The 52,746-nt window shown below is 39.5% G+C and overlaps 3 protein-coding genes across 3 annotated transcripts in view; 2 read left to right on the forward strand and 1 right to left on the reverse strand.

The window, feature by feature from the left end:
* The first annotated feature begins 208 nt into the window (after nucleotides 1-208).
* si:dkey-193c22.1 (uncharacterized protein LOC567837 homolog) lies at nucleotides 209-4,874 on the forward strand. The gene is given in 10 exon segments (XM_051075067.1): nucleotides 209-257; nucleotides 1,826-1,850; nucleotides 1,948-2,097; nucleotides 2,232-2,352; nucleotides 2,563-2,598; nucleotides 2,600-2,776; nucleotides 2,971-3,054; nucleotides 3,448-3,589; nucleotides 3,876-4,038; nucleotides 4,163-4,874. Coding segments are annotated over 9 exon segments (1,110 nt in total). The 5' UTR covers nucleotides 209-257; nucleotides 1,826-1,848; the 3' UTR covers nucleotides 4,398-4,874.
* A 731-nt stretch (nucleotides 4,875-5,605) lies between these two features.
* On the forward strand, nucleotides 5,606-31,858 carry cspg4ba (chondroitin sulfate proteoglycan 4ba). Its single transcript, XM_018672806.2, has 10 exons — nucleotides 5,606-5,907; nucleotides 10,509-10,672; nucleotides 13,028-16,600; nucleotides 17,241-17,714; nucleotides 18,283-18,459; nucleotides 22,649-22,847; nucleotides 24,005-24,136; nucleotides 27,000-27,172; nucleotides 27,677-27,860; nucleotides 28,087-31,858. Exons 1-10 carry the CDS (start codon nucleotides 5,823-5,825, stop codon nucleotides 30,144-30,146), a joined length of 7,221 nt encoding a protein of 2,406 aa, XP_018528322.1. The 5' UTR covers nucleotides 5,606-5,822; the 3' UTR covers nucleotides 30,147-31,858.
* Nucleotides 31,859-46,214: 14,356 nt separating this feature from the next.
* Nucleotides 46,215-52,746, reverse strand: part of snx18a (sorting nexin 18a) — a 12,525-nt gene continuing 5,993 nt past the window's right edge. The window contains 1 exon segment of the mRNA XM_018672967.2: nucleotides 46,215-47,734. Within this exon segment, the coding sequence (XP_018528483.1) occupies nucleotides 47,481-47,734 (254 nt within the window). The 3' untranslated portion in view covers nucleotides 46,215-47,480.

Genomic DNA, 52,746 nt, shown 5'->3' on the forward strand with positions numbered 1-52,746 from the left:
CCATCTGTGGTTAACATGTCTCGCACATCAATATATGAATATATGGGAAAAGAAGGTATTATGGTACTGACTGTATTCTTCTCTTTTACTTGTTAAAGCACCATCAACTCAAGTCGCTTTTTCGGTAGATTTCTTTTGCCAAAACGGAAGTTGAGGGAAGTTGAGGAAGATTTCTCTCTCGCTGAGCCGTATTCATCTTTGTAGATGCCAATCCTACACCGGCTTTCTGGAGGACGGTCAGATGATTCGCCACTGAGGTTAACCACAGCATCTATTAGACTATTTCTCCGATATAACGAATTTAATAACAAAGTATAGCAACCCGGGACATGGACTTTGACATAAAGAGCCATACATGATTACATCTTGGTATGTTTACATTGTCTTCCGGTGTCTTCATGACCCTTCCGTTGTTTTCCGAAACAAATAAGCTAATCTACAAAACATTTATCAACGTTAGCAAAACAGTACAGAGCTGCTAACTTAATTTCAACAGTTTTGAGAGATTGAGGGAGTGGTTTTATTAACTTATCACCGAAACTGTGAAAAGCTAGTACCACAACATATTTTTTGCTTTGATATAATTGTAGCCTTACTGTAGCTCAGAGCTAACTAATATAATTTTATGATATAACCAGGGTATCTGTAGGTCTCAAGAAGTTAAATGAAGAAAGAAATACATTATCAAACATAAATATGTATTTGTAAACTGGTTAACCCGTCCACCAATTTCTGTGTCTTATCTGGATCCAAACATGGACGGATCATGAGACAAAGGGCCTGTGGGCATAGATAAATAAGAGCCCTCCCTCATATATAGGACACAACTTCCTCATTTATGGTTCTCTATGGTTGTGTTGTATCTCTTTGTGGTCAACGTGCTTCTTCTTGTGTTTGTTTTGCATCTCTTTATAGTCGTTTCATATGTTTTTGTTAGGTAGTTGTTTGGTGTCTCTGTGACATACAGAAAACATAAACAAGAAACATAAACAGTCAATATTAACAGTTAGAACGTAAATATTAACAGACTCTGGCCCCCTGTGCCCCATTGGCCTGTTCAGTCGAGATCATGTTAATTTATTGATTATATTACTGGGCCTTGCTATCAATTACAGTTGAGAAATACTGACAAAAATGTGATGTAAATGTCAGCAAATTCATACAGCTTATAAATAATTGTAGGCTTTACGGTCCCTACTGGTTTTCCCCACTGGTTCCTGTATGATATTAAGAAATATTTTCATTTAATTTGGTGAACACTGCAGTATAATTTTGTGTAATTGTAGAGGCCATTTGTGAAGGGATATACTGTAAGTGTGCACTGATGAAGCTTTTACTCTTATTGTAAAAAGTGGTATTGTGTAAATGCGTCACTAGAGGGCACCCTGGTATGCATGTAAAGAAAACTGGGTACCTTGGTGATTTTTAAACCATCTCTTAGTACTGTGTAGTCATAAGAGTATAAGCCATTAATTAGAATAATGTTAGAGTTTCCAGGTTATGAGAAATCTATCTGGATAATGCATCAATAACAGTCAAGTTATTACCTAAGAGTATCAAGTGCCATCAATCACTCAGTTACAAATGTTAATAATAATATTTATATTTATATCAATCCATCAAGCCTGTAATTGTAAACACCACTACCTTATCATCATTATTATTATTATGACAGTAATTATTAAGATTTTGGTCCAGATGCTCTGCAGCATTTTTCTAAAGGTCCAAAGGTCAAATGGTCCTTGGTTGAGATTCATTACCATTTTAAACAGCCTGTTGTGTGTCTGAGAGCAGTATAACAAATGATGTGTTTTTCCTGTTACAGAGACAGACAGACTGAACCACAAAATGTAAGAGCCTCTCAAATACAACATTTTGAAGAGTGTAGAGTGACATTACTTTTGAGAGAGAAATATCTTAATATGTAAATTCTTTTTGCTTTTGAAGGTCAGGGTTAAAACATCACATGTCACTCCCTGTGGCAGTGGGTGCCTTGTTGGTGGGCCTCCCATACTCCATCTCTCTAGCTGCCCAGTGGATTTATGGATGGCCCAACAAGCCAGGATATAAGAAGTACATAGAAGCCCTAAAACCAAGGTAACTTTTCAATGCTGTAGATCTTCTTCCCAGAAAATATAGTTTGGCTCAGTTTCATTATTCATTATATTCATTATTCATTATATTCATTATTCGTTATTAATCCCCTTTGTCATTTCTGGCCTCTCTATCAGGCGAATCTACTGTTTGACCAGAGCTGTGCTGGAAACTCTCAAATATCTGCAGTATGGGAGACTTTACTTTCAGTGGAAGTCATGGTACAAGAATGAAGAGAACCGTAAGCATTATGAGAAGGTGAGTTAAGGAGAAGTTAGAAAGTATAATGTATTTGTTTTAGTCTATGTGTATATGTGTCTTTGCATGGCAGGGACCAGACATTTCAGTAAATACCTCAGATAAAATAATAACACTGTTATATGTGTCTCAGTTTTCACCACTTGACTTGAATTTGCTCTGCAATACCAAAAATCGTGTCTACATTTTGTCTGTCTGGACGCTCCATAGGCCATCGTATTTGGCCGACGGGGCAACAAGCTGGACGTTGTACCACCCTCCAAGTGTGGGCAAGCCTGAAGATGTGCCTGCACCGCTGGTGGTTTTCATCTATGGAGGTGCCTGGGGCTCTGGAGACAGATCCATTTACTGTCTGCTCGCCAGGAAAATGGCTGAAGAACTGAGCGCAACTGTCATTTGTCCTGATTACTGCACCTATCCAAAGGTCAGAAAAACACACAGTAGTCCTAATGACATTTAAATTCAACATTTATAGCAAATATGTAGAGTATGAATGTCCTGGAATATGAATAGTACTTCTCAGAATTATACTGCAGTAACTCAACTGGTAGATAAGAAATTTAATTATAAATGTCACTGTGGTATCTGAACTGACTGTGGGATTAATCTGATTGCCAGGGGAACGTCTTAGGGATGGTCCAAGATATCGCTGACTGTTTGGTTTGGGCCCAAGAGAGTGGACAGAAGTTCAACTTTGACAAAGTAAGAAATATCTTTAAATATTCTTTGGAAATTGAGGAAAACTATCAGATGATAATGGCACAATTGATGGTTTATTAGAAACCCCCAAAGGAAGGAAAACTTTTAAAGGTTTCATGAAATTATATAAAACTTGCAGGTAACTTAAAGTTTCCTGAATCCATTCCAGTTCCCTTTTTTCATGCAGAAAATTGTCCAAGCGTGGAGGAAAAATATGATTTCATTGGACCTTTAAGCACAGTGCAAACTCAGATCATGAACAAACATTTTTTTTCAGTTTGAGTAGCTCTTATCTTAACAGTCTAATTTGTTCATATTTAATTAAAATACTGATAATTGTTTATTCTTGCTTTAAAATATTCATATGTTGTTATTTTGTGTGTCTGTCTTTTATAGGACAACATTGTGTTAATTGGCCATTCAGCAGGCGCACACTTGTGTGCTTTGACCACACTGTTTCTCATTGACACAAGAGAGGAGCTTTTCATAGAGGCCAGTAAGCAGCGGGACATTACACAGGCGATAAGAGGAGTTATTGGTAAGGATTACTATGCAGTGCATCACCAAGTTTCAATCTTTGTTGCAGTCATGTTTAATGATAAAGAAAACTCAGCTTAAATAAGTTTATGTGCATCACAAAGATAATTTTGTGGCCTCTGAGTGTTTTTATTGCCTTTCCTGTCAACTGAGGCGAGTGAAGTTCTTCAAATACATTTTTTTTTAAACAAAGAATAGAACTTTAAACATCTGCCTCCTTCATACTTTCATACATTTGATCACCAGATTTTTGTTTGAATGAGTTGTTTCTCATGTATGCTGAACAGGTTTAAGTGGTGTGTACAACATCATGGACCATTATGAGCATGAACAGAAGCGAGCAGTGGAATATGTGTCTACCATGCACAAAGCCATGAATGGAGTGGAAAACTTTCCGTACTACTCGCCAACACACTTACTGAAGAAGCTCAGCCAGGACAAACTACAGAGGTGAGACAAAAAGAAAATACTGGCTTTAACAACAGCGATATTTAAATCTGTTGCATCTGTTATTTATTTGAAACACAATTATGAGCCTTCTTGATTGACAGTCCTCTCTTTTATTTCCTGACAGAGTGCCTCCCTTCGCTTTGCTCCACGGGACCAGTGACATTATTGTCCCTGTTGAATCTTCCACGAAGTTCTCTGAACTTCTCACCTCAGTGTCAGTGAAGGTGTCGCTCTACCTGCTGCCGAGAGTGGACCACACTGAGATGGTTACTGACCTCATGGCGTCAGACAGGCGCTTCTACCATCCCATCTACAGCTGTATCAAACAGGAGTACAGAAAGCTTCTGGGAGCCTGCTGATGTCCCATCAGATCATCAGGAAAACATCTCTCACTCATCACTGATATTTACTGACTGTGCCACACACTCACTTTGTTTACAGTAACTACTCTAATACCTCAAAATGAATCTTTTAGCCTTGATTTTAACTTGATTCTTTGACATTGTGATTCCATAAAAATGATTTAACTGTTCTCTCACTGTAACTGAAGTGATTGGAAACATCATTCTAATAATGGCTCGGAGAGGTTTTATCCAGATTGCAGTACACTGAAGTAAGTAAACTTGAAGTGAAATGAATCATGAAGCAATAACAGTATTATGAAAAACACAGTAAAGCACAATACAACAGTACTGAAATGGAATGTTTTAGTGAAGTCACAAATTAATTTGTTTGTTTTTTCCAAATGAAACATTTTCCTTATATATTGTAACATCTTATTTTAAAAACCTATTTATTGATTCCATGTGCAGACATATTAAACCAGCTTGAAGGAACTCAGAAACTCTTTTGTTTCCTTATCTCTCAGACACACACATCACACGCAGCATCAAATACTATGCCAAATAGCAACAAGCGGATACTAATATAAAAACAAAAAAATTATTATTAGTTAGTTAATTATTATTAGTTATTGCTGTATAATGCACCTCATACTCAATATGTGAAGACACAGTGTTCATGTCATACCACATACTGTACTATTTTGTATCTGACACATATTTTTTGACACAAACTGCCATTTATCTTACACTATTTATGTACACAGCTCGTTCTATATCTGTCTATTAATATACATAGTACAGGGTAAAACTTGTTTAATACAAAAATTAAAAAGTTACTTTTTATTTATTCGTTTTAGTAATAATAGGTGCTAAATGTATTTCACTAAGTTTTAGAGTGTAATACATTATTGGTTTTATGCTATGCACTTTTCCGACAATATTAGCAAATATTCACGAAATGATTGGTAAATAATTTGTGATTTTAAAAAAAAGGCGTTTTCAACCTCTTTATTTTCTGCAAAAAAGTTAAAATAAGTCAGGTTCATTAACAGTGCTTTAAATTTCTGTTCACACATTTACATGGTGTTGTTTGGACGAAAAGGCCTGCAGCATTTTTCCCTTTCTCTTTATTCCAGCTTTTATTTTGGAAACTGGGATTAACATGCTTTTTTCTTTGAGGGCACACACACACACACACACATACACATACACATACACGAGGCGGAGTTAAACGAGTCAGAATCGGATCTGCATCGGTGCTTCAGTTCAGGATTTGCTGCAGACTCACTCATTCTCACCGTTTGTTGGGGAGGGGGAGAGATTAACTAAACTCTCCCCATTGTGTTTGACGGTACTGAAGCGTGAAGAAGTGAAAACAGCTCCGTAAATATGTAACTGTTTGAGTCCACCAACAGTAGTGTTTTCACCGGGAGACGGAAGATGGACTCTGTTGCGAAAAACACCGAGAAGTTGTGGCTCAGCGGTCTGCTCTGGTGGTCGCTCCTGGTCGAGCTGGCGTCGGGAGGTAACAATGCAGCTCTTCGACTTTTTATTTCAGTGAAAACAAACGAGATAGAAACTTATTTGATGGTGCTTTCAGTGACTCTTTGTTAACGCTGTAACCATGAGCCTATACTGGTTGGCTTTGACGAGTTTCTTCGTGTGTTTGTAGTTTACTGGGAAAATACTTTGTAGAGATTTCCAGGTTATGGCAGCTGAAATAGAACAACTCAAACGTGATGATTTACAGTTTTACTGGCTGTTACTTCCTTCATATCAGGGCTACAACTCTATTTCTGTATCATCATGAGTGTGGCTCCAAAAACAGGCTTAGTATCACTTTACAGAGGATTGTTAAATGTTTACTGTACGTGCTTGTTGAGTTGCTAGTGGTGGTTCACAGGTCTTAAGGTGTTAACCTCAGTGTAACACCCAACAGGGTTACATTAAATCTGAATGTGGACAGGCCGGTGGATGTTTAAGCCTCAGTGTCACGATTCACTCCAGCAACAGAAACTCATTTCTAGCCCTTTAAAATGCATGATTTTTTTTAATGAGGCTAATAATCCCAGTATTAATCTCACAGAAATGATTTGCATTTGTCTTAATAATCTGTGACTGCATGGTGCACACACAGAAGATATGCAGTGTACTGTAAGCACCTTATCAGAGGCAGCAGTAGAAATGGGACTGTGATGCCCACTGCACTGGAAGAACTATCTGACTGTGACGATGGCACACTCAAATGAATGCAAGGAAATGGACAGTCACTGCTGCGTTGAGGGACCTAAGGGGAAAATATGTTTTGTTTTTTTAAAGTCATTTACAGCTTCAGATGTGCATTATTTTACATCCTTGTGTGGGCATTCATTAGCCTGTCTGGGTGACTTGATTCTGAGCATGTGTCATCTGTATATACAGCATTCATCCAGGCTCAACCCCTGAGGATAATCAGAAATTATTTCACACTGACTCACACTCACCCTATCCTTCACTGAATGTAACTACATATATGTATAGATATTTGCTTTGCGTCAGTGCGTTCCTGAATGTGTGCACCCCTCTGTATCCTCGCATTATGAAACAAGCCTTTGCTGAAACATCCTCGTCACAGGCTTTGATAATAATGCATCAGCGACAGAGTGGCACGACAGTCAGCAAAAAAAAAAAAAAAAAAAAACCCAAAGAGACACCTCAGTCAAGTTGCATCTCTGATTTGTTGTATAAACTGAGCACACAGGCAGTGACAAGCGCTGGTCTTGCCCCTCAAATTAACTGTAAGCTGGTGTTCAACCAAAAGGTCACCGGCGTTTGATGTTGAAGGAGCAGTTTGTGAAATCTAACAAAAAAAAAGATCTCTGTTGCACAGAAAGTGCCCCCACAGACACGTAAATTACAGAACAACCTTCAAACACCTCCTGTTTCTGCTTCACAGTCAGGTGTACATAGGTATGTTTATGTGTGGGTATTGCTTTCTGGCAGCCTACTGTGCTCTCTCATTTACATACCCCCAAAATTTCTGTGTTTCTGCTGCTGAAACAACCAACATTTTCTTCCCACCATGACCCCACATATTTGCTGCCTTTCGTACAGCTGTCTAAGAATCCTATAGGCAAGTTACATGGAATACTCTTTTGTTTCAACTAAACACGACCTTCAGTCACATGACTTGAACGTATTGAGCGTGCATGTCCATCCTTGTGAATGTAAGGAAAAAATGTCACTGCTTTTCCTCTTGGCTGGTTTTTCCGAAATGCTTCCTTCCTGTTGTGTGCACAGAGCCAGTCAGATGAACGAACATGACGTGTTTAAATGGGAAAGGACAATAAATTCAGTCCATCTGAGTCAGGGTCAGAATAAGCTGAGTGATGCTGGATGCTGCGTGCCAATTATTTTTATTATTTCCGGCTGCATTTAACAATTTAACAGGCATGCTGCAGGCACATTACATCCGACAGAGAGTTATAACTTATGATAGACAGTTAATGACGACTCATTTAAGTTAATCTTGCAATAGAAATAAAGAAAAGTACTTCAAAATGAAAAGTACTGCCTTCGTTGGGACACAAAAAATATTTAACAAGGTTGATCTTTAGGAGGAATCTTTGGTAAGAGTAAACACCTGGAAGATATTTGGACTTTTTCAAGGCTCATGTGTGCCCTGTACTTCATTATTCAGCTGGGTGTCAGGGACAGAAATATTTCTGAGTGAATTAGTTCAAAACAAGGCTGTTAGATGTACACAAATGTGTACAAAGTAGGTTATTGTTGGGGGGAGAGTTTCAGTGGAAAATGTGTAACTACTCGATAGGGAAGAAAGCTGACTCAATAAAAACATGCTTATTTTTAATAATTTAATAAATTGATCTTGGTCAAAAGACATGTACAGGTGTTGATAAGATTAGATGAGGATAGAGAATTTGATTTCTAATCAGTTTATTCATTGAAGTCATATTTCAAGAAAAAACAAAAGCCAAAAATGAACTAGTTGCAGATTCTTAATTATTAAAATCTGCTGTATTTCTTTGTCTTATTTGATCGCAAAATGAATATCTGTGGATTTTTGACTGTTAGTCAGACAAAACAAAGACATTTGAAGATGTCACATTGGGATTAAAGAAATTGTGATTGTGAGAAATCTCAATTTTTTTTCACAGTTTACTGGTATTTTATGGAGAGAATCAAGAAAATACTACTTGATGATGAAAGTAACTGTTAGTTGCAGCCCTGTAAAAAAATCAACAATTGTTGAGGAGAAACTATGTTGCTGAGAGAAAAGGACTGTGGGCTACAGACACATGAACCACACTTAAACGGTTAGAATAAGAAAACAATGACTTTTGTTTTAAGAATTGTGTTGCATATGATGTATGAAGCAAAGCTCTTTATGTGACCAGCTGAATTTTATCACTCAAAGCTGAAACGCAGTATTTCAGTTTAGAAGAGGAAACACAGATTTGTTTTTGAGTGTTATCTCAGTGATACAGAATTCATTTCATTTTGTTTCCTTTTTACTGGGATCCCTGTAGTACTTTGTTTAGTGATTTAAAAACAGAAAAAAAATTAGTGAAATCAGCCAGTCACTTAGAGAAAACCTAGAAGATGATGGAAAAAAATCAGACTTGTAGCATTTCTTTTCTTTCTTTGTACTGTTGTATTTGAAAGTATAATTACATATAGTGTTGTAACTTATGTGTTTCTTTTGGTTTTGTGTATGTGTTAGCAGGAGATGCATGGTATTTCTGATACATTAAAGTTGTTTTTTATTGTTTGTTGTCTCTGCATTCACCTCCTGTTGACTGATGACTGTATATTGATGTGGTTGATAATTGCTCATTTACATGCTTTACCGGTTTAATTGTAATTTGATTTGTACTTTACAGTCCGAATAGATTGGAATTGATCAAGCAAATGCCCCATTAGTGCATTAACCCTTTTAAGAGTGAAAACAATGCATTAACTCAAATTAACTTTATCTGGCTTCACCAGTGAGTCACTCTGCTCCATTAGCAGCAAGCTGCTCTTGCCCCTGGGCTGTGGACTCCAAATAAATCAAACATTGAATGGACATGTTTCTTCACGGAGGCGAAGATGTTTGTTAACCTTTGAATATGCGTGGGACTGTGGAGCTCATTAAAAACTGAACTGGTGGTGCCAGGGCATGGACGCTTAGATGAGAAAGCTTCAGAGCACGTTAGCCCAGATTACAGGGTGATGTGAAATGGCAGGGAGGTGAGGTAGAAGAAACAGCTGGGTCTGTCCGCCACGCTGTTTCTGGAACATGGGGCCACAGACAATGTGGGGACGTCAGAGCCTTTCATGTTCAGGTTGAAGGTTCCTGTCGGGGCAGGGCAGGCCCATACATGTCTGACTCCCTCCAAGCCACCTCCACATCCACTGCCTCAGTTTGGATATGGTTGTTGTGGCATTAAAGTCAAATACCTTTAAAATTCAGATATGTCATTACTATAGTTTTGGACAGTTCATGAACAGCTTTCTCCTAAAGCTACAAACGAGCAGAGGTGTAAACCTGTAATTCTGTTGCAATGTACAGGCTGGAGTTTAATTTCATCCTTAAGGTGGTTATTATTCTATAGGTAAAGCTTTAAAACTCATAATTGTACACTTGTCGCACTTGAATGCATGTAAATTATTATGGTTGAGCATGTTAAGTATAAACACAACTGGCCTACCAGGAAGGTTACACTAAGCAGATCTAAAGAATCTTACAAGCATTCTTTAAATCAGGTGAGGTATAATTTGTGCACAGTGTGTGTTATAAAGCTCTGTGTGTATTTGTGTGTATGTGCTTCCCTCTTCACAGACTCTGCTCCACTTGTAAAGAACAACCAGGATGATAATTAGCCTGGCTTTTATATCTAAATGTCACATGTTGGCTATATTAAGACCACAATGCTTGACTTGACTTGCTCTGTGTTTTCTGTAGTCACTGCTACTGTACTGTTCCACTTATCCCTCATACTCTGCTCAGTTTTGATCATTGTGATGCACTGATTTAACAGGCTGCAAAAGACAGTGAGCACCACATTCGACCATGTACATTCTCCCTATTGTTCTCTTTTTCTTAAAAAAATCTGTCTCTCTCTAATGTCTCTCTCCTCTCAGCTTCCTTCTATGGTGACGGCTTTGTGCAGCTCAAGGCAGCGGAGTCGTCCGACCATAACACGCTCCGCATTCGCTTCCGAACCTCCAGCACCAACGGCCTGCTGTTTCTCGCCGCTGGCCAGACAGACTTCTTCCTACTAGAGCTCCATGCCGGTTGCCTGCAGGTGGGTACATCCATGGCCCCAGCACATGAGCATATGTGTTCATGCATACATGAGCGCACACATGCACATATAAGCATGTGCATACAATACATGCAGATGTACGCGCTCGACCACATACACGCTCACAAATGGCATGCACACACTGACCACCTTAAGCTATGGTTCCATCTCAGTTGACAGTGTCAGTCTCTTAACACAGTAACACAAGCAGACAAGCCTGCGTGGTGTGAGCTGAGTGTTAACTCCATACCAGTCACTTCTTGTCACAGCAGAAACAAGGAGATAATGAAAGCAGCCAGATCTGGTATTTTTAATGTATCTGAATAAATGAGATATCAGGGTGCAAGAAAATCTGCCTCCCACTACCTCTGTCCAACAAATGTCTTGAATTATCAAACATTATGAAACTAATGCGTTCTGCTTATATGCATGTGCCTGCTAGTACTGTAATTACTCTATGGTATATGAAATATAGGGATGCAACATTAGAATTAATTAATTTGTTTATGAAATCTTAACAATTTCTCAGTACCCAAAATGATGTCATTTAATTGCTTGTTATGTCCAACTAGTAAGAAGATTGTGCTGTTGTCACTTCACCAGCCTAGATGACAACTTGATGACTAACTGGAAGAATACTTTTCTTTAAAAAAGTTCACCAACATGTTTTGGCTTTCATCAGGGTGATTTTCTTATTTTGCTCAACTAATAGTCCACATCATTCATTTTAGAGTGACATAATTTTTGGTTGACTGATTGCTCACTTCAGTGATGAACAGTCCAACCTTTAAAGCTTTGTCAGATTAAAAGCAAAACATAAATTATTTTAGAAGTTCCAGTTGAGATCAATTTTCTAGTTATATAAAAACTTACTAAACATAGCAAGTAGCAATCAGTTTTCTTGTTATTCTGTTATTATCAGTAATTGATGTGACCAGTAGTACTTAATAATTGAGCAGCTCACAGTTTCCCTGTTTCACTGAATTCCATAGTAGAATGGAAACTGACTGAAGTGTAAAAATCAAAAGGAAGGCTTTCAGCTAGTGTTCAATCTGCCACAGTATTTATGGTTGTAAATATAATAGAAATAAACATTACATGCAATACACACCTCTGGAGATTTACTTCTAATTTAATGACAAAATATTTTTATTTTGGGAACACTACAGAAATTTATGACCAGGTTGTGTCCCACAGGAGGACAGGAGGCATTATTTTTAGCCCACAACACAGGCCTTGCTGGGAGGATTTAAGAGAAATACATTTGTCTCTTCAAGACTGCTTCTAAAGCATCTTGTAAGCAGCTCTGCCAAACTTAATCAGCATGCAGAATGGACAGATGTACTGTAGGAAGCCCTTTTTTAATATGCAGACACATTCCTTAGAAACACAGGAAGTCCTGAGATGTGCATTATAGCTTTTGTCCATCAGACTTGAGAAATCCTTGTGACTAAGCTTCTATTCGTGTTAGACTTGTGCTGCCGGGAATGAATCATACTGACGACTTTGCTGCATTGTCATACTTCAGTGAGCACGAGGAGTGAAACGCTCATCCCTGTTCCTTAAACTGTCACAGGTCACCAAATAATTTTTTTGTGCACCGCACAAGTTTTCCTCAGGCTTGGGGTCTCATTCCATGTGAGTCAGACATGAGCGTCGCTCCCTGGAAAGCCGTGCATGAATAGCAGGGACTCAGCAGCAAGCCTTGACAAGCATGTCATCTAAATGCAGCATTAGTTTGAGATGGTGACATGATGCTCTCAGGACTTAGCTGAAGGCAAAGAGATAATAGTCCTCTTCCTGCTCTAAATCACAGACAGAGCTCACTGTTACAACAACAGGTGACATCATGGAATATAAGCAGACTAAATCCTGCATTTCCCTTTCCAGGTGTCATGATGTCAACAGTATTACAATTAATCATTTAATTCATATAAGTCATAATGTCAAAGATTAAATATAGATAATTATTTCATCTGATACAGTCAAAATATCTGCAAATTATTGTTGCATTCATAATGTTAAAATGTTATAAATATTTTTATATTTTGTTAAAAAAATTATTTTTTAACAATGTTGTCTTTATGATACTAAACAGTTACAGCCTGCATTTGCACATTTAAACAACAGTTGACAGCCATGATAGGGGCTCTGTGAAGCTGTATCTTGGCACAGCAGTGATTAAAAGCTAAATGCTAATGTCAGCATGCTTACATGTCTACAATAACAATGCAAACATGCTAATGGTTAGTAGGTATAATTTTAACATTCTAGTTTAGTATGGGCTAATAATGGTGCATATTTTTTTTAAATATTGCATATTTTATAATTGAGTTTTTTTGTTTCTTCTTTTAGTTGAAACTGGACCTCGGATCTGGGGAGCAAGTGTTACAGTCAGAGCAAGGCACCCAGCTCAATGACCTGGCCTGGCACTCTGTGGAGGTCCACCATGTGCAGCGCAACATCACTCTGACTGTAGACAAGAACTCTCACACCAGTGTAAAGATGCCAGGCTCCTATCATGATCTCAACATCTTGGATGGTCTTTATGTTGGAGGCTCGGGGGGCCTGGACAGACTTTATCTCTCCAGAGACCTGATTGGCTTCCGAGGCTGTATGGATGATGTGGTCTTCAATGAACATGACTTGCTGTCATCACTTAGGCCATATACTGGATTTAAGAATGTCCATGAAGTGTCTTTAGGCTGCAGTCCCCAATTCTTTGCCACTGAGGAGGACCCTATCAGCTTCTTCAGCTCCAGGGCATACGTTTCTCTTCCAACCTGGAACTCCCAACAGGAGGCAGTATTCAAGTGTGTTGTGCACACTTCAGCCAAAGAAGGAATTATATTGTATAGTTCAGCAAGAGAAGGGGACTTTGTGGCTGTGGAAATTCAGGAAGGTTTGCCAGTGGCCATTGTTGGGAAAGCTGGAGCCAAAACTGAGCTTCGTTCCCTCACGTTCATCAATGACAGGAAATGGCATTCTATCAAGTTGCATTTCAGTTCCAAAAGCCTTGAGCTAACAGTTGATGGAGAGATGGTGAAAAGCAGCATCAGCCTTCGTTCAAAGGGGCTTCAGCTTAAAGGTTATCTTTTTGTTGGAGGTATTGATGACAGCACCAGATCAGAAGCCAGAAAGGTGGGGCTTGTTTCTGTGTCTGGAAAGCGTGTCAGAGGAGGTTCCTTCAAAGGATGTTTGAAGAATATTGAAGTCAACAGAGTGAAGATTGGTCTCTCTAGTGCTGTAGTCACTAAGGATATCTCAGTTGGTTGTGAGCCAGAGAAAGAACCAGAACCATTAACCACTGTGAGTCCAACAAGTGCTCTGGGATCTCTTTTTCACTTGGTGACACCAACACCATCATTTCACATGTCCACTCTTGCAAGAGGCTTAGATAGAAGGTATGGTGCAAATTTTGTGCAACTTAAAAACCTTGTGGTACAGGAAGGTAGTAGAGCATCTCTTGAGGCCAAGCACATCAAGGTTCTCTTGGACTTCAAGAAGCTTGGCATTCGACAGTCTCAAATTATGTTCAGAATTCAAGAACAACCAATTCAGGGTCAGATAAGGCTTGATGTCGATCAAGACCAAGAGGAGAACACCTTCAGCATGTTGGACCTTTGGCATGGACGAGTGATGTATATCCATGGAGGCTCTGAGGAACCAGATGATTTCTTCATGTTTTCAATTTATTCTAGCAGTAGAAAGCAAGTTCCTGATTATCTGAAGGACAACAAATTGTACCGGTACAATATTACTGTGACACCCACCAACGATGCACCTGAATTGAGTCTCCCTGAAGGAAATCTCTTTGTCCTGTTGGAAAACTCAAAGAAACGCCTCACCACGGATGTTCTGAAGGCCACAGATATTGATAGTAACTACACCAACCTTGTCTTCTCTGTGCTTGGGAACCTGAACGCTGATGCAGGATATTTGGAAATTGAAAACAACCCTGGAAAGGCAGTCACCTCATTCTCATATTTAGACTTGGAGGAACTTAGGGTGTACTATGTTCACACAGGGGTTAGGAACTCAAGGATCGTCCTTAGAGTTAGTGATGGGGAAAAGGTCAGCAACACTGTGGTTCTAAGGGTAATGGCTGTAGCGCTGGAGTACAAGATTGCCAACAGCACAGGCCTTGAGATCATTCAAGGGGAGACAGCTGTAATTGGTTCAAAGCAGCTGGCTGTTCAAACCAATGCTGTAAAGCAAGTTATAGATGTCCGGTATGATGTCATTGAACCCCCTCAGTATGGAGAACTCCAGAGGCTTCACTCAAGTGGTGAATGGAGACATACTGACTCATTTTCCCAAAGGCTTCTAGAAAAAGAGCGCTTGAGGTATGTTAGCACTTTTCAAGACATGCAGACATCCAATGCTACTGATTACTTTAAGTGCAAAGTTAATGTGGCTGCAAGGGCTACCACAGAAATACTCTTCCCAATAACTGTGAAGTGGGTTAGATACCACCTGGTGAGGAATACTATGATAGACTTGGATAAAGTTAGAAAAGTGACTTTGGATTCCGAGCATCTTTTTGCCATAGCTGAAGGTGTGGCCCTTTCAGAGGATGACCTTTATTTTCGGGTTCTCACCACACCAAAGAAAGGGAAACTCTTGCTCGATACAACAGTCTTAAGGAAGAACTCAACCTTTAGCCAAAGAGATGTAACAGACCTAAAAGTACATTATGAGTTAGTCGACAGGCCTTATGAAGATACAAGTGACAGGTTCAAATTTCAGCTGGTTTCCAAACATGCTCAGTCTCAAAACTATGATTTCCAGTTTTCCATTAGAGCTGATGTCAACAGCGTGTTTATGAGAAATGATGGACTCTCGCTTCTAGAGGGAGAAAGTAAACTTATCACAAAAGATGAACTGTTTGCAGAGACTTTGAGTACAAAGGAGATGTACTACACAGTCATAAGCAGCCCCAAACATGGAAAACTAGCCCGTATTAGTCAGTCAAATTCCAATGCTAGCTATGACAACATCTTAACCTTTAGTAATCAGGATATATTAGGGGAACGGATAATGTACATTCATGATGACAGTGAAACAACTCAAGACGAGTTCACTTTCATAGCCTCCACCAGCCAGGGGTTCAAATCCTCCATCACAAAGGATGAAATTGGCTCTAAAGAGGGAACATTCAACATATCCATTCAGCTAGTCAATGACCAAAAGCCAGTACGTGTTATTGATAAAGTTTTCCATGTAGTAAGAGATGGACAGAGGTTACTCACTTCAGAGGATTTGCGTTATCATGATGCAGACTCTGATTATGATGATGGTCAGTTGACTTACACAAGACGTGGAATTCCAATGGGAGACCTAGTTCTGGTTAATGACACTACTCATCGGCTGTTCCAGTTTCGACAGAGGGATTTGGAAGAAAAGCGAGTGTTGTTCATTCACAAAGGTGTGAGTGCTGGAAGGTTTGTGCTCTTTGTCTCAGACGGAAAACATTTTGTATCAAGCCTTTTAGACATCAGTGCACATGACCCTTTCTTGAAGGTTGGCAACAACACTGGCTTACTGGTTCAGAAGGGCCAATCAGTAACCTTTTCCACCAGTAATTTTAGTGTTATATCAAATCTGGATATCAGAGATGACCAAGAGGTAATTTTCAAGATGGATGAGGCTCCCAAGTATGGAAGACTTTATCGCAATGGAACAAAGGTGGAGTTGTTCACGCAGTCTGACTTAAAGGATGGGCTGATCTCCTATTGGCACAATGATAGCAGACATCTGGCAGACTATTTCAACTTAACAGTGAAAGCCAAAGGTCTTCAACTTGCAGTGAGGATCAATGTGAAGGTTTATCTGGAAAGTCATCAGAGGCCACCCATTGTGCTGCACCAGAACACCTTACTGGTGGAAGAGGGAAAACCAGTGAAAATTGAGGAAACTAAACTGGAGGTGAGAAATTGAGAATTCCCCATCAGCTATTTTAATGCACATTTTATTTTGGTTTTAAGTTGGTTAAAATAATAATATGTTTTCTATTGATATGCAAGATCCAGTTCATTTGAACCCAGTCAGCTTTGTGTATATTAACAGTGGCATTACAGTGTTCCAATTTTTCTGTCAATAAAATCCAAGGAAATAATGTTCATATTCAGTTTTATAGGTCTTTTTAGTCAGGGTACCCTAATCCTCTCCTTTCAAACACATAAAATGATGTTAATAAGAAGAATTCTAATTATTGGATGCATATAATGATAATTAGAATAATAATGATAATATGCATACTTGTGGATTCTCAGCACCAGCACGAGATGAGCAAACATGTAGTAATGCATACTTTTATAGTTATGATTGAAGGAAAAATAATTGGCAGACAGTAAATTATAAAAGAACAATTATCACCATAAAAGATTATCTTTACCATCCTGGTTTTTAAGGCTGCTGAAAAGGTAAAAGCTGAATGCTGACCAGTATTTGTTTTTTCATTTTACAATGATGCCATGTCACATTTAGAGTAAAATGAAGGCTAAACTTTGGTGACACGTGGAACATTTCAAATTTAACCACTGACTATGTTTTGTGATTGTTGCAGGTCACTCATGAGGACAACCTGCCATCTGAGATTGTATTCACAGTCAAGGTAGCTCCCTCTCATGGCTTTCTCCGGTGTTTTGTGGAAGCTGAGGAGCGCTACATCGGAACCAAACAATCCCCTGTCAGGATGTTTAACCAAGAGGACATTAACAGTGGGAACATCCAGTACATGCAGGTGGAGCCCAACAAAGTCAATGACACCTTCATCCTCGACGCCACCAACGGGGTCACTGACGTCAGTGGCATTAGGATGTCTGTTGACATCATTCCACGCCTCATCCCACTTCAGGTCTCAAATTTCACGCTGAACGAGGGAGCCTCCAAGGCACTGACCCAGGATGTGCTTAAAGTCACCAACCGACACTTTTCTGGAATCAACTTCCTGTATAGTTTGACTGAGCCCCCGCAGCACGGTCACATTGAGCATTCTCGACATCCTGGTGTGTCCATAACCTCTTTCACCAGGAGACAGGTGAGATATTCTCACAGACTCTCGCAGATTCTTGCTTTGGAAAAATAGCAGTTTGATTGATAGATAAATAATTAGACTTAGTGTGCCAGTAATATTTCCATTACCTATAACTAACACAGAGCTCATGTTCCCTGTATTTTTTGTCATGTCCATTGCTATTTTACATGTAGATTTTTTTTCACATTTCATCCAAGTCTACATGCATGTTTGTGGCATTTGTAACCTAAAAATCATCATTTAATTAAATTATAACATTAAGTCAAGTCATTATATAAGAGTATTACCCCTGCCTGACCCCCATCACCTCTTTCATCTCACCCTACCCCAGCCAGAATCTCTTGACCTTGCTATTTTGTAACTCGTGGTTATACCCCTAATTAATTTCTAAAAGCAACAAAAGCAAGAATGTGTTTTGTTTTTGTCCCTTTGTGCATTTTGTTTCATAGACTTAAAGTGTAGTGACCTAAGTGTCACATAATATTACAGTGTGTGCACTGCTGTATTTTGAATATATCTTTGCAGTTTTAGTTTCAGGTTGTCCCTAACAATTTCTGTGATCTCTACCCAGGTGGAGCATGAATTCATTTACTACGTCCATGACAGCAGCGAAACCTTAGCCGACAACTTCACTGTGGTGGCCAATGACTCAAGCCTGAGGAAGCAAAGTGCAGCCCAGACGGTGTACATCCAGGTTACAGCTGTCAACGATGAGCCTCCTGTTATTACAGCCAACAGGGTCCTCAGGGTGAGTCTGCACTGCTCTATATTTAAACTCTAGACTCTTTTTTTTTTTTACTAGCAGGTCTGGCACCATAGCTTACTGTCAGCCAGTTTTCATGTGGGCAGTGCAAGTTGCCATGGCTGGCTGGCTGGACGAAGGAAACTATGTTTGCTATGTGGAGGAGGGGGTGCAGGGGGGCTGGCAGCACAGATCATGCATTGACATATATTTTGGAGGTGCCTGGAACTTGTATGGTGTTTAGGTGTTATATTTCAAACAGATTCTCCCAGTATTAAAATGTAGTACTGTTTTTTGGTGGGTCAGTTGCAGGCAGTACTCCTTTGGTGAATTGAAATTGAAACTGCTACTTAGCATATTCTGGGTTGACTGGAGGCTTCTTATGAATACAAAAGAGTTTAAATCAAATGGAAAATAAGCTCAGGCATTACACAGACATAAGGTTTTACTGCTGGGAATACGTTGCTTGAATTGAATCCATTCCAGAGCCATCATAGTGTTGAGTGGCATGATGGCATGGCCTGAAAATAGCAAAACATAGTTTGCTCTTTCAGTTCAGTCATGTTTCCACTGCTTCACAATTCTCTTCATTATCTTTTTATCCAAATAAATTCATGTACCTGTTAATGAAAAGCACTTCTACTTAATGAGATTTTAAATATGTTACTTGTAAATAAGAGAAAAGTTGTCCCATGTGTCTGTACTCTATCAGTTTTAGTGCCCAGAGTTGGGAGTGGTCCAGTTATAAAGACAGGCTGAAGTATAGGCCTCTATTGTGTGTGTGGCTTTGCCCCAAATGCCTCAAATTCCTCTGGAATCCTGCAGACTCAGAGAAGAGTGACTACTAAAATTTACTGCACTTCAGAACATCTGGAAGCTAGTTGAATTAAATTAATTTCAATCAGAAACACAGAGAATGTTTTGAAAAGTATATGTTTTTGATTTTTCACTGACAAACTGTTCTGTAAATAGTGATGAACTGTTTAAAGCAAATGTGGTCATTAGTTGTTATGTCATGTTTTACTAGATGATTAGTTGGAAGGTCAGACTTTTAAAAAAAAATAGGTAGCTGGATACTCATCGACCACAAGGTGGCTCTCTGTCACTGCACATCGTGTTGGGTCTCGAACTGTGAAAGATTTTTTAGAGATTCGCAGGTTTTTGTTATGTAGTTATGTATTTCCTCATACAGTTTATTAGAAGGTTAGTTTTGAAACACCTTTGATGTTTTCTGAATCAATATTTTAAGAAGGCTCATTAAATTTTTATTCATCAGTGTGCCAAAAGGATTATTGTTTCATGTTATATAAGCTTGGCAAATGCTGAATAAACCCAAAGACAACCCTGCACTAAATATCAGAGCAGGGGGATGTCTCAGATATACAAATAATTCATTTTAACAATGAAATAACACAGACAGAAGAAATACAATCCAATTATATCTAAATGTCTTGCGTTTGTTGGTGTGGTAATACTGACTGACATACATTTGACCTGTTCTTTTTTATAAAGTCTGCACCAGACATTTAGAAATGATGCCATCACAGTGACACATGTCAGCAGTGGTGGTTGTTAAAGTGTCAGGATTTTAAAATGGGACTAAAATTCATTGAGCTGTCACATAGAGCTGTGAGCAGAGCCTCCTGAAGCCAAATTCTCAGTCGTTTGTCATGAGTATTTATCTTTCATGACCTTCTGACAACAGGAGAGAGGCTTAAACTGAAGCAACATGAGAGATTTTTTTAGTTTTATTTTGTGTAGGTGAAATAAAAACCACACCTCAACAAATAAACAACAGAGCAGTTGAGGTTTGGCAGGCAAGACGCTCAGGAATTCAAAAAAAGTGGATCAAGATACAACTGTGGTGCAGTTTGCTTTGTTCAGACTTGACTGTCGTCTTCATCGCCGAAGCTGTGGTCTGATGAGCGCCCTGTCGCGTTTGAGGGATTGATTTTCACTCCAAGGGGCCGTTTGTGCAAATTGATCTCATGTGTCTTTTCTTTGAATCTGGAGAGTCACCCTGATGCTGTTTGTCAGACTCATCCTGCTGTGACTTCCTGTTAAATGGAGGGGGGATTGTTAGACGTGTAGTCATTTCCCAGCCCGAGGAACACACACTCATATGTGTGGCAAGTGTTCTCGTATGGGGAGAGATGCTGTGGGACCCATGTGAGGCAGTTTACAGGTGCTAATTGAAAAAGTACCACATGCTTCTGTTCCAGTAAATTACACTGAGAAACCAGCTCACTACCAGTTAGTAATTTTGTCATTTTAGTTAAATTTTAGGGGCATTTAGACTCCAGTGCCACCCAGTATTTAGTAGTTTTAAAAAGTAAAACACCCTCCTACTCTTACAAGGTATGATGTTTGTTAGTTTAAGTGTCTTTTGCTTTCTTGTTGAACCCACTTCCCTTCTCCCTGCAAAGTGCAGCCTTGCAGACTGTGATCTGAAAGAGCAGCAGTGAGTAGTTGCCAATAAAAATACATTCTAGTCAACTAGTGTGTGAACACCAAGATGATACTGTGATCACACCAGTTCTTTAAAATGCTACATATCTTGTGGTTGCATTGCACTTCAGTATGTCCCACAACAAACTGTTAACAGGAAATTTATAGTCATTTATATGAAAAGGCCTGTCTGTAATTTGTATGGTACATTAGAAAATACTCCTGACCATGAGCTCCAATCAGACCTTCCTAACAATAACATTCATTGTGACCTTAAACATATTATAATCAAAAATTTATGTCAAAAATGGGTCAATTGATACATCTAATGGGAAAGTTATCTTGAACAGTTTCAAACCTGCAGGTAACATTACTACTCTGCAGTCCCTTCAGTTCTATAGAGTGTCTCAGTGTCTAACAGCTGATTGTGTTTGTTTTCCAACCCATGATTTTACTTTTGGCTCAGTCTTGTTTCTGCAGTGGGTAGCTGTAATAAGTGAAAAAGCTCTAAAACCTCACTTTTCACCAGCGCAGTCAGTAAGTTAGTGATTAGCTGTTCAACATAGCGTAGCATTTCATTGCTAAAGAGAAAAATAAATACATTCAGATTTAACCACAAATATGAGGATTTTTCCAAAAGGTAGAAAAATATAGCACATTTCATTGTTTCATGGTAGGTTTTTGTGTGACTAAAGCTCCATTCAGACTGATTTAAAATCACAGGTGGGGGTTAGGGGCTCCTCTGTAATTTGACTCATTATTCTGAAGACCATTTTAAAGACTGTAAAATGAAAAAGATGTGGTCTTGAATAGACCTGAACATTCAGAAGGACTAGTCAAAGGGGAACACCAGGACCTACCTGTATCTAACATTACAATTTCCTGAGCTCTTTTTTTCCAGTGTCATATTGGGTTAGTAGTTTTGTGTCCTGTGTGTCAATGAGTTCATCTATTCCTTCATGCAAGCTGGAGGCTTTTAAATTTACATGGAAGCAGGAGCTTAACTGTGTCGTGCCAGTGCTATGTACTACATCCATCTGTGTTTACAGCCTGCATGGCTATATTTAGTCTGTCATTTCACTCCGCCATTTGTTTATTATGTTGTTGAACATGACTTGAGTGATGCTCAGAGTGACAAAGGTTGTTATTGTCTCACCATATTTAGGTGCCTCAGTTATAGATGATTTTTTATAGCAGTTCTGCTTCAGTGGATGGTGAACAGAGGTAAATGACCTGAGAGAAGAAGTGAGAGACAAACATGTGAAACAGCCTTGCAGCTGGACTCACAACATCCTGGATTCACTGTATGTGGTTATGAATGTCAAGGACACATCAGCTGTTTCCGTTGGTCTTTTATGTGTCTTGCTTCCTTTTCAATTGCATTGTATATATCCAGGGAATAGGTGTTACATAGCTGCTCTACAAGTGCATTTAATTCATGAAAAAAAGTACTGTTCTATCCTGCAGACAATTTTATATGATTTTTTCCCCAGAACACTTGAATTATGAGGACATAAAGACTGGCATCCACAAGTGGAAACAAGCTTTAATGTAACAAAAGATGACAGTATTTCATCATGCCATCCATCAAAATAAATGTCAGACTCACATTTGCCTGTCAAGTATTGTTAGCACCTTCACCATGAGACACATCAAACAAAACATCTCTGTTCCCATGTCCCTGGAGGTCTGTATTTTCATGTAGATTACAGATGACACATGTTGCCCTTGTCCATCCTGTGTCCAGGTTTGGGTGTCCTCAGTGACAGAGATCAGGCCAGAGGACCTGAGGGCACAGGACCGAGACACGCCCCCGGAGGAGCTCCACTTCATGGTGACCCCACCAAGCAACGGACACCTGGCCCTGAAGAGCGCCCCCATGAAGGTGGTGCTCAACTTCACCCAGGCACACATAGACCAAGGACAGCTGTTGTTTGTGCACAAAGGTAAAGTGTGTCTCCTGTCAACTAGCACACTGCACAACATTGGACAAGACAGGAGATAATCTAACAGTTTAATTTGATTTGAGTTAATTCTTATATTGCACATATACAGACAGCATGATGATAGACAACAGAAGTGAAACAGGGGCACAAGAGAGATAAAGAGGCCATAGACTTGTACAGTGGACTTCCCCCTAAATCTCAAACTAAAAAAACTATAAAGAACTATTTCTAAAATAATTGGTGTTAGTTAGTGTAAGTGTTTGTGTAAACAGACACACAAAAAAAGAATAATATCAATATTTTTGATTATTAAGCAACAGCTGTATTATATATTAGAAAAAGGTTCTTTTTACTGTTCTAATGAATTGCTCCAGATGTGATCACCGTTTATTCTCCTGCATGATTTAGATTTACTACAGTTGTGCCAAATACAATTCAGCTGTGTTTTTTCCATTCAAGATAACTTCTTATTGTTGTTCCTTTTGCATCCACTAGAAGTTGCTGTTGACAATCGCCACTGTCTGATTCATTAGCTGTTGAATTACTTGCATTACTGATACAGTTGAGACAGACTGGAGTGAATGTCAGGTTGGAGGTGATAATACTTTACATTCTGGAAAGTCTGTTGTAGAATGCGGGATAAGATCAGTCAACATTTGACAGTGTGAGTCTCAGATCAGATTTCTGTTGACTCCTCTGATTCATATCTACTTTTTTCTTTGCCTGTACTTGTACCACCAGGAAGGGTTGTAATAACAGTGTGCAAGGCACTCACCCACCCTATGTGTTTAAGAATGTCTCTTTTCAGTTTTACACATACACATATACACATCTACACTGGTATAAACAATCAATTTTGACTGAGTAGTCCCTCATTGATTATGATTTTTAGCTTGCATTGCAGTTTTTCTTGAGACCAGTATCGGGACTGCTGATCAGTTGCTTTTTTTCCCCGTATATTTTGCAGAAACCAGACACAGCTTATTTGTAAATTTGCTCCAGCCAAGAACAAAAGTGAAAACATGTACTCACAAAACTAAGACACTATTGTTCTTTATACAATGCAGCAGAAAGAAAGTAACAACTTTCCCACAAAGACTTCTGGTCAGTTTAATTTTTTTTTTCTTCTTTTTTTTTCTGTTTCATGTCATTTCCAGGTGCCATGTCTGGGGGATTCAACTTCCAAGTCAATGATGGTGTGAACTTCACCCCCAGGCAGATCTTCAGCATCACTGCCAGAGCATTAGTTCTCAGTTTAGAGAAAAATCGTCCACTCAAGGTGTTTCCAGGTAAATCCTACCCTCTGAGTTATTATTGTCAGCAGCTCTAATGAAAAGAACAAAACCAACAATGTGCTACTCTGTCCCTCAGTATTTTTAGTCTTCTCTACTTTGTGTGTAGCGCTCAGCTCTGAGACACAAAACTTTAAAAATGTGGCCACAAACAAATATGTTGTGTCATTTCTCAAAAGGTTTAAGTCATTTCCTAAAACATCTGAGCACTGTAGTTTTTTGTCAAACATAACCCAAACTGCAGTAAGTAGTGTGTTTGTTGGGGACTATTTTCAGTCACAGATCAACACAGTTTTGGTTCTGTAATGAGTATTTTATTTATAGCAGCAGGATGGTGTATGTGGGGTCAAATCAAAATAAACCACAGTGCCTATGTTCACCATGACAGAGGAGCATGCAACAGTGTGGCTCATTTATGTGTTTTTAGTTGATTTGATTGATTGACGGGCATGGTACAGAGGAATAAGCTATGTCAGTCTTTGATTGCACCGACAATACTACTTCTCATGGAATGTGTTGACAATAAGAAAAATGAAAAATGTCACCAGATTTAGATTTTCTTATATGTATGAACCAAATCTGATAACAAACTGCAACTTCTACTTGTGCTTAGCATTATCTTTTTTTAGCTGTGTTTATATCTCTTCTCATATGAGATCACAAGAATTTTTGATGTTTGATTTATTTTCTATAGGCCTTTGTGTCATGATGAAACTACACAGCTGCTTCCTTGATGGAAGTGAAACAACATATTTTTGTCTCTCTCTGTCATCTACTCAGACGCCTTTTAGTTGTAAGGTACTATTATTAACTATAAGCACAGTACCATAACTTATTTGTATGGATTTCCTCTTTTTTTGTTTTTTTTATAAGTGCTCAGTTGAATTTATTGGGGGGTGTGTGTATATGTTTGTGACATTCTCCCCTCTTATTTACTGTATTTTGTAGGATTTAACCTGCTTGTATGTTCCTACATACTGCAGTTTCTGCCTAAAATTCCTTTGGTTAAATAATTCAGCACTTTTCCAGCAGTCAAGTCATTACATTACCCAAATACCAGACTGGTGATGTTTTGATATACAGTATGCTTCTTTTGATACTCACGAGCTAAAAATAGGCAAACTGTCGTCTGTGTCTGCAAACGCATGTGAACTCATTTCTGAGCTTTCCAATGGTCGGGTTTGTGAGTTAGGAGGAAAGGATATTGTGAGGGCAGCAAACTGCCAACTGGCACGCTCTGCTGAGCTTCCCAGCCACAGGGTGAGTGTGTACTTGAAAGGCTGTGCCACTGTCTGTCTGAGAGGCAGCCCTGTTTGTGCTTTGTGCCAGGCGGGGCAGGGAGAGGGGGCGGGATGGGAGCTTTAACTGACAATGAAGGGTTTTGATGGGGTGAGGGGTGAGACACATTCACACTGTGGAGGGGAGATTAATGTTTTTCCTCTTCCTTACAAAAGCCTCAAATGTCTGGGTGCTTTCTGTAAAACTGTGCAAAGACTCCTCACTAAATGGTTGCATATGCCTCATTAAGAAAACCAGCATTTACCTGAAAACATTCTGACAGTAAGTCATTGTGGTGTTGCCTGCAAGTACTGCAAAGGTGGTATTAGAAAGGGGAAGACCCGACAGCCATTTGAGGGTGTAACGGTGCTAATTTTTGCAGACAGTTTTGCTTCATAATGTTACACTCTGTTAGCACAGAAAAGGGACAGAAATAGCTGTATAACATGAAAAAAGAGAGTTAGAGAGAGAAGTTCAAACCCAGCCATCTTTTTGACCAATCCAGTAGTACTTCTTTTGTAGTATGGTGGCATATATATCTAGAGATGATATTCAGTTCCGTGTTGCTATAAATCTTTTCCATCACTATCATCACCTTTATCCCAGAGGCCTTAAAAACATGAACTTCAGGTATGAATATTAATAATGTTTTGTTTGTGCAGTGCTGTTTGTCTTAAAGTAAACAGCACTGCACAGAGTTGCACTCATCTCATTCTCATCTTTCAGGCACAGATTAAACAACACAGAAGTTATGGAAAAGTATCTTGGTTGTGTTGTGTGTTTTGAATATATATCTCTGAGCAATCTACATGTCTATATCCTGCCATCAAGAACAGCTGCACAATATAGCAAAAACCCATCTCCTACAGATTTAGCGCATGATAGATTCTCATTGTAAAAAGACAAGAAAGCCTGTTTCTCCCTCTTCCTCTAGGAGGGAAATTTCCCATGAGAGACTGACAAGTCTCTTTCGTGGGAGTGCTCACAAAAAGTGATGAATGAATGACCCTTCTTTCCCTCTATCGTTGCCTTCCATCATTTATCAGCAGTCTTTTTTTAGTATTCTCACAATCTTCACAGTGGCAGCAGGGCTATGGAAATCTATGTAATTCATCTCACAAAATAAAAAAAGATCTCAGCAGTGAGGCCCTGTCATCATGCACGGAAGATGTTTCTCTCTAGGTTTTTCCCAAGTGGAAGATTTCTGCGTCTGCGAGGAGCTGATCCACTTTTAATTCCTTGTGTGGATTTTATGTAACACCCCACACTGCAGTTGGACAGTGCTGTAAAAAGTCTGTGATGTATGCCGTGCAGCTTTAATTTGACACATCAAAGGACTCTCATCGGTTTATTCCAGACCTTGCTTTGCATAATTTGGAGTCAAAAAGACGTGAAATGCCTCCAGTGGGAAAAACTTGTTACATTTGATTCAACCCCACAAGAGTTTTAAGACTGTGGTGGTCATAGCTAAACTGAATTCCAGACAAGACAAAGTTTTTCTTGACAGATTCAGTTTCATGATCAATATTCCGAGGCACTTCATCAGTAATTTTCTTAATTCAGTGTCACATCTTTCCTGCAGGCTCCTCTGCGCTAATCACAAATGAAGATTTACAAGCAGTGACCAATGACATCAGCAACACCTCCATTCGCATCATTACGTATAGTGTGATCCGGCATCCTAAACTGGGACGACTGGTGACAAGGCAGCCTGATAATTCTACAGTAGACATCTCCACTTTTACACAAGATATGGTGAGTGAAGAGTTGGAGGTATCAACACTTTCTCTCAGTATACTGTATTTGGGAAGGGATGTGAACCAGTGTAAAATCAGACATAAGGGTTCCTCCACTCATGTGGAAAGTTGCCAGATTTCCATGTTATGAATAATAGATATTCTGCATCCTTATTGAGGAAATTTACTTTGTGCTTCTTGAGCTGGGTAGAACATTTAAGGCTTTTATGTAATCACTTATTTCTGATGGATTGTTATCTGACATGGTTAAAGCTGTGATGCTACATGTACTATACTTACTGCTGAGCAAAGTAGGTTTAAATTAATGATGAAATATTATACATACTGTAGTAATGTCTTTCAGAATGAGAAAACATTGAGGCCACTGAACAGTTTATACAGTTGATTAAACCATCAGTTCACTTTCAGAATGGCTAATCTCCTGCTGTTGTGCAAATTTGTTGACATGAATTAATTTCAAGTCATGGTTCTCCTGAGGATTTGTGGTCTTTCTGTGCCTTAGGTGGACAGGAAAGAGGTTGTGTACATTCAAACCCCCATTGAGTCAGTGGGCTGGGAAGCCATGGACTCCATGACCTTCTCTGTGGCATCACCGCCTGCTTCTCTGGACAGCCAGACCTACAAAATAGACATTTCCTATGAGAATACTGGTCCTGAACACAACACAGTCCTGCTTGCAAACACAGGTATGAACAAGAGTCTACAGCACATGCTAGCAGTTATGCAGGGTTGTACGTAGACATTGTGGTGCATCAGCATGCTAACATTTTTTAAATTACTTTCCTTGCCATCCCCAGAGCCACACCACTAGCATGGATAAAAACAATATACTGTGCTCTTGTTCATGTTATTGCTAAAAAATATTTCACAATATTATTCATGGTAATTTACTTGATGTTTGCTTGTGGATAGGTGCTGAGGTAACAGAGGGGGGGAGCGTCATCATCGATGAGTCCAAGCTTGATGCCACTAACCTGATGTCCAAGCTGCCGACGCCTCAGAGAAGCTCCCATGAGGTCTGGTTTCAGGTAACATCTCTGCCTCAGCACGGTGTCATCGTGGTGGGTGAAAGAAACCTCACAAAGGAGAAACCTAACTTCTCCCAGTTCATTGTCAACAAGTACGGTATCACCTACAAGCATGACAACTCAGAGACAACTCATGACTCTTTTGTCTTCAGTGCATGGCTAAATCTTAAGGGAAAAACAGCGCAACGCCCTGAAGATGACAGTGATGTTGTTGAGGAGCGTTTTAACATTACAATCACACCTGTGAATGATCAGCCACCTTTGCTAAAGACCAAAGCTCCAAGTCTGAAGGTGGTACAAGGAGATACAGTAGCCCTCGGGCCTGAGAATCTCAAAGTTGAGGACTTAGACAATCCTCCAGATGATATTAAGTTTTCTGTGATTAGTAAGCCAAACAATGGTTATCTAGCTCTTGAGGGAAGTTTGAATGAGCGGATAGAGTCCTTCACCCAGGCCCAGATTAATAACGGAAGTGTCTATTTCATTCATGATGGAAGCTCTGCCTCGGGGGTTTTCTACTTCAGTGTCACAGATGGTCATCATAAACCCATATATAAACTCTTTAACCTAGAGGTGACAGAAATTACCATTTCTCTGGTCAACTACACTGGATTGACACTGGAGCAAGGCAAGACTTCAGTGTCACTGACCCAAGACAACCTTGCCGCTGTTACCAATGGGAAAAACATCACCATTCACTATCAGATTACAAGGCCTCCAAACTTTGGCAAACTTCTAAAGGACAACCAAGAAGTTACACAGTTTGAACAGGATGATATACAGGCTGGAAAGCTGTCCTACCACATGATTTCCCTTTCCTCTGCAGAAGACAGCTTTGAGTTCACTGCCTTCACTTCAGAAGCAAATCTGACTGGCCGAGTGCTTAACATAACTGTCAGACCTTTGATCCAGGTTGGCAAAGGTTTGAGGATTCCCAATGGGATTGCTGTCAAACTCAGCCCTAGTTTTCTTAATGCCTCAGAACTGGCTAATATCAGTAATAGTGACCCTGTCTTTGAAGTGATATCCCATCCCAAGTTTGGGAGGGTGGTTCTGACAAAACCGAAAATGTCCAGGAAAGCTGTACAAGCTGAGTCCTTCACCTTTCAAGAGGTGATCCAGAACAAGGTTGCCTTGGAGCTGAGTGCCAATATGACTGGAGTTCAAGAGCTAAATGACTCGCTCGTGTTTCTGTTGAAAGCTGATAATATCCAACCTGCAAAAGGGGAGTTCCACTTTACAGTTGTGCCATATGATCCATCACATTTTCCAACTACAAAGAGTCCTGTCCCAACCACATCATCTGCTCCTCAGACACCAATGCAGACCTCCAGAAATGGAACTGCTTCACCTGTCCTGTCAACAGGTTTCTTCTCCACGCAGCAACCAAGCAAAAATCAACAAAAGTTCAAGGGTCGCAACCGCTGGGGAAATTCCAACAGAACTAGCATTTTCAGCACAACTCTTGGCAAACCAACACATGGAACAGAGGATTTTCCCTTCAGGAACACACCAGTTCGTGTAGAATCCTACCCTCAAAAAACCTCCAATCCACTGCTGGTGATCTTACCACTGCTGGCCCTGCTGCTTCTTGTAATCATCTTTGTAGTTCTGGTTGTTTTCCTACGACATCACAGGCAAAGGAAGCAGAGCACTGCTGCACCAAATGACCCACCATCCACTGGTCTTCCAAGCAGCGAGTCCTACCACGGTCAAACACAGAGGAGTACAACAGTTCCCACAGTGACTATCACTCCATTAAACCCCAACTGCCCAGGCAGCCCTGTTTTTGATCGATTATTGGTGTCAAATCATGGCTCGAATTATAACACTATCGATTCAAACATGCTTGTAAGTTCTTGGAGCAGTGGTTCACCTGCAACATCTTCCCAAATTATTAGAACCACCACTCCCACTCTTCAGAAGAATCAGTACTGGGTGTAAACTTCAACAAACCAACTTGTAGCTGTATGTGTTTGTGAATACTGTTACAGGTTTTGATAACAGGTTAAATGTGGTTATGTACTTAAATGAGGCTAATGAAATATTACCTGTTGCAGGTTATTAGCTTAAAGCTGCATAAATCAATATTTTTGCATTAGTACTGAATCAAATTACAGTGTCCATGTGTAAAGTTTCACTCAAAGTGACAAATTCAAATCAGCCAACTCAAAGGTCAACAAAGTTACCAATTAGCCAGAAAGTAAGTTAAACATTTAGCAAGCTAAAGACCAAGGTTTTGTCAAGAGTTGGTGGTTGCTAAACCAGGACTAGAAGGTCACCATATGGCCAGGAAAAAAGCTCCAATGGGGTAATAATGTTGCTCCATATCTGCAGGATTTGTAATTAGGCAATTGTTTGCTAATAAGTTAAGCAACAACTTTATAAGGCCAAGTGTTTGTCATTTGAGCATTAACAAAACAGTCATCATTTTGGTAAATTATAATCCATGTTAGGTGCCTAATTTAATCACTCACATTGTTATCTGGTCCTCATGCACGTTGACATCTCTCCCATTATGTGGTCATGGTCATCAGAGTGGGAGTTGATGCAAACAGCTTGAAACTGTGAATTACTAAGACTGACATTGGTACAAATATATATTGTCTAAGCATTTCAATTGATTGTGCTGATTTTATATTGTTGTTATGTATTATAGTATAGCAACTTTTTGTAAACTCAGGTATTTTGTTAACCATCATTTACTTCATGTTACCTTTAATGAGGGTTGCATGTATTGTCTATAACAGGTCTTTGTTTAAGATTACAGGATTGAATATTATAAAACTGACAATATTGTCACAAAGAGTTCCCAACATGGTTGTATATTTAAATGGGACATTGAAATGGTTTTGTACCACTATAACAGTGTTTCTTTTTGTTCTAGCCCTGGTCAAATCACACTGGGTTAAATTGTTTATCATATGTTGTTTTTTTATTTTACTATGCACAGTATTTTTATATTCTCAATATGCATGAATGAGAAATCAAGGCACTGACTGAAGATCTACACTGTATTCTACGCACATTCACCTCAGTGATTAAAATTCAAACAGTGGGTTCATTCTGTAATATATTAACATTTTAATAGGTAGTAGGTTCACCTACTTTTAGGGAGATTGAGCTGCTAACCCTAAAACAATCTCATTAGTCTCAGTCTGATTTTTTTCTGAGAGAAGACATTAGATATCTATCAACAGAACAAGTTGTCAGTTGTAATTTCTAACACAAGGAGTCCATCTTTAAAAATGCTGACAAATCTTTCCTAGACAAATTACAAAAGACTGAGAATTTCTTTGACTGAAATGAGTGCTGGTATTTATATTGATTATTTAATACTGAGGCCTGATTAAGTTGTGTCCTTGGACTCTTGACATTATCTACTGTAGGACTTGGTTGTTTAACACTGTAAAGACGCATCTACTGTAAATGAAAGGTACTACTCTGACATGTTCTGGCAGGCTATGGGAGAAGAAATTGCTGTCACAGAAAACTGTAACCACTATAAACTTACTGTATATGTTATGGAATCATTTTGTACTGAAGAGAAGTGTCCATCCAGTGTATCCCAGTCTCATATGAATGATGTAACCTTCTATGTAACAAAGTGTCATATTTATTTATACCATATTTTTAATAAACCACTTTAAAATGTTTGCCAAGGAATTACTCTCGCAGTAGGAAAATCATACTGTATGTGCCTGTATAACCTATGCTGTCTTTTAGACTTCGTGTCTGCCAATTTCTCCTCTAACAAGATTTATTACCATCCAAATTAGCCCTTATTTCTTTAATTTAAATGAATTTTTGGCAGTTTTCTCTAATGCTATAATTTAAACTGTACTTGCAGCCCATTGCCCTCCTCTTAATGGTACTTTACTCATTGCAGCAAAAGATACATTGCACCACAGGACCAGTTAGAAAATGATTAATTATCATTATCACTTCTCCCAGTTTCCTGCAATTACTTTAATTGTGGTTTTCTCACATCCCAGAACAATACAATTTCCAAGACTTTGTCACATGATCTGTGCCAAGGTGTTGTTCGTTTTCCATCTCAATAGGAAATGTTTTGTTGCCAAAGCAAATGTCCTCTCAAAATCTCAGTGGGTACCCAGAAGGTAAACATGTAATGTGATTTTGGAAAAGCACAAGGATCTTTTTCTGCAGCTGAAACTTCACTGCTGTGAGTCAGTCCACATGACTGATGATTTCATGTGAAGAAAGCAATTATTTGTTTTTCTGATGCCAAACAAATTCCAAAGTCCCCAAAATGTTGGGGACATTAAAGACAGGTGTTAATTAAAGATTACAGTGAGCTCAGGGGAGCTCACAAAGAATGCATTTGTTTCCTCCAAAAATGCATCCAGGTCAGGAGTTGTGTATGCTATCTGTGTCAGTGCAGTGTGCTGAATGGTCCTGTTGACAGTAAATGAGCTAATAGGGGTGATGAGCAAGGGCATCACATGTGAGCTGCAAACTTAGCACAATGATGTTAAGCCACAGACTCTATCAACAGGAACTTCATTGGGACCCTGTTGTAAACCACAATGTTGTCATTTATTTAAAGGAAAAGTGACAGAATTTGAGATGAACTGCATCAAGTTGTCCAGTATATCATTAACACAGGAATGTGCAGAGTCAGCATTCTGACCCACAGCTCAGGAAAAGATGAACTGACACAGAAAATACTGCAAAATAGAAAATGTCCCTCTAAACATGAGCATGCAATGGTTCAACCTTTTCACCATTCCCATCTCCACCAGCCACCTAAAGGTTTAGTCCCAGTTTGTCAATACAAAATTAAAATCAACTTAAATGGACAAGCATGTTGACACATACGAATAATTTGATTATGGTTGTTAGCCCCACAGCACCAAGAACAAATAGGAAGATACAAATATAAACACACAGTTAAACAAAGACAACAAAGTTAAATAAAGATAAGCAAACATCAACATTAAGCTGCATCTGTGGCCAGAGATGCAATTTGAGCTGATGCAGCCTCTTGAATTCCCCTCAATTTTTTTGTTTCCATCCACGTTGCTCATTGTCTTTTGAGAGTGTCAGAAGTCAAAGTGATTAACTAAATGACATTTTTTTTATTGACTCAAGTCATAAGAAAAAAATAAAACTACTGTGCAATCAGGGTAGCAATTTACCCTTAAGAAAAGACGTAGATAGATATGCCAAACTTGTAGAAGTACTCCAAGTGTAAGCAGAGGAAAAATGAATGGCGCAACTTAGTAAAGGAGAGCCTACAGATAATTCTCCAAGTAAAGGACATTGATAAAAGATTAGTCTCAGATCGGACAAAGTGGTGAATGTAACACTGTCAGTTAAATTGCTATAGACCTGCAGCAGTAGTGGTTACTTCAAGTAACCGTATGTTCAACTGAAACTAACAGCTGGTGGTAGAAATAGACGGTAGAGATGGCAAAGCTAAATTATCACAGTGAAGGCAGTGCTGGTGTGGTATCTTGCTAGTCTAGTTTCAGACCTGAATCTGCCCACATTCTTTTCTTTCACTGTTTTTTTTCAGTGATTTAAACAGGTCCGCTGTTGTGCTCAATGACATCTGTTTGCCAGATTAGTGTTTTGTCATAGTCTTCAATTCTCAGAGCATCTGAGAGTAAAAAAAAACTGTCATGATCATTTACCACAAGCTAAAACTAGAGTATGTGAAGGAGGTGTCAAGGAGGTTTGAGTGTTGTAGCTTTTCAATAGACACAAGAGAAGTATTTTCTCAGGATTTAGGAGATTTAGGTCCCTCCTTCACATACAAACACGCTGGCACACACATGTGCACACACACACACACACACACACACACACACACACACCCCAACATAAACAATCACATACAGACAGACTTGTCTTTGTCCTTTCTTGTACTATCCCGGTTTACATCCAAACTGATTCTGATCTCAGCCCCAAACTGTCAAACCAACATTGTTTTTAGCAATCAAAAACAACTTCACTTCAGTACTGTCAAGAGTAGAAATGAAATCATGCACACATGTCTATGTTGGTTACACATGCACACACACACACACACACACACACATTCTTGGTGAGACCACCCACAACTTATACGTTGTGAGATTGCCTGTTTGTGTTTAGGAATGTTGATGATCTGAAAGACTGAACTAAGATTATCCAGACACTACAACAAGCCAGCTCACTCTCTATTTACTGCCTGAAATCATTTGCGGAGATGCATGGTTTGTTTTGGATGTCATGTCAGATTTACTGTCTGTTGTCTGGAGGAACACAAGAAGCTATTAAAAAAAGGGCGGATACTGAGACCCAAAGCACAGTGCATTAGATACAAATTCAACATTTAATGGACACACTTATGCTGTAACATTACATGGTGATTTCAGGGTCCTGCACTAGAGCTGCTATTGAGATGAATTATAGGGCTTTCATGTCAAATTGGTCTTTCTTAACAAAATGTCTCAATTTAAAGTAAAGTTACATATGAAAGCAATAAGAGGATCTCCATGCACAGATTTTCTTTAATTTCCTGATCCATTTATTTAGAGAACAAGACTAAGAGCCTACAGTCATGCTAGTGGCTCTGTTAGGCTGTACATTGGCTCAGTGGGGCTTTCAGTCAAATGCCAGCACACTCACAATGTCAATGCTAGTATCTTTATGTTTAGCAGGTATAATGTTTACCATGTTCACCATTTTACTTCAGCATATTACCATGCTAACATCTTCCATTTAACACTGAACAGAAAGTACAGCTTAGACACATGGGAATGTCATTAGATTTACAGGTATCCAATCAGTCAAGTCATTAGGATTCATCCTCTGGGAATCATGAATATCTGTACAAAATTTTGTGCCAGTCCATCTTGTATTTTACAGAATAAGTCCAAATTCTGAGCTGTTGGTGGCAGATCTAAATAACAAAGGTTTACCAAAATTCATCCTCTGGACACCATGAATCTTTGCACCAAATCCTATGGCAATGTATCCAGTAGTCAGGATGTTTCAGTCCAGCTCAAAGTGGTGGACTGATCAAACATCGACATCCCTAACACCATGATGCTTGTGTGACTAAAAACCTTACAGGAAAACATATTCCTTGTCACTACTGATTAACCATTATATCTATTATATCTTATTATATCTTATTGTAAAATGATATTGTACCAGGGCTAATCTTGCATGAGCCAAAGTCGAATTATAGTCTCAAAAAAGAGGAAACAAATGTAGAGAAAACGCTGACATCATGGTATGCGGAGTTACAAAATGTGGATGTCTGGCAGGAAACAGTCACATGTTGGACACTCACAGCAGTCGGGGGTTTAAATTACCATTACCTCAGCTGTCAGCAGTGTTAAACAGTCAAGTTTGCAGTCCACCCTTTATATTACAACACTTGAGATTTAAAAGAAAGCTAATGCTGATCATAATACAGATAATATATTGTCCCGTTGTATGTGAGATGAAACAGAGAGAGAGAGAGAGAGAGAGAGAGAGAGAGAGAGAGAGAGAGAGAGAGAAACAGTGAGAGATAATTAGTCAAGATGAGTTCTTGCCCTCAGATATTAGATCTCAGATTGATCATTGTAATTTAAAGGTTGGTAATTGTGGGGCAGAGGGTTAAAGAACAATAGCACCCTGCAAGACAAGGCTAAGAAAGACAAAGCAGTCTTGGCTCATTTGCTTTAATAAGGTTCCACACAGACAAACCCAGATGGCTAATTGAATCACTTCTACCTCCAGTTGTATTTTACAGACAAAGATGTTTCAGTTCTGCAAAGACTCCCATTCCTCTCATTCACATTTCATTTTCAAATTGTTGTAATAATAACAGTGTGTACGCTGCAGAAACTACTAACATATCATCCACAAAGTGTCATTTAGTTTATTCATAAAAGCTAATCAAGGTGCGTAAAATACTGCAAAGGGTTTCAGAATCTAACATGTTGGTGTTGAGAGCCACGCTGGTTGCCTTTTAGGAGAAAGCACTGTTGCTCAAATGATGAAGTAAAACAAAAAGCCACACTGCAATCTAGCTTATTTTTACTTTCTTCCCAGAGCTCCGTACCCGAGTGGCATCAGTATCAGATGCTATTTTATCTGAAGTTAAAGTGGGTCTTATGCATTTTCTCGTCTGCCGGGGGAAGGATTAGCAGCTTGATTCATTGACAGGCTTTTCTCTGGTTTTTGGCAGGGAGCAGCAGAGCTTCCTCTCTGCTCTGCTCATGGCTGATGTGATGTGAAATGACACCAAAAAGAAAGATGTACACATAGTAGTATATGGCCATACAATTATGATATCTTATGATATATGAAATCTGCAGATTTAAATGTCTCTTAGGATAGTGTTGCAGGTGTAAACAACTGATAATAATTCTCATTTAGTTTGAGGGATTTCTATTGGATAGATTCATCCCTTGTCTGTTTCCTTTGGGACAATTTTTCATTAACGGTACATGACAGCAATTTACAACATACAATATGGATCTGTACTTCCATTTTTTCTGTTTTCTTCTTTTGACCTGTCTTTGTAAGACTGCATTCTTTGCTAAATTGAATACAAGCCCTATTTTTGCTCTTTTATTAAATTTAAACTATAACAGTGTTGGAATTGTTCTTGATTAAGCTGTTTTGTTGCAGTACATTTATTTTCCAATACTTTTTTTTCTGCTGCAAATTGAAGGCAACATTTTAATCATTTGGTCTTATTGGTTACAGCATCTTACCTTTTGAAGCCTTTAACTCTTTATTTTATACATGACACCAGGATCACCAGGGTACGTCAGGTTTTGACCCATTTGGTGTTCCTGTATAATCTAATATAGACAACCTCCCAATTATATCAGCAGCTGACACACACAGTGCCAACACACTTACACAAACACACATGTGGTCCACTCCCACATGTCCCGCTGTCTATTGATTTGGTAAGTCTCTGTCGATAGACTTGTTCGCAGTGGGATCATAAACAGATGTCATGCACCAGATGTTAAGCCTGATGTTGTGCTCTCCCCGAAGCCCTGAATGGAGGCACACATGAAGCATGCTCTCATCGTTCAGTCATTACTGTGCGGTATAGAGTGGGATGTAAGAGGAGAGGTGTGATGACAGAGGGTTATTGACACGTGTAAAGGATCATGGGCCAAAATCAAACCCTTTGTGTCACTAGCACGTGGAACTGTACTGATCCACAGATTTCCCTCATCCCTCCATCAACACACCAGTTTAGACACTGATCTTTATAATCTGTGAATCAGTGATGGGTTAGTTGGTGAACAGTGAACCTGTATAGCAGGAGATGTGTGTGTGTGTGTGTGTGTGTGTGTGTGTGTGTGTGTGTGTGTGTTACAGAGAGGTCAGACCACCAGCAGTCCATGTCAGCTGGTTGGTTGATGACTGTGCTCTGTGAGTGGCGGTGGACAAAGAGGGCAGTTAGCCGGTCAGCACAGTGTATGTGTTGAAGAGAAAGAGTGAGATTGTGCTTGACTCCATATTGTATGAGATGAGAGAAAGTGAGGAGGATCCTTTGAAATTTTCAGAAATCTTGTTGGTCTCAACTTCTTTAAGAGGCTACTTTGAAGGGGTAAATGTGAAAACCCACTGAAATCCTGTACCTGCACTTGTGAGTGAAACTGTGACAGTTTGTAAAAGGCCTGTACTTGAGTTACTTTTGAAAATTCAGCTCAGAAACAAAACAAACATTTTGCAGGTTAGTCTCTCCAATGCCAGTCCCAGAAAAGGAAACACAAAAATTCCTGTTTGTTTGTTTGTTCTGGTCTTTGCATGATCGTGTGGAAATTTTCCTGCTGATTCAACCAGTCATTGTAACTTTTAATTATCATGCAATATCTCACAAGTCTGATTTCCCTTTAGCATGGCTTATATAATATGGCTTTCCTGTGGGAATCATCACATTACGTCTGCTTTCAGGACTGATAAGTAAACTGCTCTTCACAGCCAAACTGCCACCATATAGATTATTTCACAAACAAGGAAATGCCCATGAAAACACATTACTGAGTGTATGATTGACAGACATAGAAGTGGTTCTATCCCTGAGTGGGAAATGTGAGAGGGGGAAGTGGCCTCTTCCCTGGTTGTTCTTGCTTGTTTATTGTAATTAGAGCTATAAATGAAACTCTCTGATGAGGATGGGGGAGGAGAGAATGCACATTGGCCCACAAAGACAAAAAAAAATGCATGTTGTGTGTGTGTGTTTCTTGGAGAGCAGCCAGAGAGGTGGGGGTGGGAGGGCAGTCAGCGTTTTTCAGACAACATGAATGAGGCCCCACCAGAGTGAGCTTCCTGTGTGAGGGCTATAAAAACAAAACCGGGGCTAAAGCATGCAGAGTGCTCCCACATTCCTGAACATTCTGCCAGGTACAGGACTCACAGGGTGTCCTTTGCTCTTCCTTGAATAAATAGAAAAATACAACAATTCCCATGATGCCTTGAGGCATTAATTGAAAGCAAGAGAACATACAAACATACTTCTCTAAAGGTCATCTTGTAAAGATTTTTTAACCCTGCAGGGACCACCTGCAGAGTTAAAATGGTCATGTTGATTACATCCCACAGTGCACAGACAATAAATAGATTTTTGTATATTTACAGTTTTTCCTGGATTGCACAGGTTCAAAACTGTATCCCCTGGAGACCATGAATGAACCTAGCAAATGTCTGTCCATTAAATGAGTCATGTCTCTTGGGTGTAAAGTTCTCATTTACCCCAAAGGTTGGTGCAAGAGGAAAGCTCATGGATTGTCCAAAATGGAAAAGGTTCATCCTTTGGGGAGCATGAACATGCTCACAAAATGCCACTGCAATCTGCCCATCAGATCTGGATATTTATCCTATGTGAGAGGAAATTTTGGACTGATGGAAGTAAGTTAAAAGCCCGGAAAGTAACCAGAAACATTACGATTCACTCTCTGGAGACTACGGATACAAACACAAAATTTTATAGAAATTTGTTTTTGTCTGTTATTGAGGAAAAGAAACAGTGGTAGTAGCTGCTTTGATGAGAAAGTAATTCAGTAATGGAGTAAATGATTGAGACAAGCTGGTATAGCCTTGAGTCTTAAGTCCTAATGAAAACAATTTTTAGCAGGCAAAAGACAGAGAGAGAGATTAGTCGACATCTGTACTTTTATTCTGCCCTTTCCAGTAACACTGGTATGGGTGTGGTCGTGGCAGGATGTCGATTTCATCATGCCAGTGTCATACAAGCCCAAAGACAACATCTTTTGCAGTGTTTTGTCTGCTATTTCAAACCATACCCACCTACAAAAACTGCCATGTACTGCATTAATTCTAAATTAGATTAAGCCCAGTACAAAATTTTAGACACAGCAAATGTGATTTTATCCTAAAATAATGTTTTATAAGCAGGGTGTAGCATGTCTGAGCCTTTTCCAGTACTAGGGGCCTCGCCCCCGGGAGTGGGCAGGGTTCTGCTGCTCTGAGGTCAGTGGATGATCTCATGGGACCTGCTGACCAGGCCCACATGTTTGTCTAATCACGCTTCCTGCAAAACCAAAAAGTGCTTGTAACGCCATTGCATGAGAGGCAAAATAATATTTAAACAGAGAAAAGAGGAAAACGATTCAGGTCTGTCGTAAATACACACATAGTTCTGCTTGTAGCTTCACAAGAGGAGGTTCAACAACAATAAATTAGCTTGCACTCCCTGATGTTCACTGAGTTGACGTGTAGTCACGTGGTAGTGGCACTGCACCTCTGGCCAAGCAATCTGATCTCTTGGGAGTGACACACATGCTGGTGAGATTAATTAAATTTCAAAATGATGCACCCATTAGCACATACTGTACATCCCAAAGTGCTTTTTATAACAGGCAGGTGCTTTCACTTTCTTTTGAGAAACATGTCAGACTGTAAATATTTCAGGCATGTCTCCTGTTAAGCAAACAATAGATCACTGATGTAATCTATATGTGACAAAACCTCAAAGTGCTGGCTACCATCAAGCAACAGCAGATAACCACACTGACCAAACTTTCCAGTTGCACAGTCACATGATCACAGGTCTCATATGACAAGAAAAGAACAAAGCTGTATTTTTCCACACCTGTAAGAGACCCAGTGTATGAACCAAAATGGTGGTTGTGAATTGTTTGTCTTATATGTAATTTTTGATAAAGTATCACCCATGCCAAAGATTATCAGCAGTTTGAAGGAGTTTCCAGTCTGGGTTCAACCACTGCAGTAATATTAAGCGGATTAACAAAAAGTGAAAGTATAATGAAAAATTCACAGGGGACCGACTTAAAACAAGTCTAAGGAGGTAGCTAGGAGAACTAACACATGCTTCCTCACACACAAACACACACACACACACACATACACACACTGTTTTATATAAAGGGATTATACCACTGGGACTGTAATGTGAGGCTGGTGTTCGAGGGAGTTGTCCTGTGATTCTTTCCCCAGAGAGTGAGAATCTGTTCGGCTCAGAGCCTCAGAGCTCAGCATCCCCTCCACTCCTGAGTCTGTCAGCTGTGTCAGGACAGGGTCTCCCCTCTGCCTTGGTCGGCCCAGACTCTGATCAAAGGCCAGCACAGACCCAGCTGTAATTGAAAACAGATCCAGCCAGAATCCCCCCACCCCACCACCCCCAGCCCCCTCCAGCAGGAATATGCTGAGTACAGGCAAACGCCTCACATTCCAAAAGCATGAACTGTGCAAAAAAATAAAAGAGAGAGAGGGAGAGAGAGATGAACAGAAACAGCACTTGAAGTTTGTCTCTGCCTTACATATGCAGGGAGTGGGCCTTGCTTTGTGCTAGAAAGCTGTAGACCTGCAATACATGGTTGCATCTTTCTCAGCAGCTGCATACAATCAACCATTATTATTTAGCTGCAGCACTGTAAAAATAATAATAATTTAAAAATAAATTATAAAGAACTAAAATACTTGAAATGAAGCCCTCATGATTTAATATTAAGTGCAAGATGCCCAAGAGCTAGAATTAAACCTGAAGCAGCACACTGTTAAGTGCTACTTAAATGTGCAGGTGCTTTTTTCAAGATGCAAGCTGCAAGTTATGAATATTTAAATAATCACATATTCATTTGCAGGTTATGACATGAGTATTCTTACTCATTAACCAAAACACTGCATATATATTGAACACCCCCAACAGTTCCATGATTTTATTAGTCTGCAAGCTATTACAGAAACAGTTTGACAAATTGATACCACCTTATTTCTATTTACTCTGTTCAGACATTTTTACTTTACTGTTTGTGTGTGAAAGGGGTCACTTGTGGTGACAAAACCACAGAGAATTATCATTCAACTCTGCAGCTCCCCTCAGCTCTACAGAGCATTTTAGCAGCATTTCAGCTCACTGTTTTGGGTTTCTCTCTACTGTCACATTGGCTGCCCAGAACAGACAAACACAAAGCAGGCTGATAGTAAATTATTGAAGGTTTGAGTATGAGAGCTTATTCCATCATGGTTGTCTGGTATCCCAGTGGTGACGTGAAGTTATTGAGCCCAGCTAATGTTTTTTGTTTGTCATTTTTACATTTGAGTTTCTGATTAAACTAACAAGTTACTAAGTGGTAACTAGTGAGGACTGGATCTAGGCCTATTTTTGAACTTTGAACAGAGCTAATCTAGCTGTTTATCTCTGCTTCCAGTGTTTATGCTGAGCTAAACTGACTAACCAACATTTCCTGGCTGTATCCTCTTATGCACCCTACAGATACCAAAGTGCCATTGATTTTCTCATTTAACTCTCGGCAAGAAAGCAAGTAAGTATATTTGCAAAAATGTTGAATTATTCCTTTAATTATTTTGTGTCTTATTTTTGATGTATAATGTCCTGTTTTTAATGTATTTCTATGCCTCTGTAAAGCACTTTGAGTTTCCTTGTCTGAGTGGTGCTTTATAAACAAACCTGATTTCCCTTTCAGTTGAAAAACTAAATGGCTTAGTGACAAAATGTAGAATGTAAAATAAAAATATGAAAGGAATTAAAATAACTGCATTAATAACAATGCAGTTGATTGGCAATTTCAGCAAAATGACTATTTGTCATTTTAATATGACAGTTGAGCAATTTGGCAATCCCAGCTCAGCAGACTGAATGTCAAAAACTTGTGTTATGATTTAAAGGATTACTTAAATGTAGTGAAAAATGCACTTTTCCTGCAGGTGAAAAGATTGATGCCACTCTCATGTTTGTACAGTAAAGATGCAGCTAAAGCCAGGACACAGTTAGCTTAGCTAAACATAGCTTAGCTTAGCTCTATTCAGGGGTCAGGAAATTTCCTGAAGACTCCTTTAGAAAGAAGTGAATGGTTTAGTCATAAAATGCATTTCAGAGCATCTGAATAGAAAATAAATAAATATAACTGTGCAGTGCAGGTGATTAACAATTTGAAAAACTTGACATTTAATTTGATGACTGAGCCTTTAGGCTGTCCCAGATTGGCAAACTGAAGTCATGAAGTTATATGTTACTTAAAGAACTGAACTAAAGTTCCCACATTCTCAGTGTACAGTTTAAACAAGCTAGAAAAGATGAAAATATGCATTTGACCTGCACAACTACAAAGTAGGACATTGCTACTGGTGCAATGGGAGCAAAAAGCAATGCCATAACAACATGCATCCTTTTTTCATAGTCACACCTTGACTTGAAGTATTGTACTGCCATCCAAAATGAACCATTTCCTTTTAACAGAAATCCTGTGTGTGGTTTTTCACTTCCCTTTTCAATATAGTAATATTACAAGAAGAAATATGAGAGTTGAAATCTTTGCGGTTTTCCTCAGGGCATTTCCTGGCATTCTAATGTAACATTTTTAAGGCCTTAATCGGCTGAAGCAATGGGAGGAAGTCAAGGTCAAACTCACAGTGGCATATGATGTGAAATGAGGTCATGGGAGTGTTAAGTGTTCCAAAGAGTCAGGTGATGAGATGAGGGTGTGTGGGATAGATAGGGAACGATTGCACAGGTGTCATAGGATCTAAGCAGAGATGAGTGATTTGTTTGTGTTTGACAAGCACATTAACGTTTACAAACAGACATGAGCCCGAACCCAGTCCAGATTTACAGGTTTTTGTTCCTGTGTTTCTTGGTTACACTGAGGAATCAGACCTGAGTGTTGCACATGGAGGGTGCAACAGGAATTGAGTTTAATCTCCACAAGGATCTCGAGACACTGATTCAGTCCTTATGAAAGCAATGTGGTCAAATGTGGCGTCAGTGGCAGTTCATTAGAGGGGGGAAACCCTGTTCACTCAGCTACTGCTCTGCTTCTCAGTGCCAGCTATTGAAACTGGTGGAAAACAAACCCATTTCTTGATTGGAGAATGTGTAAACAAGTCTCCTGAAAACAGAAAAATACAAAAGCTAGGAAAAAAAACAAGGAGCAAACTAAGATCCTTGTGTGAGAGCAGTAACGGAGCAGCTGGGAAGACCTTCAGCCAGATTTTCTCATTTTTGGGTCATCACCACACTGACAACAGAGGTACAGAATGTTTCTGGGTTACATTCAGTGAATTCCAGAGAGGGATTGCAATTCCAAAAGGAAAAGAGCCAAGTATCTTAGGAACATCGATGACAACTTATTATGAACATGTGATGATTCTCTTAAGAACTGAAATGCTGCGACTGCCTCGATTACAAGCTGTCAGATCAAATCTTCCAGAAAATCACACTCAAATCTTTTGTATCCTCTGTGTTTTCACTCATTCGGCGATTGCACTTATGTCATGCTCTGTTATGATGTACCCTGCAGCATCTGGAAGGGGATTTCTGGGTGCTGCTCTTGTGGCTGTAGGTTACGCACACTTGGCTTTTGTTTCTATGGAATGTGGTCTGCTGCTGACACTGGTTTGTCTCAAAAAAAATCCAAGTCTGAATTGAGAGCTGTTGTTTCCTGCATGCTAGACTGTGGTGAGTAAGAATAACTGTGTTGCACTGACATTGATGAACTGACTCAATACAGTTGCACTTTTCATGCTTTTGATGGTTTTGTTCGTATCATGTGTGGATGAATTATTGTGTTATTCCAAACTTTCACAACAATCATATGTGGCAAGAGCAGCTGTGTGTAAACTCTCTCAGTCAAGCACTTTTTCTGAGCTATATGTACTTAACATTTATCAGAAGAACCAAAGCTTTAAGGCTGGGAAGAGCAAGGATGTAAAAACAGGAGCACCCATTTCTTCTGGCATTGGCAGTGTTGGCGAAGGGCCTGAGGGATGAGATTGCTAAAGGCTGTGTGCATCTTGTCGAGTTTATGTTGAAAACCACAGAATACAATAGAATAATAGAGGGCAGGAAAGGGAAACGAGATGGTGAGAGTTTGCACTTTCCAAGTGGACCTAGCTCCCACATGACAGGATATTATTAGCCATCGCTAACAGTGTAGCTCTACAGATGGCAATGTCGGCCTGTCGGTTGGACCACGACCTTAATCCAGACTGAAGTATCTTGACAACTATTGGATGGATTGCCATGAAATTATGTACAGACGTTCATGATCCCCAAAGAGTAAAACTACTGATTTTGTTGATCCCCTGTCTTCTTCTTCTTCATCCTGCAACACCATCAGCACCTGGGGAATTGGCACAATATTTTGTGAAGTTATGGTTCATGGTTCCCAGATGATGTATCCTATTGACTTTGTTGGTTCTCTGACTTTCCCTGTAGTGGCACCATGAGGGTTAACATTTGTTGTTTTGAGTGATTGAATGGATGCAATGGAATTTGGTACATTCATGTCCCTGTCACCATAAGTTGTAACACCCAAGTTTTCCATCTTGCACCATCATGAGGTAAACAATGTGCAATATTACTTCATGACCAAATATCTGCAAAATGACATCGTCCCCATTAACTTCAGCTACTGTGCATTTAGTGTTACTTGGCAAATGTTAGCATGTTCATATTTAGCTCAAAGTTAACATTCAGCCTGGAGCACTGCTGTTCCTCCTACAGCTTCACAGAGCCGCTAGCATGGCTGTAGACTCTTAATGCTGGTGGAATTAAAAGGCATCTGCTCATCCCTCAGGAAATGGATTCATTAACTACACATCAAGATGTTCTAATGTTTGTGAGAAAGTCTTGTTGCATTTTATCACAGTACTGAGAACTATCACAGTACATTTAATTACCTGGTTTGAAAACTGCTTTCAGTAGAGAAAGAATATCATGCACCTTTTCTGTCAGTATTTCTGTAAATGTCTGTATTTTGGTTTCAAGCAAAAGAGCACAGGAGGTCTCTATGGATAATCTGATGGGAATAAATTAATATATAAACACATTTATAGAGCTGGGTGTTTGAAACTAGCTGCTATCTCTTATCTTCTGTTCATCCTCATGTCTGTCAAACTGCATTCCCATCAGGCAAAAAAGAAACTGCTCTGCTTCACAGTATATCCACCTCCAGATAGTAAACAAAGGACCAGCATTAAACAAATCTGTTGACGTGTGCAGGGAGATTTTTTTTCTAATGAATCAGACCATCTGTGCACAAAGAAAATGTTATCTCTGAAATGAACTGTTCTGTATCTTGGTGATCTCTTTTACAAGGGTGGGAGGTGGTGATGACAGCAAATGAAAACCTCTCCCAGTCGTTTTTGACCTTTTCCTGTTCACTAGGTGTTCCCTGTCATCCGTTCCGCCACTTTTAACAGTGGCCAGATGTCCCAGATGGCTGGCGGGCCACTGCGCTGTCAGCAGATCTGCAAGCCGAGCATGAGCTTAGCATGAAACACTGACACGGCACACCAGTCCTCCAGGGATGCAGCCAAGGAAACCTGCAGATACATACAGTTTGTGCTCTTTGTCTTTCTGCCAACATCACATGGTAAGTTGGCTACATTACACGAGTCACTTAAATTCTATCATATCAGTGTCTGTGGCACTTTGGACTGTTAAAAGGCTAATTAACCTGTCAGCACATACACAGTTTCTATTGGCTTTTCCTCAGCTGTTCTTGACAAAACACACGGGGGCCGACAAACAGCTTTCTGTGAAGGAGGAATTTATTTTGCATGTCTGTCTCTACATTAATCTCTTCATGATGCAACCAACATCATAAAGGTTAAAAACAGCAGTACAGGTAAACCGCCTAGAAGTGTGCTATTAAAATGACAGCATTATTTAAAACAGGTGAGGAACCCTCTAACATCTAACAGCCTGCCTCTGAACACTATCCCAAAAACTAAACCTGAAAACCCCACGTTTCGTCAACACAAATTCAGGTATCGGGCATCTTAAGTGTCCATCAGCGCCATGTAAATCAGCACCAGTGCTGGCTGTGCCATGTGTAAGGCATTGGTTCCTATTGTCAAAGCAGGTAATCCTCTCTTGCTCCTGATTTTGTCACACTGTGGGTGTTGAAAATCAATCCTGGAGCCACTGAGGCAAAAAGAACGGCACAAATGAACATTATGTCCCACAAAAAGACACCGCCCTCATTCAAAGCACGGTAATCTTTTTTTTTTTTTCCAAAGACTGCAAAATGTGTAGCTTTGTAAAAACAAATAGAATATATTTCGACATATACAGTATATAAAGCTCTTTTAGTAACTAGGAACAAAAATGACCAGAGAGACATAATCAGAAGGCACAGCGAGACAGTGGTGACAGTGGCTGCTCAGCGAGGAGACTGTAAACATTTCGTCTTGTTTGTCCAAGGAGAGAGGTACCAGGAAGGGCTTGAGTGTTTTCAGAAGGCAGTGTGTAAGCCACTGAAGCGTTGCTGCTCCTGGAGTGGCAGTCACTTGGAAACAGTCAGTTAAAAACAGTGTTGTAAGGCTAAAAACACTTGATATATGAAATCCTCCATCATGTTAGCAGCAGCAGCGGATACAAGGCTCTCTCTCTCTCTCTCTACAAGTCATAGCACTGATTAGATTTAATTCACCCACTGCACCGGACCAAGTGGTGCACCATCATTATCACTGATTCTCATGAAATCTAAAGGCATAGGACCTTTGTTTTTTATTACAAGTTGGGCTAACTTCATTAAATTACATGTTCTCTCTTTAAGAAGGACACCTAGTCCCCAAACAATGTGGCCAACACACACAGAAACCTGGATTTGGTTGAAATTTCATTATTACTGGAGCGTAATCTCCTTGAATGTCCCTCCCCTGCTGAATGAACAGCATTCAGCTGTATGTGGTGCTGGCTGTTATTTGCCAAAGCTCCACTTGGCTGACTTAGAGAGAGGTGTATGGCCATTGATCACCAAGGTCTAAACCCGACTGGCTGACACAAGTGATCCGTTACGCGTTGTCGTATTTCTGCAGGGCCTCCTCTAGCTTGCCTGTGATTTTTTGAAAGAAGGAAATCTGCTGCTGTAGGTAGTGCTGCATCTGTGCCTTGAAGTCACGCACACGGATCTGGTGGAAGTGCTGGATCTCAGCCAGCGTGGCGCAGGAAATGATGTTGCAGCGCTCGTTGATGCCTTCCGCCTGTGCCCGGTCCATCTTGCCCTCCTCCACATGCTTCTGGCTCTCTTTCACCTTTGTCAGGGCTCCTGTTTGGAGATGAAACAGAACAGGAATTCAGTCCATATTTTTTTTTGCTTGCCTATCACTATTGCAATGTTATGTTTGTCTGCTCTGTGGGAGTGAATGTTCTACAAATAAAAAAAAAACACCCACACAATTTTATTAATCAATGTTCAACCAAAGAGGAAATCACCCACATGTTGTTTTAACCAAAATGGAAAAACAACCCACAATCATGCCCCTTTTAAAATAATGTTCCTTCCTTAAGACATGACATCTTACTTCCTTAAGCTTAACCTCTAACTTGTCAACCAACAGATGTCTAATTTTCAGACCCTTTAACTGGAAAGTTAATCAATAATCTGAATATTATTGTCTCATAAGAGTCAAGAGCACTTAACTTGACAGTGAATCTATAACTCCAGGAAAATTACCAAAAATAGTTTAGACTTTTGGCATGAACAGTTTGTTCCAAACTCCCTGAGAACCAGAGCCGCATCAGTGTCTAAAGTTAGAAAATGTGAGCGGGCCCGACTCTAAAAATATCTATTACATTGTGTCACTTCAAAGCCTTTTATAAAACAACCATTTAAGGGGATTTTACTGGCAGTTTGATACCATCTACTATAGTTGTTGGCAATTAACATGGGCAACTGCCTACTAAATATGAACAGGTCTGTTTTGTAAGACTGAGCTATTCTTGAATGCTGATGTCATGGTGAAGCAATTATCCAATCACGGTTTAGCATCCGTTAGGAGACTCAGTAGGTGTCGAGCTTTGTATTTCTTCTCATGGTAAAGTTGTGTGGATACAGTTGTAGTAAAGTCCTTTTTAATCAGAGAAAATGTGCAAGTAATGGATTAAACAGTGTGTTTATCTCTTTTAATGTAACCTGCAAATGTTAGCATGATCACTTAACTGGCTTACTGCAATAACCTGAGGGTTATTTCGAAGGCCAAGGAGCACTTCACTGGTTAACCACATTCTGTTAAAAGTTATGAGGAAAAAAAAGGCTGTGTGTTCCCTTACTGTGTGGCAGCCAGTCCTGAATGCCACTGTATCAGAGTGAAGGGTATTAGCCTGCTCTTTATTGAATCTAGGCAAATTTACACTCCAGTAACAGCTGCCATACTTGTTATCCAATATAGCGTTAAATTTGCAAACACCTCATACTAACACTTAGTCCTCATACTAACAGCCTTTACTCTTGTAACATACAATGAAGCATGAATCCAACCTGTCGTGCTTATCCAAGTGTATAAGCTGAGCAGCTAAACAGGGTTATGTTAGAACAAAATAACAGCCCAATGTCACATTTTTCCTTATCATACAACACATACATATCTTATAATACTAGGACTAACTATGAACTGCAACACAAGAACAATGCAATTTCTTTATTTCCATGCCTTCTACATGGATCATTAGTGAGGATGTTTACCTGGGACATTAAGCTTTTACCTCAATCAAAGCATGATATCATGTATGTAGCCATCATGAGCGTATTAAGCCTTCTTTTACAAGATTCTCAGTTTAAAATGACTCTGCTGGAAGCATTAAAAAGTCAACTCATCAATGGAGCTGAATTTAGTGAAATTAGCTAGAACTAAGAAACTCTGCCTTTCAAAAAAGCAATTAAGCATACCACACTCATACTGAGAGTCACTTCATTTTCAAAGCTCAGAGTCACCTCTTGGTTTCTACACCGACAGGAAGAGCTGCCTTCTGTCGTCATTGTGGTGGACTCTTGTGGCATAGGACGACAGGCAAGATGGTTTACAACGTCCCATTTTCACACGTCAACTGTCACTGCTGCCGCTTACAGCACTGCTCACTGCAGAGCAAGCCTTCAGCCATTCTGGTGCCAAAACAAGAAATTAGCCTACAACTTTTCAGACAGATGGTTCGATGGGAGCAGAAGGCAGGGTCATAACACCAGGAGCTCATGACAGATGACTTGTCAAACTGCTGACATTTTCTGACTGAGTAAAAGAGGGAAATGTCATGAGCAGTAAGTACTAAGTTGAAATCCAAAAAAAACTGACAGGACATGACCTTCTGTTTGAACTTACTACTTAAAAATGTTTGCATGTGATAGCTACAAGCAAAGAGGACACTCACAGACAGGCACATTGGCTAGGGTGGTGACATGAATGCTATAGTATGTCAGCTTTAGCAATTTCTCCACGTTTCTCAAGGTTCTTATCAAAAAATATTAATTTGTAGAGCAGAGAGGGGAACTTCAAACCATTTCCTCTTTTTTTAAATTAACTTTGTAGATGCTGTGCACTTACAGGTGCACACCTAAAAATGTTGGGTTGTTTTAATAGCCCAAATGCTAGGTTCCAGGGTGCTGGGTCAAAGGTTGGGTTGGTTTGACCTAACACTGGGTTAAAAATAATGACCCTGTGCATTGGGTTGGAAACGCAACCTGAAATCAAGGCTCATCATTTTCTGCAGCCTGCCATTTTGATGCAGAAATGATGTTCAACCTCTGCTTCAAGGAGCTAATGTATGTCTGCTTTAGTAATTTCTCAGTTTTTCTCAAGGTTCTTATCAAAAATGGTTAATTTGTAGGGCAAAGAGGGGAACTTCAAACTGTTTCCTCTTTTTTTAATTAATTTTGCAGACGCTGTGATCGTCTAAGCACATGCAGGTGGTAAAGCCAGCTTCAGCTTCTCAATTGTGAGACCTTGTTGCTTTTCTATGTTTCAGGTACCTTATTCTAGACTTTTGCACTGATGGCTAGAGAGAACAAGACATTTGAGGACTTCACCTTATGGTTTAGAAAACTGTGATGAACATTTTTCAACATTTTCTGATATTGGATAGACCACGTGAAAATAATTACAGTTGCAACCCTGAAATGCTGCTGTAGATCTATTTGATCTGTCATCCTTGTGCGGCAGAGATGTTGGTCAGCACAACACAGAGACCACTACTGACGCACTGTACATGAGCTGTGATGTTATGATGTTGACAATGTTGCAATAGTTCAAAACGACACTAACGATATGTGGTAAGCCGAGTGTAACTCTGTGCAGCGGACAGACAACGTAATCCTCAGGCTTAAGCATACGGTGTAGAGGTGTGTTTTGCGCCCTAAAGGCACGCAACCAAACTTCCTGTATTGGTCTGTCATGGGATTTTCTTGTCATTATGTGAGCTTAGTCACCAGTGTTCTTTTGAAAGTCTGATTCAGCCAGCTTGTTTCCTGAAATGTGAGACCACATAAGACTTTACCGATGTAACCACGCTGTCTTATTGCTTCTGTCTACCCTTAGAGTTCGCAAAAATGCTTCATGACTGCCTTGTTGTTGCAAATCGCACCATTCAACATGTAAGGCTGTAAATTACACCACACAGAACAAAGAATTATGCTGACAAATCCCCCCCCAAACACACACACATACACACAAAAAGACATCCCTTCACCCTTCCTCCCAAAATCTGCCTAGTTTGCCTTCTGGCTGTGGCTCCCTCAGCTGCAGTTTAACCCAGATCTTTGAAATTCCTCTAATGCACAAAAGACTGAACATGACAGAAAAGAGAGGCAAAGATAACAGTGGAAAACAGAGGGGGTGGGAAAAGAGACGGGAACAAACACAGCTGTCCAAAGACTTAAATGCCAATCCCAAAGGTGTTTACTGTATCTTAAAGGTCTCTGACTTCCTGAGTTTTAAAAGCTCACTAATGGACTAAGGAGGAATAATTGTTACCATGGAGACTTTATGAGAAAGGCAGAGGTTCAGTCATAGAAGATGGTGTCGGCAAACTATAATATACAGAGCCACATCATTTTCACAGCTGCAGCAAGTAAGCTGTCAAGTAGAGCTACAGTTGTTTTCATTATGAATTAATCTCCATATTTACCATCATATATGACAAAGAAAGAAACAAATCCAAACATTTTAGAAGCTTGAACCAGTTAATATAACATCTTGGACATTTTTTTTCCCAAAAATAGCTCCTTGTTTAAAAGTACAAACAAATTAATAATAGAACAAAAAATTAAAAAATCATGCTCGCTGTTGCTCACTTGCACCATATTACATATACAATGTATATGGTATGGGTGCTGGCAATATATATATATTTATAGGTCTGAAACAGTTTATGATCGAACACTCCTGTCTGTCAAATGTTCTAGATCGCAGGAACTTCATTGTAAGTGTTGACTCCAAATCAATAATAATACAAAATATGAAGACTAGATTTCATCACAATAGATGCCTTATACATTATTAAATGATGCTGTATTGCATCTAATGTGTTGTTGTACAAAGCCTTGCTTCTGCCATCTTTGCTACTGAGTGACTGACAGAAAAATACAGGACACTGTTGGAGATGGATAATGCTACTGTGTTAATATAAACTTATGGACACTCAGGACATAGAGCTACTGACTGACCAAGAATGATCAGTGACATTTGTAGCATACAGCAGTGTCACACCATATATAAGAAAAAGCCTTGATTCATGCCTCTGAAGAAGTCCTCCCTGGGTGTACAGAGGTGGCAGCGAGCCCTCCTGGGCTCATTGGAGGCAGCTACTTCAGCTCTTACGTAATCTCTGGTTACACAACACCAAGCTACTGCGAGCCTGTGACCTGAGCAGCAAGCGGCAATCCCCATCTCATCACTCCACAACCTCTGTCATCCATTTGTGCATTAGGGGACATTTAAACAGTCTGAAACAATATATCAGCAGTGTTTGCGCAGGAGTGTCGGCTGAAAGGCTGAATCAGCAGGAAGGCCTGACATCCTTGCAAATCAGTATTTTCTTTTACCTCGCCTGCCATTGTTTTATCGCCATGTGATGATAAGACTGTGATGAGATCAGACAAAATACAAGTAAAGACACGCATAAACAAAGTTGAAATAGGGATAAAATTGGTTAAGCTAAAAAGCATATCATCTAATTTAATTACTTATTAACTTAACCTCAATTTATCACTGATACATTTAGATTACATCTAGATTTGTACTTTTGCTGTAACGGTGTTGTGTATGCAGTCAGTCCGTGTGTTGAAGCAAG

This window comes from Lates calcarifer, linkage group LG13, assembly GCF_001640805.2.
Source record: "Lates calcarifer isolate ASB-BC8 linkage group LG13, TLL_Latcal_v3, whole genome shotgun sequence".
Classification (NCBI taxonomy): Eukaryota; Metazoa; Chordata; class Actinopteri; family Centropomidae; genus Lates; species Lates calcarifer.

What these genes read in the sequence shown, in the direction of transcription:
- cspg4ba (XM_018672806.2), top strand. Translation starts at nt 5,823, where the DNA reads ATGGACTCTGTTGCGAAAAACACCGAGAAGTTGTGGCTCAGCGGTCTG. An exon ending in GGTCGAGCTGGCGTCGGGAG is followed by an intron (nt 5,908 to 10,508) that starts GTAACAATGCAG and finishes CTCTCCTCTCAG; the next exon opens with CTTCCTTCTATGGTGACGGC. An exon ending in CAGCCAACAGGGTCCTCAGG is followed by an intron (nt 18,460 to 22,648) that starts GTGAGTCTGCAC and finishes TCCTGTGTCCAG; the next exon opens with GTTTGGGTGTCCTCAGTGAC.